At 37.6% G+C, this 72,089-nt stretch overlaps 5 protein-coding genes and 1 long non-coding RNA gene across 9 annotated transcripts in view; 5 read left to right on the forward strand and 1 right to left on the reverse strand.

Moving 5' to 3' along the window:
* The first annotated feature begins 1,579 nt into the window (after positions 1 to 1,579).
* Positions 1,580 to 3,929, forward strand: LOC128132626 (uncharacterized). Its single transcript, XR_008230876.1, has 2 exons — positions 1,580 to 3,120; positions 3,743 to 3,929. It is a non-coding gene; the product is annotated as an uncharacterized LOC128132626 (long non-coding RNA).
* Positions 3,930 to 7,725: 3,796 nt separating this feature from the next.
* Positions 7,726 to 8,562, forward strand: LOC111907552 (uncharacterized). The gene has a single exon (XM_023903346.2). The coding sequence runs from the start codon at positions 7,726 to 7,728 to the stop codon at positions 8,560 to 8,562; it is 837 nt and encodes a 278-aa protein (XP_023759114.1).
* Positions 8,563 to 10,956: 2,394 nt separating this feature from the next.
* Positions 10,957 to 11,694, reverse strand: LOC111907553 (uncharacterized). Its single transcript, XM_023903347.1, has one exon. It carries the CDS (start codon positions 11,692 to 11,694, stop codon positions 10,957 to 10,959), a length of 738 nt encoding a protein of 245 aa, XP_023759115.1.
* A 1,386-nt stretch (positions 11,695 to 13,080) lies between these two features.
* Positions 13,081 to 28,210, forward strand: LOC111907577 (PR5-like receptor kinase). The gene is made up of 3 exons (XM_023903384.3): positions 13,081 to 13,839; positions 14,063 to 14,095; positions 26,889 to 28,210. The coding sequence occupies exons 1-3, from the start codon at positions 13,107 to 13,109 to the stop codon at positions 27,932 to 27,934; spliced, it is 1,812 nt and encodes a 603-aa protein (XP_023759152.2). The 5' UTR covers positions 13,081 to 13,106; the 3' UTR covers positions 27,935 to 28,210.
* Positions 28,211 to 63,223: 35,013 nt separating this feature from the next.
* On the forward strand, positions 63,224 to 65,988 carry LOC111907576 (LEAF RUST 10 DISEASE-RESISTANCE LOCUS RECEPTOR-LIKE PROTEIN KINASE-like 2.4). Of its 2 annotated transcripts, XM_023903381.3 has the most exons (4): positions 63,224 to 64,023; positions 64,140 to 64,181; positions 64,733 to 65,005; positions 65,081 to 65,988. In XM_023903381.3, exons 1-4 carry the CDS (start codon positions 63,288 to 63,290, stop codon positions 65,809 to 65,811), a joined length of 1,782 nt encoding a protein of 593 aa, XP_023759149.1. In that variant the 5' UTR covers positions 63,224 to 63,287; the 3' UTR covers positions 65,812 to 65,988. The 2 variants fall into 2 exon arrangements, with proteins under 2 accessions (XP_023759149.1, XP_023759148.1); XM_023903380.3 differs by having other exon boundaries at positions 64,733 to 65,988.
* A 5,778-nt stretch (positions 65,989 to 71,766) lies between these two features.
* The window catches only part of LOC111907578 (rust resistance kinase Lr10), a 3,557-nt gene continuing 3,234 nt past the window's right edge, over positions 71,767 to 72,089 (forward strand). For 2 of the 3 annotated variants that reach the window (XM_023903385.3, XM_042900204.2), the window contains exon 1: positions 71,768 to 72,089. This exon is cut by the window's right edge and continues 600 nt beyond it. In XM_023903385.3, the coding sequence (XP_023759153.1) occupies positions 71,867 to 72,089 (223 nt within the window). In that variant the 5' untranslated portion in view covers positions 71,768 to 71,866. The other variant, XM_023903386.3, reaches the window with a different exon arrangement.

Genomic DNA, 72,089 nt, shown 5'->3' on the forward strand with positions numbered 1-72,089 from the left:
TACATTTAAAGTTTAATCTTAGAAAAAATATAAACACATTGATATTATATGGATAAAAAATACATTGCTATTATGGGTAAAAAAGAAATATATTGTCCAGTTTCATAGCAAGAGCAAAGTAAGTTATTGCTTTCCACAATTTGTTCTGTATAAAACCACTCGCGACAGTAATCAATAATGGTCACAAAGAGATCATCAACATTAGGTCACTACATTGTCCTTTATCTTGATGAAATTTATTCACCACGTAATAGAACCTAATAGCAATACAACTCATCAAGAGGGAACATTCAAGCTTTGCAAGGCCCCACTTGAAAACCACCAAGGAATTAACTCTCTTGAGATTGTTCTAGAAAAGATTCCTCGTTTTCCAAACTTTAATAATGTATCTTCAGGTGGGGTTTTTTCTTTTGGCCTACAAAACAATTATTCGTTAAATGTGAATTATAAAACAGCAACATAATTTCATTTAATTGCGTACATAGCATCTTACTTTCGATTATAGTGTTTTTTTTTGTTTCATATTAAGGAAATGTAGTTTAAGAAAACTAACCATTATAGTATTATACTTTCAATATCTTTCTTGTAATGCATTATACTTTGAAAAAGTAACCTAATTATAGTAGTGAAAATTACTTTGTCAAAGAAATGTAATAAGGAGAAATGAAAGTAGGAGCAATCATTGTTCATAAGAAAACACTCAAAATCAAAATTATATCTTTGCAAAACAACATTTACATCATATTATTTTTAATAATTACAATCAGGTGTAAGTTCAATCCATGACTCCGCATATTTTCTAGATCGTGGAGAGCTTAGATAACAGGGTATGGTCAAAAACCATCTTTCACTTTTTGAGTGTTACGTCACTTTTCCCCACTTTTCTTTCACTCAGGAAATGGTCACCTTTCACTATCTTTATTTATTTTTTTCAAAATTTTTTTATACAAATATTAACTCGTTTTGTAGGGAGTTAAAAACCTTGAATTTTAATATATATTTTTTATAATTTTTTAGTAAATATACAATTTAATAAATATTAAAAACACTGAAAAAAAAAGATTGACCAATCACATGAGGAGAAAGAGTGAGGGATAGCCTCCCCCCACTCTTTTCCCGCAGCCTCGGTATGGTGTTCCGTGGTTCCCTTTTCATCGCTCCATACCCACCGATCTTACAAGCATGAAAGTTGCATCAGAAATAAAAATATATCTTGACTCTTGTAACGCCCCGTTTATTTAAATAAATTAATAAATGTAAGTTCCGGACTGATTTGCGAAGAATTTTAGATGTTGAGGGTTAAAAGTGTAAATTACAGATTAGTTTTGTAAGTGTTTATGAAGGCAGGGACTAAATGGAAATTATTGGGACTTCATTGAAGAGATTTTAGAGGCCTAGGGGCTGTTTGGTAAATTCCGTACCTAAGTTGTAATGGATTCTAATATTCAGGGTTTAAAGTGTAAGTTTTGGATTTCATTTGAAACGATTTCTTGGGGAGGGACAAGAAATGTAATTATGGGGAAATGCTTATTTTGGACGGGTATATATATGCGTTACTAAACCCTAACCCTATCTGGTAGCACTAGCCGTCATCCCCACCTTATCACCCCTCCTCCAGCCGCCATCGCCGACCCTTCCCCCTTGTTTCTCCGATCAGTTGCCGACGAGTAGGACCAACGAAGCCAGCAACCTTGCCCCACCTTTCTGACCGAGAGCTTTGTTGGAGACCAAGTTGGAGCAAAGGTCCCCAGCCGCCGCAACCATGGGAATGACTTCAATCGTTGCTGCTTCGCCGTGGGTTGCCGCCGTCGCAGCCCCGCTGCCGGTAACGACGTGTTCGTCGTGATAGCCGCCAAGACCGACGACCGAGTGGGGTTTTGCTGCTGCAAGAGGCGTGAGTGATCAGAAGATCGATGGTGATCCCATCCGCCGCCATAGGTCCATAGTGCAAATGAGAATCATGTGTGCGGGGCTGTATTTCCATATTTAGTGTGTGATATGTGTGTGTTGTCTAGCCGGAATTCCTAAGAACAGCCGCCGACCACCGCTAGGGTGGTTATGTGTGTGTGTTATAATTAGTTAGTGTGTGCGTGTGTGATCATTTTGAGTTAAGCACTGTAATTGTAATTAGCAATGTAATTGTAATTAGCAAGATGAATAATAAAAAGAAACTCAAAACCACCACCGTAAGGTGGTGGCCGCCGCCGTGTGCCGCCTTAGACCACCACTACCCGAGGTGGTAGTGGGTGGTGCCCCGCTAGCAAACCCTAATGGGCTTAGACAAAAATTGGACCATGTTTGGGTGGAAAACCCTAATCATGAGTATTGAGCCTTAGACTTATTGGACCCATTTTTGGGCCATTGAGATTGGATTGTATATTAAGCTCAAATTCTCCATACCAATTATCTAGTAAAGGACTTAATGGACTAAGTCCTTAATGGGCTAATTGAGAAAATACTAATATTCGAGAAAGTATCAAGACACACACACAGGAATTATTTAATAAATGAAATATTAAATAATAATCATTGACAGAGATTAATCTAAGCATAATTGACTTAATGGATTAAGTCCTTAGTGGGTTAAGCCCTTAATTTCATCATTTTATGTGAAAACCTAATTTCACTTGGGCTTGGTGTTGGGCCATCCAAGATTAATCAAATGGACTAGAATAATTAGTTGGGCTCTTGGGTAAGGCCCATATGAAGGATTGGGCCTAATTTGGAAAATTGGGCCATAAATGGACCATAGTTGGGCCTCGTTGGTTGTATGATATTGGGCCCTTAGAATGAGACATGTTGGACCGGACTGAGCAATTGGGCCTTAAGGGAAGTCCATGTAGAGGTTTGGGCCCAATTTGGAAAATTGGGCCATATGTTGGACTTTGATCCCTAGTTGACTTTGGGCCTATGGATTGGGCCTTGGGCTTGGGTAAGCCAAGCTAGGGGTAATGTAGTAATTATCCAAAGCATGTATTTTTAGTTATGTGTTAGAACCCAATTATTAATTGGGTGTTATTTGGTGTTGACAGTTCGGGAATCTGTCAGCCAGCAGCTGGGGTGGAGTCTGCGGGACTTCAGCAGTGTGGGATTGTGTCTACGAGACTTCAGCAGTGTGAGGTGAGTTTCCTTCCGGTAGGAACGGGTCTACGGCCACAATGCCGGCCCGTTTAGTTAGCAGTAGTTCCGGACTTCAGTCCGATTCAGTAGTTCAGTATGCTTGGTGTCTTTGTGATACAGATATGGTATGAGTTATGTGTCCCGGACTATGGTCCGATGCAGTATGCAGTATATGTGTTTATATTATATGCTATGATGCTTGATGTCTTTGTGATTCAAGCATGTTTTGTGTTATGTGTTCCGGACTCTGTTCCGATGCAGTATGCAGTATATGTATTCATGCTAGTTGATATGTTTATGCTATGTCATGTTCAGTCAGTTCCGGACTTCGATCCGATGCAGGGGACAAGGTCCCAATCAGTTCCGGACTTCGGTCTGATGCAGTTAGTTCCGGACTTCGGTCCAATGCAGAGGGCAAGGCCCTGGTTAGTTCCGGACTCCGGTTCGATGCAGTTTCCGGACTTTGGTCCGATGCAGAGGGCAAGGCCCTGGTTAGTTTCTGGACTTCGGTCCGATGCAGTGGGCAAGGCCCAGTAGATGCTTTATATGTTATTGTATGGTATGTGGTAGTTTGGGGGAGCTCACTAAGCTTCGTGCTTACGGTTTTCAGTTTTGGTTTCAGGTAGTCAGTTTTCAAAGGAGGAGCTCGGAAAGATTGAAGTGTACACACCATTTGTTCAGCCTGGGATGTTTATACTCTGATATATTTAACAGTTGTTAAGATATTTTGAGATACATTCTTTATGATTCTTATATGACGATTGATGAATATGGTTTTATTACTAATTTTAAACGAAATTCAGACTGTATTTTTGGGATGTTACAACTCCTTACTTACAAACTAAAAGAACACATCACAAAACACTTACAATGGTGGCCATTATATTGGAAATAATCAAAAATAAATTCAAGTAGTAGTTGTTTGTCATACCATCCTACTTTCATTTCTTCCTATTTAAGCATTACAATTTTAACCGTAGAAGTCTTGTTGGCGATCAAGCAGTATAACAATAAACAAAACAAGGGTAACAGGGGTAAAACTGGAAATGGCAGCCGAATGATTTTCTTTATTGAATGAAGTCTACTAGCAGCCTAATGATTAAGGTGCTATACAATGAAATTTCGACTGATAATGACTTGCTGAACTACAACTAATAAATAGTGCTAACTAACAGAAAAGAGAAAAAATAGCAACGTTCCTATTCTAACGTTCCAGTCACACACGTGCTTTTACCTTCCTGAATACTTGGTCAACCATTGACTAACATTTCTCCCCCTCAATGTTAACTTTCTTGAGCTTCAGGTCTTCCACACCAATGAGTGCTTTCATCTCAGCAAATTTTACTCGAGGCATTGCTTTGGTCAACACATCAGCCTTTTGTTGATCACCACTTACATGCTCCACATGGATCTGCTCTCTTTCAACACACATCCGGATGAAGTGATACTTAGTATCTATATGCTTACTCCTCCCATGGAAGACTGGGTTTTTTATGAGGGCAATGGTGGATTGATTATCGATGAACAACTTCACCTTTTGAGCTTTCTTTCCAACCAGGTCACTGAACAAGTTTCTTAAACAAAGTCCTTGACAAGTTGCTGCGGTTGTAGCCATATACTCTGCCTCACACAAACTTATGGCCACAGTTTTCTGTTTTTGTGAGGTCCATGTGATCAGATTCCCTGAGTAATAGTAGGCCACTCCTATGGTTCCTCTTCCATCCTCACGATCATTGCTATAGCTGCTGTCACTATAGCCAATGAGCTTTCCATCACCGCCCTTTCGATACATCAGCCCATGTTCAGTTGTCCCTTTCACATATCTGAGGATGTGTTTTACAACTGCATAGTGGCTTTGTTTAGGATCTTGCATATACCTGCTCACAACCCCAGTGCTGTAGCTTATGTCAGGTCTTGTGTGAACCAAGTACCTTAAGCTCCCAACTAGTCTCTTGTAATTTGTTGCATTTACAGGTTCTTCCTTTTCATCTTTGGTCAATTGAAGTTTGGGCTCCATCGGGTACTGTGAGCTATTGCATTCTTCCATACCTGCCACCTTCAATATTTTTTTTGCATAACCCTTTTGTGAGAGCATTATTCCTTCTTTACTCCGAGTCACTTTTATTCCCAGGTAATAAGATAGCAATCCCAGATCACTCATATCAAAAATCCGTTTCATCTTTCTCTTGAACTCCAGAATTACCTTCTCACTTGAGCCAGTGACTATAAGGTCATCCACATAGACACCAACTATAAGAGTCAGGTTGGGTTTGTGTACCTTATAGACAACTTGTTCTTGAGCACATCTGGTAAATCCAAGCTTTTTGAGTGATTGGTCCAGCTTCACATTCCAAGATCTTGGTGCCTGTCGCAAACCGTACAATGCCTTGTGGAGTCGATATACCATATTTTCTTTCCCTTTGACCAAAATCCCAGTTGGTTGAGATACGTATACTTCTTCCTTTAGGTCTTCGTGTAAGAATGCAGACTTGACATCCAGGTGATGCACAAGCCAGTTCTCTTTCGTTGCTAACGCCAGAATCAACCTTATAGTCTCCAAGCGGGCCACTGGTGCGAAAACTTCCTCAAAGTCAATCCCTTTTTCTTGGACGTAACCTTTAGTGACTAGTCGTGCCTTGTGTTTGACTATGTTACTAGTAACGTCCCTCTTTAATTTGAACACCCATTTTAACCCTATTGCCTTATGATTTGGGGGAAATTTAGTCAAAGTCCAGGTGTTATTTCTTTCAATTGATTGCAATTCCAACTCCATAGCTTGCTTCCAATTCCTTTCAGCCGATGCCTCTTCATACGATGTGGGTTCATCATCAACCAACGATAGTTCTTGATTTTCTTCATACAGTTCTTGTATCTCAGCTTCATCTAACCTTCTTGTGTTCTCATAGACATCATTCAGGGATCGAAATCCCCTTGCTGGAGTGTCATCGAAGGAAGCCACTGACTGATCTCCATCTTGATTTCTCGAGGATTGAGTTGGAGGAGTTAATCGAGAACTAACTCCAGATGTTTGTGATCGCGATGGGTTTTCAGGTTGCGAGTTATCTGGTGTATAGTCACCGTGAGAGTTGTTTAACGGCGTCAAGGGTTCCTCACTTACTTCATCTGTTGACTCTTGGTTTTGGGCTGTTTGGGTTGTCACGTTGACCACATAATTGGTCCAGTAGGGTGTGGTAAAAGGCTCCCCCGTAAGTTCTTCCTTCCAGGCCCACTTCCTTGCCTCGTCGAATACCACGTCCCTTGAGACTACAATACACCGATTAGTGGGGTCGTACATACGATACCCCTTCGTCTCTTCCTCCGTTCCAAGATACACCATGGCTATGCTTCTATCACTCAATTTGTTCAGTCCTCGTAGCTTTTTCACATATCCTACACATCCGAAAATCTTCAAATGTGCAATTGAGGGCTTTGATTTCTTCCAGGATTCATATGGTGTTACATCCTTGAGCGCTTTTGTGCTCGTTCTATTCAGCAAGTACACAGAATGCCTCACCGCTTCACCCCAGAATTGATCTGGTATATTCATTTCCTTGAGTAGCGCTCTTGTCATCTCTAGGACTGTCCTATTACGCCGTTCCACCACCCATTTTGCTGTGGGGTGTGCAGTGTTGTCAATTGACGCCTGATACCTGTTTGCTCACAAAAAGCCTGGAATTGGTTTGAGTTGAATTCACCTCCACGGTCAGTTCTCAACATTTTGACTTTATGGCAACTTTCTTTTTCAACTTGTAATTTAAACCTCTGAAACACACCAAACGCTTCATCTTTGTTCTTGATCAGGTACACCCACATGTAACGTGAGTAGTCATCCACGATTAAGAGGATGTACTGATTCCCCCCTTTGGTCGCTGGTGTAATGGGTCCGCATAAATCCGCGTGTAGCAACTGAAGTGGGTCCTTAGCTCTCCACTGGGCCTCTTGTGGAAAACTTTGTCTTGATTGCTTGGATATCATACATCCCTCACATACTTGGGATGGGTGAGCAACCCAAGGCATACCTGTCACCATTTCTTTATGTGCCATCTCTTCCAGTGTTCTGAAGTTCGTGTGGCCCATCCGTGCATGCCACCGCCATGAGTCATCATCTATTCTCATGTTTAAACACACGGGTCTTCTAGGTGTGAGCTTTATCTTATAAAGCCTGTTTTTCGACCTTTGTACTTTCATAATCAGGTTCCCTTCTTCATCATACATGCGTAAGAATTCCCTTTTCATTCCTATGTCATAACCTTCCTCTGTCATTGATAAGCCCAACTAATCCTAGAGTGCTTTTAGTTGATTTGCTTTAGTAGAGTTATTCTGCTATCTTTTTGGTTGTAGGGGTAGTTTGGTCCTTTTAGTATTATGGCTGTTATTGGCTGTTATGTTAGTGGGAAGAGCACCTGATTATGTTGGCTGTGATTCCCTTTTGTCTTGTCTCTAGTGATAGTATATATAGTCCTTTGTTTTAGAGAGTCAGTAGCTAAGAATTAATTTGTAAAGAACTTTGTTCTTCTTGGAGAGACCATTCCTCTCGAATGAATGGAAATCTATCTTTAATTTTCTGGTATTATTGAGTGGTTTTGTTCGTGTGAATCTGTTAGAATGTCTGGGGTATATGATAGATTCAACAAGGATCTATCAAATGGTATCAGAGCAGTTGATGCCGGGGAAAGAATGATAGCAATTGAACAACAACAACAACAATGTATGTGGATTCAACAACAAGCAAAGACACAGGAAGAGCTGAGGATCATTCGAACAAAGTTGTTAGAGATGGTGAAGATAATGGAGATGCATCGTCAGAATCAGATAAGGAGAGAGGAAGAGACAGAAGCTGAAATAGCAAACATGAAAAAGAATTACTACTCAGAGGAAGAGACGGAGGCTGAGAAGGCTAAATGGAGACAAATTTATTACTCTGCTTTGAAAGAGAAAGAGAAAGAGGTCCATGAGGAGGAAGAAGAAGTATCACCGGAAGTTTCTGAGTCAGAATTGGAATCCGAGCCACCGTCGCAGTTTCCACCAGCAATGCTGCCGCCGAAACAACCAACCCTGCTGTCGTCTCTACCATCTCTAGGGTATGAGAGCAGAAAAGAGAATGAGATGAAGAACTTAGGAGGAAAAGTTGTTGAGTCGGAATCGAAACCAAAGAAGACACCACAACTACAACCACCTATGTTGTCGCAGCCGCCACCTTGTCCTCTACCGTCGCCGCCGCATTCACCATCACCACCTCCACCACCGCCACCGGAATTTGAAGAAAATAATGGGGAAAAGATGGAGTCATCATATTGGAGCTTTGGGAAGCAGGAGTCGTTTCATTACATCATTTCAAAAGAAATTGGCAATGACAGCGACGACACACCGCCATCACAACCACCGCCACCACCATTGTCGGGAATTCAACCAACGGGGAAAGGAACGATGGATTCAATGTGAGATCAGGTGGGAAAGAACCAGTATGAGTAGCGATCGACTCTTCTCTGGATAACGGAGGACCAACGACGTTTCAGTAAGAAGACGGCTCCGTTAGTCGATAGACGGAAGGAAGAGATTCTAGGGTTTTGCAAAAATGGGCTTAAAAGAGACAAGTGGGCTGCGATCAACACCTTGGGCTCACAAAATGCTGAACATACTATGGACTTAATGGGTAACGTTTTTAATTTAAGCCCAAATTTAATTGTATCAGCTATGATTTTGACTACGAAGGTAAACAAAGATTAGACCCACGTTATTTTCACGTCACACTAACCAAATCAACCATACAATTGTCGCTGATTCCTCAATCTCACACCTTTGTTTCTCTTCTGCATATCGAACTCCAATCGGCCACCTCTTACCCAACCACAAAACCCACGACTTGGATGTTGGAGGCGTTGGCTTATCCTAATCTCGCCTTTAAAACCCTAGGGACATCCAAAACATCATCCAAACATCAGGACCCCTTAATCCGAGAAAAAAGTACTGTTGCTTTCTCTACTGGGTATCATGGTGGGGTTTTTACAACATATTTTGCGAAAATATACTCTGGTATTCACGAGTCAAAGACGAACATTCATCGGGAATATCAACTGTGGCCTATACTGACCAAACTTGGTGACAATTTGAAGTCTGATGAGTAAACTTTGTATGTGAGAGATGTTGGAACTATTATCTGGTGGGGGAAGAAACAAAAAATAGTTCGATATGCTTATGTACTTGCGGTAACATATGAAGCATTTCAGGCAATTGAACCATGTTGTTGGTTTCCGATAGTGCATGGAAAATGGTGTATGCTTGTTGGAATCAAAATACAGGAGGATTTGAACACCATTGAGAATGGCATACCGGAAGCTTACACAAAGCTGGTGGAGAACCAAGAGACCTCAGAACTGCACCACAAGTCTGCTGCTGATATTAGAGATATTTATGATGGCAAAAATAGGAATATTGGTATACGAATTGGGGTATTAGAGGAACAGACTGTAGCCATGCAAGCTTGTGGGCTATTGATTTTGATGACAAAGAGTGTTTATGTCCCACACTTAGAGGAGTCTCTGGGATTTCTGATATGGTCTGCTAGTTATTTCCATGAAGATACACTAAGGATCGCTGATATGGCTGTTAAGATGATTGTGTGGGCTGCAAGGCAAAGAGATGTGTGGGTGAATGATCCGGATGGTATGAAGAACACCATAAAGAGAACCAAAGATGAGGTAAAGCTGAGAGAAACGGATGATGAACAGCAGCAAGAGTCTCTCGGGAAGAAGTTTAAGGGGTTATTTGTCTTTTTTCTTGGGTCACTAATGTTATACCTGTACGGTTGGTTGCTTTGGGTTTACCTCTCCTCCTTGCCACTACACATGATCAAGACGACAAGCGTGACCCTTTCTTTCCTTCACCTTGAGGACAAGGTGAAAGTTTGGGCGGCCGGTATTGATAAGCCCAACTAATCCTAGAGTGCTTTTAATTAATTTGCTTTAGTAGAGTTATTCTGCTATCTTTTTGGCTGTAGGGGTAGTTTGGTCCTTTTGGTATTATGGCTGTTATTGGCTGTTATGTTAGTGGGAAGAGCACCTGATTATGCTGGCTGTGATTCCCTTTTGTCTTGTCTCTAGTGATAGTATATATAGTCCTTTCTTTTAGAGAGTCAGTAGCTAAGAATTAATTTGTAAAGAACTTTGTTCTTCTTGGAGAGACCATTCCTCTCGAATGAATGGAAATCTATCTTTAATTTTTTGGTATTATTGAGTGGTTTTGTTCGTGTGAATCTGTTAGAATGCCTGGGGTATATGATAGATTCAACAAGGATCTATCAGTCATCTGACCCAAGCTTATGATGTTGCTGTGAAGGGCTGGTATGTAATACACCTCTGGAATGATGAATTGATCACCATTCTTACAGTCAAACAACAACGTGCCCTTTCCTTTTATTGGGACCTTGGATCCATCTCCAAACCGTACTTGTCCCGTTACATTTTCATCTAGCTCTGCAAATAAGGATTTGGAGCCAGTCATGTGATTACTAGCTCCATTGTCCAGATACCATACGTTCTCTTCTTCACTTTCTTTAAACTAACTTGGATACACTTTTTCTTCATTCAGGAGCACCATGTTTGATGATTCTTCTCCACATACAGTTAATAGGAGGGCAGGGCCGTCTTCATCTGCAGCTAGGTTCACCTCCTGGTCCTGCTGCTTCTTTGCCTTGCATTCAGATGCAAAGTGGCCAAGTTCTTGGCACTCAAAGCACCTTATGTTGCTTTTGTCACGAGGTTTCTTGTTTGAGCTGCTTGCTTCCTGTCGTGAGTTTCCACCCCAACGCCCACCTCTGCCACGAGATGAATCTCGTCCTCATGAGCTGCCTCTTCCACCCCAATTGTTATTTCCGCCCCTTCCTCGACCACCTGCTGAGTTTTGTTTGCTTGGACTCCGGTGGGTTGATGAGCCTTCTGCCTTGGCAAGTAGCAGGGCATTATCAGCCTGTGTGCTTGCCTTCCGGAGTCGGAGCCTGTCTTCATATGCTTTCAAATGCCTAATTGCTTCTTCAAATGGCATTAATTCCATGTCACAACTTTGCTCAATTGATGCTACCAGGTTAATAAACCTTTCTGGGACTGTATCGAACAACTTTCTCACCAATTCTTCATCTTCCAATATTGCCCCTTCACTCCTAAACTTTGAAATCATGGCTGAAATCTTTCCTGCATAATCATTTATGGTCTCTGTCTCCTTCATTTGAAGTGCTTCGAATTCACTCTTCAGTACCCTCAGCCTTGCCTTTTGGACCCTCTCTGCACCCACATACCCTGACTTTAGAGAGTCCCAAACTTCCTTAGCTGTCTTCTTCTTGGCAGCCTGTGCAAGTATTTCTTCTGGTATTGACTGGAAGATGAAAGCTCGAGCCTGCTTGCTCTTCTTCTCATCCACAACCACACCGGTTGGTGGCTCAATGGCATCCCATAACCCATGGGCATCCATGATTGCTTCCATCTTTATTGACCAGGTATTGTAGTTGAGTGATGTCAACATGGGGCATTGTAGAGTGAAGGGGCTGTCCTTGGATTGATTGGATGATGATGGAGCTGTCATATTGCTGAAACGAGGATACTTGGGCATACAAAATGATTAGGATCTATTGAGGCTCTGATACCAAATGTTGGCGATCAAACAGTATAGCAATAAACAAAACAAGGGTAACAGGGGTAAAACTGGAAATGGCAGCCGAATGATTTTCTTTATTGAATGAAATCTACTAGCAGCCTAATGATTAAGGTGCTATACAATGAAATTTCGACAGATAATGACTTGTTGAACTACAACTAATAAATAGTGCTAATTAACAGAAAAGAGAAAAAATATCAACGTTCCTATTCTAACGTTCCAGTCACCCACGTGCTTTTACGGTTTTACCTTCCTGAATACTTGGTCAACCATTGACTAACAAGTCTTTCAATCAACACAATGAATCTTTTTGCCAATATCTTCTAGTAAAATTAACAAAATGACTCATTTAAATGCGTAAAGAACAAAAGAAACAGCTCTACACGCATCTCTGATGCAAATTTCAGTTTAATACACAGATAAACAGAGAAAATTAGATTCAGGTGTACCCATGAATCGTAGTTAAATTCAAAAGTAGAACAATCTGTGGAGGAACATTCAGATTCTGAGTCAGACATTGCAACAAGCACATCGTGGGCATAGAAAAAGTCATCTTCAATCTCACTAACAACCCTTTTTCATTTTACAAATCTTCACTATTCCAAGTCAAATTCTCAAAAACAAGTGAAAAAACACATCAATAAAGATACTCAAAAACCCTATATAAACAAAATCAATTTCATTTCAAGTAAATTTGAAAGACATTTTGATAACTGATGAGGATATGGTAAGACATCTAAACTTATTTATATCCTGATGCTGTCAAAACACAAATCACGTGAAAAGTTATGTCACAAAGAAACAGCTTTAGGTAATCCCTAAAGTAAAATTTCATGTTCGAATATCAAATTCAAAACTACATATCCTACATATAAATACTGTTGTTATGTCTATAATTTCTTAGAATATGACATGATATTGAAAAACTTTTGATTATGCTGAATTGAGACATATTAGAGGGGCATAAGACGAGAACCATATGAAACTTTCCAAGTTATGTTTTGGCGTGTGAAAAGGTTTAAAGGATGGATGGATGGAGGAGAAGAGTCGTTGACTCAAAAGTCTTGATGATATTATTGGTCAACAAGGAGAAAATTACCAAAGTGACATAGTTTCTCTATATTTTTGGAGTAAACATTGGGGCAAGTTGAGTCTTTTGAGTGTGAAAGGTTATTAAACGCTACTCACATAACTTCCTCTGGACAGCATATAGACCTAAAAGATATATATATATATATATATATATATATATATATATATATATATATATATATATATATATATATATATATATACTCATGCCTATAAGTTTCTTAAACCTTTTCTGTTGGACATTTGAAATGATTCGCGTCTTCTTTTTAGCCTCACTTGTTCTCTCTTTTGTACCTTATATTCGCTCTGCTACAGAACTCAACACTTCTCTGTCTATCTGCCCAGAAAGTTTCAATTGTCCAAATTTGGCCTCCTTCACGTACCCGTTTTATAATAATGCTACTGAAACGCAATGTGGGTTGATTAAGGTCAACTGTACTTTGAATGGTGGGAGTATTCAACTTGGAAGAAACTCATATGACATTTATGGCAAGTATGTGTCTGAATCGGTCATGTCGATCCGTAATCTAACGTTTGAAAGACTTGTGAATGACAGCAGTTGTGGGGCACTTATGGATAATTTCACTTCTCCAACTCCTCTTCTCTATTCCATTTCACTCGTAACCTTCATCACTCTCTACAAATGCGCAAAGCTTCCAAATGATGTTGCAGAAATGGAAGCTTATTTTGACCAATCTAATTACAATAAAAAGAGATGTGGAGATTACAATTTCTACTATAACCATTCCATCAGTGATAAAGCAGTTCCAAGTGATCTCCCGCCTGCATGTCAAGTAATACAGCTGCCTGTGAAAGTGGGAGAGACAGGTAATGGTAACGAGACCAACATATTTTCTCTTCTCAATTCTGTAGTCTCTATTAATTTTGTAACTGCATCTCCATGCAATAAGTGTCAAAAGGAAGAGGGCCGATGCTACACTCTCAATGGACAGTTCCAGTACTGTTTATACGCCAAAAATGGTATTTACACCTTTTTTTTTTACTTTGCGTTTTCTCCTTATTCTGGGTATACCAGATAATCGATATGTCTAACTAACGTGTATATATATATATATATATATATATATATATATATATATATATATATATATATATATATATATATATATATATATATATATATATATATATATATATATATATATATATATATAACTTATCTTTTGTTGTCTGGTTGCTGCAGAAACATCAGTCAGAAAACGGAAACAGATCCTAGGTAACACACATCTTTCATCAAAAGCATTAGTGGTAAATATATAAATGCATACACACACATATACATGTAGAATTTTTTTTGTGAAGGGGTTGCAATTTCTTGCTCTGCTTCTTGCCTGATATGCCTTCGTGTCCTCGTGCTCTTTCCTGTCATATTTCATGATATGGTATAGGAGCTACTACCCTTTTTTAGCCTTTCTTGTTAGAATCCAGGTATGAATGAATAGATTAGGTTGAACGGGTTTTGTATTGAGTTGAAGATGGGAGAAAGTGAGATCATGTCACCATCTATATTGTCGATAACCAAGACTGTTGCAACTCTATTCCACCGAGCAACTCAATTTTTTTTTGATCGCAACATCGATCTAGTGGCTTTGTTCATTAATGTCTCTTTCTGGATCAATCAAACCTTCATTAATCCAACACCCAATCTCTTCCAATTCACCTAATCAGAGAATATAATTGCCCTAGACCAAACAAACACCTCTTTCTTGACCTAAAACTCACTGGGGATTTTAATCCAACACCTTGCATGCGTAAATGGCAACTCTACATCAACCTAAAATTATCTGTAGAGAGAGCCCCCTTCTAATTCAAATCCCAAAAAGGCAAAAAGCAAGACAACTCAACAAAATGAAAATGATTGAAACTTCTTTGTTACTTGATTCCGAATCGAAAACTTACCAAAAATATTAAAAAAAATACACATCAGTGTTGTGAAAATCGTAAATCTAAAAACTATTTTCTGCCTTTGATCTTGATTAAGAATACAAACAAACTCTAGATCGTCACCAACCAATTGCTTTCCAATGTTTTAAAACCGGGTTTTTAGTTGATTTGGTGTGATGACCGGTTCACAGGTCAATCAGTTCAACCGCTTGAACCGTCGGGTCAATCCGGTTTATGGTCTTTTTCTATTTTTATATATTTTTATTTTCCTGCATAATGCATAAACATATAAAACCAATAATTTGATGTCCATAAAGTTTAAACATTGAAGAAACCACAAACGGCTCGTAGTTTTGACATTCGCTACTTGTATCCAACTATCCAAACCCTATTAAAACGGATCAATCCGGTTTAACCGGTTCAACATAAGCGGTCGAACCACGGTTTAGGGAAAACCCGGCCGGTTCGATCCGGTCCGTATTTTTACAAAAAAACCGTTCACAATTGACTCGCCTTCTACTCCGGGTCACGGTCTAACCGGTTGAACCAGCCGGGTGACCCGGGTTTTAAAACACTGTTGCTTTCCTCCATCACCCTTTTACTTTTTTACTTTGATTTGACATCATTTTTTTGTTTTTTTATTATTGTTTTATTTTATTTTATATTATTATTATTATTATTATTATTATTATTATTATTATTATTATTATTATAAATCTCGATAGCCATATATGGACAACATTATAAATTCGGACTACATTATAAAATTCGAACGACTATATAAAATAAAACAAAAGTAAAGTTTGCTTTCAATCTGTATTACGTACCACCGAACCAATTAATATATCCGTGATAAATAAAGACAAACTTTGCTTTTGTTCCGTTTTATATGGTTGTTCGAATTTTATTATGTCATCCGAATTTTAAAACTTCATTCTAATTTTAAAATGTTGTCAGAATTTTATACGGTTATCAAAATTTATAATAATAATAATAATAATAATAATAATAATAATAATAATAAATAAAAAAGTATTAGAAACAACAAAAAAAGGAAAAAAAACAAAAAAGACAAAATAAATCACATCATATGGGTGAAATTGGAAAAAAAGAGGAGGGGTACTTACAACATTAGTCAAATGAAAAATCTCAACCCACTTCTCTTTCTCATGTATCTTATATCTTATTATATCTTATTACACATCCTAATTAATGTTATGTTACTTGTTAATTTATTGATTATTCATTTTAAATTTTAAATTTGAAATTTAAATTTTTTTCACTTTAATTATATTAAATTAATAACATTAGAATAAAAATTAAAATAAAATTAATATATATTATAAGATGATATAATTTTACATATTTATAAATCAACGATTATAATTACATAATTAAAAAAATATCTCGTAATTAATAATTTATTTAAAATAATTAATTAATAATTTTTGAGTTTCTAACATGAAAGTTTAATTAAATTTATAACTGTATTTCCCATAGGTTATAAACTAGTTGTTAAAAATAAAGGAAAAAAAATGATCTCGTGGAGTTACAATACACGAATTTTCAAATGGAAAGCTAAATGGCTGTCTCTCAAAATGGGGTCAAAACTAGGATATCAAAATACCATGTCGGATCCGATCCTAAGGGACCCATTTTCCGTACGAATGATATTTTTACAATCTTTTGGGTTCGGGGGCAAGTTTTACTCTTGTGTAGTTTTTGGTGCAGGAAATTAAATCTCGAATACCTTGTGGAGGCCTCGAAGTAATTACCCTATATATAATTACGCTATATTTAACTATTATATTTATAAAAATAAATATTAAACTTAGAATACTCATTGAATATTGTATGTTTTGTATTTGAATAACTAGTGTAATATTTAAGGTTAAACAAAATAAACGAGCAAAAAATAAGGTAAATAATGTTAAACGGAGGATTTCAGGGCTATAAGAGGTTTAGCGGAAACGAAGGAAGGATCGGGGCGGTCTTTAAATTTGGGGGCAAAGTAAGGGGAATTTGAGGTTTGGGGAAGTATAAGAATTCACTGGCGGGGGTGGGGGAGATTATTATTGCCTCCGTTTGATCCCATTGTCATCTATAGTCAAAACTCATGTTTTCCTTATGTACAACTATACAACAAAGAAACCTATTAGGGTGGATGGTGTCAACGGTGAGTTGCGCAAGACAAGGGTTATACCGTAGGGTATACGAACCTTTGGCTGGAGAGGTCAGGCGAGTTTCATCCTTGGCGGGTTGTAGAACCTGTGAACTCTTCTACCTTTTTCTTTATCCCATACACCCTCTTTGACCATTAAGCGTTCAAATATATATATATATATATATATATATATATATATATATATATATATATATATATATATATATATATATATATATATATATATATATAAATCGCAGCTTTTTTTAAAATTTGGTTGAAAAAAATAAAAAATCAAATATTTTTTTTTATAAATTTTTTTCTGCGATTTTGTATTAAAAGGTGCGATTTTTTCAAAAAAAATTAAAAAAAAGCTCTGTGATCTCTAAGTATTTTTTATGCATTTTTATGATTTTTAGGGTTTTTTGTTTTCCATAGAACCTAAATCTCTCTCTCTCTCTCTCTCTATATATATATATATATATATATATATATATATATATATATATATATATATATATATATATATATATATATATATATATATATATATATATATATATAGATAGATAGATACTTTCTTTAATCTATATATACCGATCAAAGTACACTTAAATTATATTCCATTCTTTCTAAATTCCATTCCGACTTCTCTCAGTTCCATTCCACACCTCTTCAATTCCACTTCTACGGATTCGTGGCAAATCCAAACAAGGTGTTTCTAGCCAAAGACATGGCCACAGAAATGTTAACACCAGTCAAGATTTATGCTCCGAAATCCCAAAATCAAAACTAACCACGATACAAAAAAGATCAACAACAATTTAACCAATATCCGATACAACAATCCTACAACAAATTATGTGTTCTAAAAGAAAAATACTGGGTATACTCAATACATGCAATTTTCATAAACAGTTTCGGAAACCCAATTCTAATGTTCTCTTCCAAAGGTCTCTTAATTTTTTGATACTCAAAAAGTAAAGTTCGAAGAATCTAGTGACAAACCCCTTTACAGAAATCAACAAGCAAGTGCAGAGCACAAACTCGTTTCTAATACATGAAATTCTACAAAATGCTAAAAGTCAAATAAATTGTTGGAAAAGGAAGAGGTGGATTTGTCTAAGGCGTATGTCAATGTTTCTAAAGATAAGGCATGCTAAAATCAACAAAGGTCGGAGGCATTTTGGGAGCGGGTCCTAGAACATTTTAACGTTCAATTGAGAGGTTCAAATCTGACAAGGCACTAAGTGAATTCAAAAATGGAGAAACCTTCAAAAGAAGTGTAATGGTTTCAACCACATCTACAACCATAAGCTGAACAATTTGGAGCGCGGGAGTTCTGAGATAGATGTTTTAAAAAGATGCACAAAGCGAGTATCTTATGCTTATTAATCAGGAAATATTTTCCACATGCCAAAGCTTGGGATGTTTTGAAACACCATGCGAAATGGTTGCGCGTAAAAAAAGTCGGTGGAGACTCACTACCTCCTTCATCGAAATGAACCAAAACATCTTCGTCCAACGCCTTCACAACATCTTCTGATGCATAATTTCCACCCAGATTCAGCCAACAACAAAATACGTTTGGTGTTGAAGACACACCACCTCGGAGAAAACAAAAAAGAAAGAAAGCGTCATCGACAAGCTCAACACCAAATGAAATAGTTGATATTTTCAACAATGATGGCATCCACACTGTAAACAGAACATAAATGGGAGAGAGAAAATATATGGATAAAAAATTGTGTCTTATATGAGAAAATAAAGAATGAAACGCTCAATTGCTGGCCCAGGAAATAGAGGACCAAGATATGAAGTATTTTCTCATTTTGTGTATGATCATTTGGTTGGAGATGTTCCGTGCACATTGCTTTAAAGGAAACGATAAAATGCAGCAAAAATATACCTGGGAGTTTTAGAATTTTATTTTAGGAATTTAGGCATTTTTAATTATCGTGTCTTCTTTTTATTTGGACTAGTTTATTTTTAATTTAAAAATGTTATATTTTTATTTTGTTTTTAATTTTATAGTTTTAAATTAATAATGAAAGTTTAATTTAGAAAAAAAAATGAAAGTCGAGTTAGGTTGGAATGGATGAGAAATATGGAAGGGAGGAGAGAGAAAACTATGTAATAGTGATGTGACTAGTTGGTTGGGATGGATGGATACCCTCAACCCTTATGAGTATCTGGATGGATACCCTCAACCCTTATGAGTATCAATTATAATATATAACCTATATCTATAAAATAGTATATAAAAAATATTCCTATTTTACATAATATGCCTATTTCTTTATTAAGAAAATGAATGCAAAGTAAGATCACTAAAGTGTAGTGTGTGATTGAATGTGTTTTCATTTATGAATAACCATTGAGATGTATAAATTTTTTTTGTGCCAAGACTTAAGACTTGTGTTTGATCCACCATCATCTTTAACACTTTAAAAAAGAAACAAAACATAATACTATTGATTTTCTTGTGTTTTTCAAAGGATATTTTTATTTTGCTTGATCCATTATGAAACATTGTGGTAATTATGAATATAAGACTTCCATGTACAAGAATCATATTGTGTGTACCATGGTTTTGAGCTCTAGTTCAATGACAATAGCTTTCTGGTTCTTCGACTTCTTGGAGATAATTGCTTAATTAAAGATATTGACCACCATATGCTTTTACTATAAAAAACAATTTGACCTAGAGGAAATGATTGCTAAGATTGGAAACTCTTCTATTCAACACAAGAACATAATTACAATAGTAGGAGCAACTCTCACACTCAACTATTACATACAACCAACCCTCTTCTAAAATTCTGACTTTAAGTGTTATGCTTAAACTCTCTGAGTTTGACATAACACTTAGAGTGAGGGTTTCAGAAAGAAGGTTGGTTTTTTTGTAATCGTTAAGTGTAAGAGTTGCTCATCCTATTGTAATTTTATTCTTGTGTTGAAATAGAAGAGTTTTACAACCTAAGAACTGATATCAAAGCCTCAGTTGGTGTCTAGATTTTTTTTTGAATTTCTTTGTTTATGGGTCAAATTGTTTTTATCTCAAAATTCATTTTGGGGCACACCTTTGGAGAGGTCTCGTTTCAAGGATTCCGAAAATATAGTTTTCGGATTTTTTCGACCATTAGAAGACTTCCAAATCGTTGGTTAAAGGTTCGTCTGAAAAACCAGCTTGCCAAAGAAGATGATCTTAACATGACATCACAACGGCGTCCTCATTGACTAGATTTCTAGAAACTTGCAGTTTGGCCCTTGACGTTTTAGAAATAAGTAAATAGGTCCCTTTATTTCTAAAAACTCCATTTCGGTCCCTGTTATTCTGAAATTTACCATTTTGGTCCCTCTACTTCTGAAAACTTTCAAAAAGGTCCCTATGTGGTAGAAATTATTCACTTTGGTCCCTATAAATTTGTAAATTACCGATTAGCCCTATAGGTTTGAAAAGTTACAGATTAGCTAATAACTTTTCCAAAAAGTATATTTTGACCCTAGAAAAGTCTATCCTACCATTTTTTACGCTTCTAAATCCAACAGTGAGCTCGATTTTACTTGTTGTTCCTCTAAATGTTTGTAAAAGAGTGTTTCAAGTATTTTCGATGTAATCTACAAATACAATTATGATGGTTTGAATTACCCCCATAAATTAGAACATGTGGAAGCCAAGGATGGAAGATTTGCTGAATTAGAAGGATTTAGCTGATCCTTTAGAAAAGAGAGGCGTCAAACCCGACATGAAGACATACAAAGTTTAGACAAGAATAAATAAAAAAACAGTGGTGCAAGAAATGATCTGACCACAATGTTTTTCATCATGTCTCTCAAGAGATGGATGCATACAAACTTTGGGAGAAGCTCGAGAATATGTATCAGGCAAAGACAATGCTAAGGACCTTGCTGATGAGGCGCCTTGTAAACCATAAGTTACAAATTGATACATCTCTAACTGAGCATACAAGCTAGTTGTAGAATCTCGTAAACCAGCTCAGTGTTGCTGATTAGGTTCTCAAAGATAAGGAACAAGCCATAATGCTCATTAGTTCTCTACTAGAACATTGGGAGACACTTGTTATGACTCTCAACAAAATTTCCCCGATAGCAAAGTAACAATGAAGATGGTCACAAACACCCTAATAAAAAAGGAAGACAAAAGGAAAGAAGCTGGTGCATAATATTTTTTTGCCATGGTGTTAGAAAACCAAGAAATAAACTAAGGAAGAACCGAAGGTAGAGGCATATATGGTTAACAAAATGGAAGATCCGAATATCGAGGTAAATCACGAGAGTATGGTAAGTCTAAAAATACATGGTTTATAGGCTATTGTAATTATTGTAATTATAATGGACATAAAAAGAGTGACTGCTGAATGTTCTCATGGGAGAAGCTCAAGATGAGCTAGAGTTCAAGTAGAGAGAATAGTGAAACCATGGTCATCATAACACAAGACATTGCCCTTGTTACATATAAGGAATAAGCATGCATGCATGTTAGCACTAATGATGATGAGTAGGTGATTGGTAGCGCTGCAGTATATCATTTAAATCCAAACCGAGATTTATTTACTACTTATAAACCCGAAGATGACAATATTATGAAGAAGAGAAACACCATTTTCTCAAGCATTGTTGGTATTGGTGGAGTATATATAAAGACCAATGTTGTAACAACCATAAATTTTACGTCAAATTTAACCTTTTTCAATCATAAATAAAAACCACATAACATTGTTTACAAAATGTTTTCAAATCATTTTCCATCAGAGTGTCCCAAAAATCATAACATAAGGATGAGGAGCGATACGGTCACGCCTTTGCCTTTCCACGATCTTCTGAAGTACCTGAAACAGTAAACTGAAAACTGTAAGCCCGAGGGCTTAGTGAGCTACCCCTAAAATACCAATACCACACTGACAATACCACAACAGTAATAATCAATTCAATCAACATGCATACTGGGCCATCGGCTTGAATGGACCGCCCTACCGGGCCTACAGTCTGTCTGAATCCATCCTGAGCCTTCGGTATGATTGGTCCGCTCATCGGGTATATTGGCCTACAGCACAAAGCAGGACCGCCTCAACCCAACCACAAGCAAATAATCATGTGCACATACTATCATATATAGGCATATATAAACATATAACATATCTGTCACACTGATCATCAATCATAGAATTCTCCTGTAACTAGAGTACCGACCTAGTAGGTCACTAACACACCAATCCCTACGGATCATAAAAGCATAACATACTGTCTACCTCGTTTCCGAACTAACAAATCACAACCACATGCAACATACCATAACAATAACAACTAAAGGGCCGGCCTTGGTGCCGTAGACCCTATCGATATAGTGAGGATAACTCACCTTGCAAATGTCGACTCGGAAGATACACTCCAACTCTCGGATCACCCGACACCGGCTCCACCACCTAAGATCATAGCACAATATGCTCATAAGTCCTTAACCTTATAAGGTACCCCATAACCTACTAGTCAACCCCTGATCAAAGTCAAAGCCCTCAGTCAAGGTCAACAGTCCATGTTGACCCCAACTCGCCGAGTACCACCGGCTACTCGCCGAGTTCCTTGATGTACAATCCAACTCGCCGAGTCATCGGGGTGACTCGTCGAGTTCCTTTAATTCTCGTTCGAACTTTAAGGCCACCCGTCGAGTTCCCTCCTTGTAACTCGACGGATACACGCTCATACATATCCAAGAGAAAACTCATCCGACTCGCCGAGTTGTTCTTCAACTCGTCGAGTCTTATGGCGATCTTCATCGGACTCGCCGAGTTGTTCATTAACTCGTCAAGTTCACGACCATGTTCATGTGACTTGCCGAGTCAACTTTGCAACTCGCCGAGTCCATTCAATCATTTTATCATGCAGACAACTTTTAAGCCATGATAAGGCCCCAAATTGTAGATCCAACTTCCTTAGGCCTGCTTATCACGTAAAGTTGCAAACTTTACATGCATGCAAGGCTCCAATGACTCAAAAAGACCAAACTATGCTTGAAATGGGGTTTTACACATAGGGAGGGGCTCAAACTTGCCAAAGCTAAGAACTTTATGGTCCTTCAATCCATAGAGAGTTCAGATCTGAAGTTACAACTTCAGAACTTGGCTCATACTCCAGGAAATGACTTTATAACCCAACCAAGAACCCTAAACTCCAACCAAGGAGGTCTAGAACGAAATAGAAAGGAGGATAACAGCTTGATACCTTCCCAAGAGTTGACAAATGGAGTAGATCTGGATTTTCCCAAAGCTCCTTGCTTCAAACCACTTGCTTCCATAGCTCTTTTCACCAAAAATCCTCTTCCAAGGATTCAAACACACAATGGGCACACACACACACGTATTAGGGTTTGCTAAGAGACTGCAAAGAAGTTGAAAGAGGTTTGTGTTCCCTTAAATAGGGTGCACAACCCTGGGATTTAGGGTTTCGGCTGCCAGCTCCTACTCGCCGAGTCCCAATGTGGACTCGTCGAGTAGGTTACTTAACCCGCGATCCTTCCCGCTGCTACTCGACGAGTAGATCAACCAACTCGTCGAGTAGGGCTTAAGCCAATAACTCATATTTAGACAATACCTGAGAATCGGGGCGTTACAAATGTAGGGTGTACATTGGTGCTGAAATATGTTCAACATGTACCAGTGCTGAGAATGTATCTTATCTTAGTTGGAGCTCTTAATGTTCAGGGATATGATAATTAATTCAAAGATGGCACTTAGAAGTTTTTAAAAGGTGTTATGGTCGTTGCTACGAGACAACACTATGGTGCACTTTGTAAAACCTCTATACAACTGCTTCAACCAAGTCTCAATGTTGTTGAATAAGAGACATCACCCAGCTTGTAGCATAAAAGACTAGGCCACATGATCGTGAAAGGATTGACGACTCTTGTAAATAAGGAGTCTATTTCAGCGGAAAAAGATGTTTTCGTGGATCTATGTGAATACTATCTATTTGGGAAACAACATAAAGTTTCCTTATGCCCCACAAGAAAGAACCGTTACGAGTTGTTGAGCCTTGTCCACTTCGACGTATGTGGAACCACTGAAGAAGATGATGAAGTTTATGATGAAAATCAAGAAGGTGTTCATTAGGGGAGCTTCCACCTATTGATAAATCAAATACATTGCCAAAATTTGAAAATGAAATAACTCAAGGTCGAATATCTGAACGAGTTTGTTTTCCATCAACAAGGTACCCAACTTCAAACTATATCCTTCTTACCAGCAAGAGGGAGCCAAAGAGCTTTTAGGAAGTTCAATCTTATATTGACAAAGCCAAATGACAGAATGCCATGAATGAAGAAATGAATTCTTTGCAGAAGAATCAAACATATAAGTTGGTGAAACTCCCCAAAAGAAAGATATACTTGAAAAAATGGCTTTTCAAGTTAAAGAAAGATGGAAAGGAAAATACTATGAAGTATAAGGCAAGAATCATTGTCAAAGGTTTCCAACAAAAAGAAGGAATTGACTTTGATGATATTTTTTCGCCGGTTGTGAAGGTGATGTATATTTGAGTTGTTCTTGGATTGGTTTCCAGTCTATATCTTGAACTTGAGTAGATAGATATGAAAACAACCTTTCTCCATGGTATTTTGGATGAAGAAATATACATGGAGCAACTCGATTGCTTTAAAGTCACGAAGAAATAACATCTCTTCTGTAAATTGAAGAAGTGCCTTTATGGTCTTAAGCAAGCCCCAAGGAATTCGTACAAGAAGATTGACTCATGGCGAGTTACGAGTACAAAAGAACCATTGCAAACCACTACGTCTACCTAAAGAAGTTTCTAGTTAGGAAAATTATCATCCTTTTGCTCTACGTTGATGATATGCTAATAGTGAACTAAGATGCAATGATGATCGACAACTTGAAGAAGGATATATCTAAGTTCTTTGATATGAAAGACTCAAGCCCAACACATCATATATTGGGCATGGAAGTTATCTATGATGGGAAATCAAGAAAAATGTTCTTATCATAGGAGCAGTATGTTGAACATGTGATCAAAAGGTTCAATATGGAAATGCCAAGCCCATTGGTATGCCATTGGTAAATCACTTCAAGTTGAATAAGAAAACTTATCCCTCTTATGAGAAAGAAAGAGAAGAGATGAAGAAAGTCCCTTATCCTCATTTGTAGGAAGTCTAATGTATAGGGGCGAGGCTATATTGGTCCAAGGTGGGTCACTTGACCTACCTAAATCTAATAAGTTTACAACAAATTACATACAAAAAGAATTAGGACCTACCTTAAATATTTTGAAGGATCTATGTTAATGTGTTTGGTAAAAAAGAGAACAAAAAAAACTATAAAATATACACACTAGAAGGCATATTATATTTATGACTTGAAAGAGTCCCAAATTGACTCCAATACGAAAATGAAGACTATTTTTTCTATTATAAGTAAATGTTTCATTTTTCATTTTTTACACCATAAGCTTTTCTATATTTTGGTTTAAACTTGCTAAATCAAAGTATAAGGTGGTTTTAGTGAAACCTTTTCATGAAGGAATGACCAATTTGGGCTCGGTCCTTTCACCACTAATTTTTATACACGTTGAACTGGTTATATTTTTGGTTAAACCGACCCAATTGAACTTGATTTTCTCTTGAACCAGCCCATTAAATTTGGTTAGTGAACCAATTGATATTTTATTCTAGACTCACCACTGCTTACGTATGCAATGGTGTGTACAAGAGCAAATATTGCTCATGATTTTGGTGTTGTGAGTAGACATCTTGCTACTCCAGGAAAACAACATTAGGAAGCAATCAAGTGGATACTTCGTGCCTTAGGGGTAGTTCAAAAGTATGTTTATGTTGTGGGGGAGAAAAGCCAATCGTGGAAGGTTATATAGATGCCGATATGGATGGATATCTTGATAATAGGAAATCTACATCAAGTTACATTTTCACTTTGGTAGGGGGCTATCTCCTGGCAATCCAAGTTACAGCAGTGTGTAGCACTGTCAACAACAAAAGCCAAGTATAATGTTGCCGTTAAAGCTGAGAAGGAGCTTATATGGATAAAACAATTTCTTTAAGAATTAGACTTTCCACAAGAAGAGTACATGATTGATTGTGATATTCAGAATGCTATGGACCTAAGCAAGAACTTAATGTACCATTCTCTCACAAAACACATTGATATCCATTATCACCGCCTTAGAGAAGAAATTGAGGGACGAGAATTGAAGTTCTTAAAGATCAACACCAATAACAATCCTTCTGACATGTTGACCAAGGTGGTCATCAACACCATTAACAATCCTAGAAGGTGACATTTCTTGATTTCCAAACTCTATCTAGAAGCCCACCATTGTTGATGGAAACATTTTCTTCCTAGGGTGGCATGTTCTTCTTCCCCTATGGTGAACATAATAAATGATGACAGGAGAAATGGTGGCTTCCATGACTATAAATATAGGCTTTATCTTCAGTTGTAAAGCATCCCAAACTCAGAGAGTTTAAGCATAATACTTAGTGTGAGAGTGCTAGAAAGAGGGTTGCTTTTTTGTAATAGTTGAGTATGAGAGTCGCTCCTCCTATTGTAATTATGTTATTGTCTTGAACAAAAGAGTTTTCCAATCCCAACAATGATACCCATTTGGTTAGTCTCTTGTTTTCATTTACTTCAAGTTCAAATTGAGTGATAGCTTAAGTCATTCATATATTTTATAAAATAAATCACTCACTGAATGCATAACATCATAGGAAACATTGATACACAGATCACTCAATGATCTAATTTATGCAAGATTAATTAATTATGTTACTGTTTGGTTATTTTCATATATTCATAATAGATTTTATAAGTCATGGATTTATTTATCATACACAAAATTTTGTTTACTCAATTTATGTTTTAAATTTTAATAATCAATATTTTAAGATGTTCTTGTTCATTGTTTGATGCAGCTATCTGTGTCGGATCTGTGACAATATTGGTTGTGATAATCTTCTGTTTCATACGGAAACTCAGATGGCGAAAAAAGACAAATAAGGATGTTAACGTGGAAAAATTTCTAGGAAATCATCAATTCCTTGCTAAAAGGTACACATATTTGCAAGTAAAGAAGATGACAAACTTATTTGAACTCAAATTAGGACAAGGTGGCTTTGGTTCAGTGTATAAAGGAACATTAAGTAATGGAAGCCTAGTGGCGGTGAAGATATTAAGTGAATCGAAAGGAAATGGTGAAGATTTCATAAACGAAGTCGCAAGTGTTGGCAGGACTTCCCATGTAAATATCGTAAGTCTTGTGGGATTTTGCTTTGAGGGCGATAAAAAAGCATTGATTTATGAGTTCATGCCTAATGGGTCACTTGAGAAGTTCATATATAACCCTGGGTTTTTGAGTAGTAGCCAACTTGGGTGGGAAAAATTACATGAGATTGCTATTGGGATTGCCCGAGGATTAGAATACTTGCATAGTGGTTGTAACACACAAATTTTGCATTTCGACATAAAGCCCCATAATATTCTTTTAGACAAAGACTTTTCTCCTAAGATATCAGATTTTGGCCTTGCTAAGCTATCCCCCGAGAGAAGAAGCATGATGTCCATGTCCCTTATGAGAGGAACACCTGGGTATATAGCTCCCGAACTATTCTCAAGGAGTTTTGGGCAAGTATCCCACAAATCAGATGTTTATAGTTATGGGATGATGATTTTAGAAATGGTTGGAGGGAGGAAAAATGTTGAGGTTGGAGTTGATCATACAAGTGAAATATATTTTCCTCATTGGATATACAAAAAAGTTAAATTTAATGAAGAACTTGGACTGCATACAAGTATGAGTGATGAAGAAAAAGAGATGGTAAGAAAAATGATTATTGTGGGCTTATGGTGCATACAAACAAATCCCGTGAACCGACCAACAATCATGAAGGCATTGGAAATGTTAGAAGGGGACTTAGAGTCATTGGAAATCCCTCCAAAACCTTATTTGTCTTCTCCATGAAGGTCAGTTGGTTCCTCATTTACAAATTAATTACATCTTTGTAGTTTATTTATTGGAAGTTTGAAATATCTCGGTGTTGTAAGTTCTATTAAACATGGTTAGTCCTAAATTTGTATCGATGGACCTGTGGTGCTCATGAAATAAGCAAATACCCAATCCTATTGGAAATTAGGGTGTTAAACATGTTATACAATAAAGCCCCTCTACTCTACAAAGAGTAATTAAAGAAACACATATAATTTAACATTGCAAACACACTGAGGGGCAGATTGATTAAAACCTAACATAAAAAAACATATTCTTTTATACCTTTTTACTAATTAATTACTTTTTCTAATGACTAATTTTGAATAAAACATATTAATCATTTTAAATAGATGATTACCTTTTCTAATGTCAAAATTTGAAATGTATGTGACTGCCTTTTTCATACAATAAATGTTAATTTTGTCTCCAATATTAACTGCAAATATATTTAAGGTGCTCCGTGTTCATAATTCTTTAACAAGTGAAAACACAAATCCCATTGAGTTTGAAGATATGCTTACATAACTGAGAAAAAAAAATCAACTATATCAATGTTTTTGATGATCAAATTAAATATGACAATCTATAAAAATAAAAATAACAAAAAAAATTAAAAAAAAAGCCTCGTTGTCATCAGTCGTCATCATCTATTTACTCTATTTGATTTCCATATTTTGTTATCAGTTAAATCTATGAATATGGTAAAAATAAAGTATATTGCCTATATTGGTAAAAAGAGTAAACTACATTGCTATTTCTTGCGATTTCCCAGATGAAATTTTAAAAGTTATTTCATATTTATTGTTGGATTCCATTTCTTTCCAACTAAACCAAATGGTGGAAGTCTGTTGAGGCCCGATGCTTACATACTTCTCCATATGTAGAAAATGTGATGCTATTTCTTGCATAAAATATGTTCATCTGACATGTTAATTTTGTCATGAGTCAATTTCCCATAAATTATATAATCTAAACATGTAAAAACTAATTATATAAGCTAAACATGTGAAAACTAATTACAAAAGCTAAACATTATTTCAAATTTATATATGTAAAGCAAGATACAAGGTAAAGATTAAACTTACAAATGAGATTGCTGTACAAATCATATTCAGCAAAAACCTCATACCATTCTTGAAGCTACATGAACTGAATAAACATAGTAAGTTATGCAAGCAAACCATAATCAATGAACTAATTCCAGTTATAAAATTCACAAAATGCTTTATATTCAACTAAAACTTAAAATTATCAACACGAAATTATCCTCTTGCATTTATAACTAAGGAATATCCAACCCAAATCCAAAATCATGTAAACGTACAAAAAAATGCCAATGCTTATTAGACGATATATAATCACATTTATATATTAGAGGGTTTAGAGTGTAAATATGTATTAGTATATATATATATATATATATATATATATATATATATATATATATATATATATATATATATATATATATATATATATATATATATATATATATATATATATATATATATATATATAATCGTGAGTTACTATTGATACAATACAATCACCAAGTTTATCTTGGTATCAAGGCCAAACCCTAATACACCTATCGGTTGAGTTAAGTTTATTACTCCCTCCGTCCCAAAATAATAGTCCACAGACAAAAAACACACGGTTTAAGAAAACATTAATTACCATTAACTTTATTAAAGGAAATGACAGTCTTACCCTTGGTTGCATTTAATTCTATGGTAGTTGCATTTAATTTTATGGTAATTTAACTAATAATGAGGGGTATTATGGTAAAAGACATATTTATTTTTAGAAGTAGACAATTATTTTGGGACAAACCAAAAAGGAAACATGGACTATTAATATGGGACGGAGGGAGTATTTCCTATAAAAATCACCCTTTATAACCGTGAGTTACTATTGATACAATACAATCACCAAGTTTATCTTGGTATCAAGGCCAAACCCTAATACACCTATCGGTTGAGTTAAGTTTATTATTTCCTATAAAAATCACCCTTCTCATTAAATCACTATATATAACTGAATACAAAGGCATGGGTTGATTACAAAGAATATGGGCATGAGAAATACAATATAATACAAATATATATTAACACCCCCTTCCCTGCAGTTCGAATGGGAGTTAGAGACTGGACATTCAAACTGGATATGAAATCTAAAAATAAAGATGTTGGAAGACCTTTGGTAAAAATGTCTGCATACTATGACGATGAGGGGACATGTAACACGTGGGTTTGACCAAGAGCAACTTTATCTCGAACATAGTGGATGTCGATCTCAATATGTTTCATTCGTTGCCGTTGAACCGAATTATTTAACAAATTGAATGCACTGACGTTATCACAATACACAATGGTCGCACTAGTAGTAGGAAAGTGTAACTCTAATAATAAGTTCCGAATCCATGAAATATCAGCAACCGCATTAGCAGCACCCCGATATAGTCTCAACACTTTAGCGAGACACAGTGTGCTGTCGTTCAGAAGACCAAGATAATAAATTTTGTCCAAGAAAGACACAATAGCCGGTAGTAGACCATCTCGTTGTAGTGTAACCAGTTCAATCAACGTCAGAGTAAGCAATGAGACCACTGTCAGGGGTAAAATATAATTGTAACCCATAATCAATGGTGCCACAAACGTATCTTAAGATGTGTTTAAGAGCTATAAAATGTGGTTGACATGGGTCATGCATTTAGAGACATATCTGTTGTATAACATAAGTTAAATCTGGTCTTCTGAAAGTGATATACTAGAGGGTTCCTGCAAGGCTACGATACAAGGTAGGGTCGGAAACTAGCTAACTGAAATCATGAAGCTTGGCTAACGTGTCAGCAGGAGTGCGAGCTGGTTTATAGTTTAGCGTGTTCGATCTGGTAAGAATTTCGAGTGCATATTTGCATCGAGACAGAAGCATCCCGTGAGATTCTCACTTAATAGATATACCAAGGAAATTGTTTAAATCTCCAAGATTTGTCGTAGAAAATTTAGAACCAAGAACCTTGGTAATTGTGTTCAATAACTCCAGAGACGAAGCTGTGAGAAGGATGTTATCGACATAGAGAAGGAAATAAGCAATATGACTACCATGATGATAAATGAATAATGAACTATCACAACGACTGTTAGTGAAACCATACTGCAAAAAGAAATTGAGAAAACCGTTGAAACCATGCTCTCGAGGCCTATTTGAGGCCATATAAAGATTTCTCAAGGAGACATACATGGTCTAGAAATCTAGAGTCACGAAACCCAAGTGGCTGAAACATGAACACAGTTTCATGTAAATGCCCATGAAGGAAGACATTTTTGACATCAAGTTAACGAATGGGCCAATATTTCGAGACAAAAAGAGATAAAATTGTACGTATGGTGGTTGGTTTAACCATATGATTGAAGATCTCATCGCAATCTATTCCAGGTCGCTGACTACGATCATTAGCCACAAGCCGAGCATTATATTGTTCTAAGGACCCATCAACATGCTCTTTCTTTTTAAATAATCAAATGTATTGATAATATTAGCACCAACAGGTTTAGGAACAAGCACCCAAGTTTTATTATAAATAAGAGCATTAAACTCATCTAGCATATCTTTAAGCCAATTAGGGTCATTAAAGGCTTGTAAGTAAGAACGAAGAGTAGGCGAGATATTTTGAGTGTAGAAATTTAATTTATGTATCGGTTTTATAATACCCGCACGACTCTGTGTCACCATAGGATGAGTAGACACATAACTAGCAGGAGGACAGATGCTCACGTTAGTAATGGAGGAAGATGATGTGGGCGCATCTGTGGTTGGTGAAGAATTTGTTGGCAGAGGCCTGGGTAGCGGAAGAGGGAGTAGGTTGTGAAAAAGGAGAGAATATGAGTTTAGTGGCAGTAATGTTAGGATTATTGTAATGTCCTGAAAATCCAAGGTAAAATTTTTTCATTTTAAAAACAATAAATCATACAAGCGAGTTGTTCCAAAACCGATCAAAGTGAATATATCATTTAAACATCAAAGTAATATCATTAATTGCCAATCCGGAAAACTCTGGGGGATGCTGTGCCATCACGTCGGGCCCTTGTCCTTAGTACCGAATGTACCTGAAACATAAACTGAAAACTGTAAGCACAAAGCTTAGTGAGTTCCCCAAAATACCATACACCATACATACATTTGTCATGGGCTACCCCCATGGTATTTTCCCTGAAATGCCATGGGCTACCCCATGGTCTGACATCCAAGTGCCATGGGCTACCCCAATAGTCTTTCCTTGAAATGCCATGGGTTGCCCTCATGGTCTAACATCCAAGTGCCATGGTCTACCCCCATGGCCTTTTATACAAATGCAACGGGCTACCCCCGGGGTCTTCCAGGGAAGTATCGCAAATACATCTAGCATTCCACATAACAAGTAATGGACATGCATTAGTGCCTTCGGCCTATGGATATAGTGAGAAAACTTACCTCAGAATCTGAAAGAATAGCTGCACCGATCACTGATCTAAAAGCTATCTCGACCGGTCGCCTATACAATTAACGAGAACCCAAATCTCAAACTATAAATCAAATTACCGAAAATGCCCTTAGGTCGAATTTGGTAAACCCTGGTCAAAGTCAAAGTCAACTGTAAAGGTCTAAAGTCAATAATCCTTCCTATCGGAGTACGCCCTGCATACCAAGAGAGTATGCCCATCGTACTCTGATGTTGACCAAAATCAGGGCGCTGACCACATACGCACATCGTACTATCAGGTACGCCCAACATTCGCAGCCCAGTCCCTTAACTCCATTAAAAGCTTATTCCATTAAGCCTTTATGTTCAAAACTCAGATCCAAGCCTAAAATGATATGCTAAGTATAAAGTGATTAATGTCCAAAACCTTAAGTTCTTAACCAAATAAGACATCACAACTCTTGTATGGAAGGGATAGAAGGGTCAATATCACATTTTTATGGTTCAGAATGGATAAAGTTTCCAACTTTATCCATTAGAACGGTCCTAACAAAGAAGATCTAGTCTTTAAGTCTCAAAGGGACTCAAAAGTGTACCTTTTTCAACTTAATCCATTAAGTACAAGTATCCAACCTTCCGATCTGAATCAAAATGATGTTTAGATGGATAAAGTTTCCAACTTTATCCATAACAAGGTCACAAACTTTAAAGATCTAAACTTTATGAACTTAAAGTGAAAAAAGCTCATAACACCTAAAACCAACTAGATTTAACACTTTCATCATCAAGATTCAAACTTTATACCTCTAGAAGAAAGATCAAGGTGAACAAAGTCTGGATCTACAAGCTCCAATGAAACCACCATTTCTTCAATGAGTTGCTTCTTCTCCAAGATACACCAAGAACACTCCAAGGCACTTAAAAGCATAGTCTTTTTGCTCACAAGGCTCAATCTAGGGTTAGGGTTACAAGAGAGGGTGTTGGAGAGGTGGATGCTGAGAATGGAATGGGTTTGGGGGAGTTAATTAAGGAGCTTAAATAGGGATCAAACCACATAAATAGTGTTTAGGCACCGATCGCGTACGCCCAACGTACTCAAATTACGCCCAACGTACTGGGGATGCCCTAGTATGCCCATCGTACACTTTGAGTACGCCCATCATATGCGGCTCAACCCCAAAACCGCCCTAACTTGAAACGGTCATAACTTCTTCGTTCCAACTCCATTTTCGACGATCTTTATATCCACGAAAAGGTATTGAAGATCTCTATAATTTTATCTAAATATCTTGAACTAAAATCTTCTTGAAAAAAATCCATATTTCATGCAAGAACCTAGCCTATGACTTTTCCCGTTTTACCCTTTGACTCCAAAACACAAATCGAAGGTTTAGATCTCATAACCATCATTAACTCGTTCCAAAAGGCCTAACATCGCCTCCTTCAGGCTCAAAGCCATTACACAATTGAATTCCGGCCCACTACCCTGGATCACAAAATGATCTTGAATGGGGTGTTAGAACTCTTCCCCAATTAAAGTAGATATTGTCCTCGAAATCATTCCTTACTATCTCCTTTACCGATCTAAACGATCCTGACTGAACTCCCTGAATCCTAATAATGACTGGGGAAGTCACCTCGCTCTGATGAATGCCCACCCTTACTATTGTCGAACCTAGATTAGCAGATATCACAAGCCTTAACGAAGAATGAACCTTAACTTTTTCCTTAAGCCAATAAGTATCCAACCGTTATACCTGAAATTGAAAACCGTGAACGATGTATGACTCCCAGACAGATAGAACCAATCAAAACTGTTCCCATAAAGACTCAACTTCACAACTCAAACTAAACAAACCTATCCTTCCTAAATAATTTTATACATCCCCAAAAACATATCCACCCCGACCACCTACCAGATCCTTGATAAAAGTCGAACCTATCATACGATGGCTTTCTAATAATCAAACCCATCCTTAGCAGAACTTACATATTGACGACGGACGAATCCTTGCTCTTGATGACCTTAAAAAATAAAGGATAACCATAACTACTCAGCTGAAAACCAGGAATCCAATACCTTATCTGACTTCCCTACATACAAAACCATTCAAAAACACATCCAATATGGCTCTACTTTGCAATCTAATCCGAACAAAATCCTTGCGACCCTAAATTATCCTATTGATCCACGTTCACATTTTTTTATCTATCCAAGATATTTTGAGCTCCGAGTTGATCTACCAATGATCTGAAGCGCTGTATTCCCAACTGGTCGCTGAAACCGACATCCTTTCAAATGATTGTACCATAAGGCTCTATTCAAGAGTCTGTCTGGCCAACCTACTCTAACCTACATGTATATAAGGCTTCAATAACCTCCTGTTCCAACCATGTATATCATAACCAACCATCACACTAATGCAATGTACCTTATTTTGCTCTAAATAAATGATACATATCCAACTGTAGTCTTACATCATGACCGGCCCCATACGGACCACAACCTTCCTTGATTCCATGAATGTTATGGCCTTCCCACAGTCTCACAACACCTCTATTACTACCTACCAACCTAGTGAATGCTATGGCCACCCCATAGTATTACAACACTTCTATTACTACCTGCCAACCTGGTGAATGATACGGCCACCCCGCAGTCTTACAACACTTCCACACTGCCATGGACCCAACCTATGGTCTTACTGTGCATCTACCATACCAACCATAATCATCATGAGTCGAAACTTCATCCGACTATTCCCCAATCATGTTTTTAGGTTATGATTCAAACCCCAAAGCCTTCATCAAACAAGAGCATGCAAAGATGCTTTAACATAATCCATCAACCTGAAACTAATCACATACCCTCCATGCGCCACCACTAATGTGCAAGGTAACCTGGAATCTCATTCCTTATGCAATCCCTTAGTCCAAGCGGTTCTCCCCCACTTGGATTCAACTACGCTCTTCCAACCACAAAGTTGATAGATTTCCAATCTATCTCGCAACCTAACTACTCAAAGCTTTCGACAACCTGAGCCCACAAGTACTAGTGTTCCATTACTAGCCAATCCTAGCGAACACACACCTACCAAAATTAAATGAACACTCCCTGAAATCTCAGCGAGCTCAATATTCCCGAGCACTTTCCACTGATTACACTATAAGTTCTTGGCGACTTTATCATATGACAAAGAACAAAATCTCAACTATCGAAAGAAGTACCCAACCAATTCAATGACTTACTTGCACTAGAGTAATTCCCATGCGAACCTGCAACCGACCACACTTCAAAGGTATGAACTTGACAATTACCGATCCTACAACCATGATCAAACCAATTCCTCATTATCTCGTGTTCCTGAATGACCCTTACAATTCCTACATTCAAACCTAACATACCCACCTTGCAGATTCATTGAGTTCCTTGCTGATACCACCAAAGATCGAACCAGTTGTTGGTCTTCTCTCACTTAAAGCTTTCTCTGACTGTGGTCAATGTATCCCACATCGAAGTCCAAAACTGGCTCACCCGAATATCTTCTAACCACGAATCTCGGTATGAAAAATGGCATATGAGGATTCTCAAAATAAAATATTTGCGATATCAACTAGTGGAATTCAGATCTCCTCAACTCGTAATTGCGGTGTTCATATCCTCACCACGGGAACATCCACTCTACCCTCGCGACCATTAGTGATCCTCAAAGTAACTGGAATAGGTACACACACTACTCCACCTCGCAACATCGGACAATCGGCCTTCTTGTGGCCCACCTGGTTGCAATGGAAACATAACAGACTCGTCCCTCGGGGATAATCTCTGCTGACCTGACCAATCCTGCCACACTTATAGCAACCCGCACCCCTAAATCGACAAACTCCATTGTGCTGCATCCCACTCGTGCAACATTGAACTTGGCCCTACTGGCCTCTCACCTGCTGATCAAAAGTATTGGGTCTCTTCACAGGACCTCCAATTGTCTGCACCTGCTTTGGTTTCCTCTTCCAGAGGTGCTCCAAATTAATCTCCCGATCTCGGCCTCTAGCTAACATGTCCCCTAAAGTCCAGCAAGTTGAAAAGCTGACAAAATCCCTTATACCATCTCGCAACATATCATGGTACTTGGTCTTCTTCATCTCCTCGTTTGTGGCATACTGCGAAACCAAAAGAGCATTCTCCCTAAACTTGATAGTGATCTCTGCCACAACCTTAGTCGTCTGGCGAAGGTCCTGAAACTCCCTTGCCAACTGCTGCACCTCAATAGCTGGTGCAAACTCTGCCCTAAACTGGATCACAAATTCCTCCCGAGTCATCTTCTCAATGACATCGGCTACAAAAGCGAAGTCCACCTCCTCCCACCAATCTTGGGCTCTATCTTTCAAAAGACAAGAAACAATCTAACCTTTGACCACTCAGAGTAGAAGCTCAACCGGAAATCGTTCACCATGTCCGCTAACCACCTCCTACAAGCAATGGGGTCCTTCTCCATAATGACCTTAGGAGCTCCACAAGCACAAAACTTGCGGAAGGAAAGAGTGCGAGCCCCCACAATATCTAAAATCTCCATGCGTAACGTGCATGGGCTCTTATCCAAAATCTCCATAATCCCTTCCTTGACCAAATCAAAGATCAAAGGAGTCTACTCCAAAATATTGCGGTTGATCTCCGACGAGATAAAGTCCCACGTCTGCTCATCCATCGGATCAAAGCCAACACTTGAGCCTGAACCAGAGGCTGAACCTCCTCCATGAGTGCTCACCACCATTCTGAAAAGCTACCATACAGTAATCGGAACATACTCAAATAATCCTCTTTCCACAGGCTTCATAGATTCTTCGTGACTCCCCTCGATTCGAGTATGGATCCTATGCTTTCAGTAGTATGGGCCCATCACTACCTTCCACACCTACCCATACTTTCTTTAAGACTTAAGTCAAATCCTCCAAGTCACCTTCTCAAATTGGTACTCCATGTACTTACTAAACAACACAAACCAACCTGCTAAAGCACTTCCTAGGCCCTCTTAGAATCCCGACCTCACCCTGCCATCAGCTGCTAAAAAACTCTCACTAATTTCAGCTAACCACTTCATGAATACAATCACATGCAACAAAGCTTAGATAATCCTTCGAGTAAAAGTCTCAACCCTACAACGGTTGGAATTAGACACAAGTTGCACAATAGAGTCAAATCCATCACTCCGAGATTATTTAACCTTTGCAACATGTGGCTTAACATATTCAAGTAATAGTTAAATCACATCATTAACAGTTATACAAAGCATAAAACAAGCAACATTCGTGCAGTAACACTCCAAGCAATAAAAAAATAAAGGGCATCCCACACTCACTTGCTACTACCATGCTAGTAACTTCTACTCTCACTTCTGGTTGCTATATGCATGCAAATTATACACAATCCATGATCAAATAGACCATCGAATAAAAGATTCTACCCTAGGATCACAAACAAAAAAGGAATAGGAAATAAGGCCAAATCAATCATTCAATGACTATATTATCCTAACCGTATACAATTTTTAAAGCATACACTTAGCAAGTACTATTCCCAATAGATATTACCAATCATAGCATCCAATGCTTCCTAGGCTATAAGGCATCACATATCAGGCCTATCTATCATGCAATTCGTAAAAGTATCCCTACCCTTACCCTAGCATGTGAACACTCATATCATATATCATATCAATATGTATGGGTATTCTGGGAATCACATACTTGAGCTCGGCTGTTGCACGTATCTTACCCCCTTTTCTTTATAAAATCCTTTCAGAAACATATTTTCTTTACAAAAATATTTTCAGAAACTTATTTTCTTTCAAAAGATTATCAATTCCTCGGTTGGAGTTTAGACATACCCAAGAGTGTGCTTGAATCCCTCAAACCAAGGCTCTGATACCAACTTGTAACGTCCCGAAAATCCAAGGTAATTTTTTTTTCATTTTTAAAACAACAAATCATACAAAGGAGTTGTTCCAAAACCGATCAAAGTGAATATATCATTTAAACATCAGATTAATATTATTAATTGCTATTGCGGAAAACTCTGGGGGAGGTTGTGTCATCACGCTGGGCCCTTGTCCTTAGTACCGGATGTACTTGAAACATAAATTGAAAACCGTAAGCACAAAGCTTAGTAAGTTCCCCAAAATACCACATACCATACATACCATACATACATTTGCCATGGGCTACCCCATGGTCTTCTCCCTAAAAGGCCATGGGCTACCCCCATGGTATGACATCCAAGTGCCATGGGCTACCCCCATGGTCTTTCCTTGAAATGCCATGGGCTGCCCCCATGGTGTGACTTCCAAGTGCCATGGTCTACCCCATGGTCTATCATACAAATGCCACGGGCTACCCCTAGGTCTTCTAGGCAAGTATCACAAAAACATCTAGCATTCCACATAATAAGTAATGGGTCGACATTAGTGCGGTTAAACCATGGATATAGTGAGAAAACTCACCACACAGTCTGAAAGAATAGTTGCACCGATCATTGCTCTAAAAGATATCTCTACTGGTCACCTATACAATTAACGAGAACCCAAATCTCAAAACATAAATCAAATTACCGAAAATGCCCTTAAGTCGAATTTAGTAAACCCTAGTCAAAGTCAAAGTCAACAGTCAAGGTCCAAAAGTGAATATTCCTTCCTAGCGGAGTATGTCCTATGTACCAAGAGAGTACGCCCAACGTACTCTGATGTTGACCAAAAGTGGCGCGTTGACCGCGTACGCGCAACGTACTACCAGGTACGCCCATCATATGCAACCCAATCCTATAACTCCATTAAGTGCTTATTCCATTAAGTAGTTATGTCCAAAACTCAGATCCAAATCCAAAATGATGTGCTACATCATAAAGTTTCCAACTTTATGACTTTGCATGGCTATAAAGTGCTTAATGTCCAAAACCCTAAGTTCTTAACCCAATAAGACATCACAACTCTTGTATGGAAGGGATATAAGGGCCAAGATCACATTTTTATGATTCATAATGGTTCCATAATGGATAAAGTTTCCAAATTTATCCATTAGAATGGTCCCAACAAACAAGATCTAGTATTTAAGTCTCAAAAGGACCCAAAAGGTATCTTTTTCAACTTAATCCATTAAGTACAAGTATCCAACCTTTAGATCTGAATCAAAATGATGTTTAGATGGATAAAGTTGTTGGATTAGTGTCTAAGTCCATAACTATTTTGGTATGTACTTGACCCGATTATGAGCATGGTCCTTTTGGGTTGCCTTCACCATAGCAATATGTAAGATGAATTAAGGAGAAAGAGGTTTAAATATGATTTATTGATATATTATGAGAATAATATATTAAAGGAGAAATCATATTGTTTAATTAATATTACTCAAGAATTAATTAAGAATTAATTTTATGACTAAAAGAGATTAATTAAATTTAGGGGACTGGACTGCAATTATTGGATAATTGAGTTATTGGGCTAAGGAATGCTAAAGGAACAAGGGGTGAACGAAATTATGATGGGAGCCCATCATATTTTCGTCCATGGCCTTATCCAGAAGGTTTCATGGGCTGCTTAGAGTTTAAGCTGTCCATTAGGGTTTTGACTGAAACCCTAGCAGCCCACACAAGTATATAAAGGACCCCTTAGGCCCCAAAAACGTGTACACCTGATTCTCTATGGTTTCTAGTCATTTTTGGGCAGCCTCTCTTCTTCTCCTCTTCATCCAAGTTGCATAAGGTGTTTGTGACTCCATTAGAGGTGCAACACTTGAGGCACTAAGCTTTTGAAGCCAATCCAAGCAAGGAATTAATTGTTATTGCTATATAACAATCAAAGGTAATTCTCTAAACCCTAATTCAGTTTATAATATGTTAGATCTAAGTTTATTAGTCTTGGATTCAAAGCATGTACAATAGAGAAACCTAGATCCAAGCATTAGGGTTTGTATGAGCACATAGGATTGTTCTTATGCCTAAAACCCATCAGTGGTATCAGAGCCTTGATTGGTTTCTGTTGTATGTGATGCTATGTTGAATTATTTACTGAAAAACGAGTTTTTTGCCTCTGGCCGACTCAACTCGGCGAGTCAGTATCTGGACTCGGCGAGTTGGCCCTACTCGGCGAGTCCAGGTCTGACTCGGCGAGTCAGTGCGTCAGGCAGAGGGTATTTCGGGATTTAGCTGCTGTTTTGACTTGGATTTGATGCTTAAATTGTTTTATGAAGATAAAATCCAAAATTTATCTTAATTATATGTTTATCCTTTCCAAAACAATAGATAATTTCAAATCTTTTAAATATTGGTTGTTTATGTGATAAATATGGATTATTTAAAGTTATTTGGTAATTATCTAATGACTAAAATAAGATTAGGTCAAATATAGATAATTATGAAATTAATTGTTTAATTTGAATTATTTGTTGTTTGATCCCTAATGTTTTGAAATGTTTCAAAACTTGCCCTCAAGTTTTGGAATTTAAAAGTTGATTAAAAGTTTAATTTTGAAATGTTAAATTCTAAAACCCTAGTAATTTGAAAAAGTTCAAATCACACCCTTATGGTTTTATTAATTAATTAAAGTGTATAATTAAAAGTGATTTAATAAACCCATAAAGTTTTGGTTTACATTAAATTAAATTAAAAGTATAATTTTACTAAATTAAAGCACCTAGTATTTTAAAAGTGTAAAATACACCCTATACTATATATAACATTTAAAGTCTAATATTATATATGTATGAGTAAACAGTCAGTCTTACCGTTAGTAGGCCTCATTCACGAAGCTGGTTTATAAGGGGTGTTTAAGGAAATTGCCTATAAAATGGCGATTGAATGGGTATCCATTCTTACCCGCCGCACTCTTGACTAGTGGAGGGTCGTTAGCCGAACGGGTAGGATAGGACAGAAACCTTCCATTATAAGTATAACGAAGTACAAAGTAACTAAATGCTTTTTCAAATTCCCAAATCATAGTTACTTTAGGGAAAATGTGAAATTGTATGCTAATCCATAGAATTACACTTCGTACCCTTGTCAAACGTTAGTGGAGCGTATGTGGTTAACCGACACACTAATTTGGGGATGGAATTGGTGGCGAAGGGTGGCTCGATGCTTATCATAGATCAATGGAGTGTGTGTGGCTAACCGGCACATTGATTAGGTGATAGTAGCATTGGGCGCACCACGTGATTCGTATGGTTATTCACACCTTGTTTGTGATCCTTGGCATCCCAGTCACAAATAGTAGGGCATAATCGAGATTAAACATGCCATTGAAAAGTTCAGTGAATCTCAAAAGATCTAGGAGTTTCAATTCATTTAAAACTTAAACTTCCTTTTCGTTTTTCATGGTGGAAATTGGTAAATCGTCATTTACCTACCTTCAAATATTTTGCAACTAGATTACGACATCCCTCTTCTAGGTTGTAGAGTATTGTGTTGGATCCTAGCTTGATGTTTCATTTGGGTGTTGCATCAAGAATTCTAATAAACTTAACTTGAATTTTCTCCCGTTTTGTAGATGTATGCATCTTACAATGGTCTTCCCAAATCCTTTGGAACAAGCTTTCCAAATGAAGATGACATTCCGAGATACGATCAAGAAAATGAGAGTCATGCTTCACTTCCTCCACCTCCTCCAATTGTTCTCCCTGACCCACAAGTTCAAGGGCTTGAAAAGTTCAAGCTCACTCAAGCCCTTTTGGTAAGTAAACATGAAGATGGGAAACCTTTGTATGCACACGTCTTAGAGATGAAGTCACGCATTGATAGGTTAAAGATGTTGGGTGTCAAGATTTCAAGTGAGTTGGCTGTTGACTGGGTTCTTCAGTCACTTCCTGAATCACATAGTGAGTTCGTTAGAGAGTACTATATGATGGACCACGACGTGACCCTCATTAATCTCACCTATTTGCTTATAGCCGCTGAATCAACAATGAATTGGCGTGCTGGTCAAGCAAATTTGTCTAGTGAATTAAACTCCCAAACTTCAATGGACACTGGCAACATTGGAAGTCCATAAAGAACTAAGTCTGTGATTGTCCGATGTACTGTGCCAAAGGAGTCCATTTGTTTTTATTGCCAAGAGAAGGGGCATTGGAGACGAAGCTGCCCTAACTACCTGAGAGATCTAAGAGATGGGAGACTCAAGGCGAATGGCTCTAGTTCAGGTAAAATCCATTAGCGAACTCTTTTAAGTTCCTATTCTAGATTCTTAATACATGATGTGATAAGATTACATTTTGATGTTTTGTAGGATCGAAGAAAAGAGAGGAAGCTTAAGGGAAGAAGTGAGCTGAATCTAATCGTAAAGAAATGGATTTCGATCGCATTGCTTGAAGATTAGACTCTTGAGCTACTACTTGGAGTTAGAATAAATTGTTAAGAAATATGTAATAACATAGTTTTTCAGTTGAATTGCATTGTAAGGACAAGTTTCTTTCCGCAATAAAATAAAATTTGATTTTGTCTTATTTATTTATCCTTACAATGAAATATATGAAAAATTGATGTTAGTGTACTTCTATTATTAGCAAAATGGATTTGATTCTCAATTATGTTATTTGTGGAAATGTCAAAAGTGTACCAAATAGGGAGAGTTTCTTATCGCCCAAGTTTCAATTGGACAGAAACTTGGGATCATGCAATGTGTATTGTATGATGAATGAAAAACTTTCACATTTGGGAAACTTAGACTAATTCATTGGCAAAGTATCAATTGGAGGACTAGGAGATCAAGTACACTAGGTTGTGCGTTGATCAAGTCCACCACAAGAGTGACAAAGATATTCGTCATGATTTACTAAAGTTTAGTAAATATGATTATACTTATAAGATTAAGTGTAATTCTAAGTTGATTGAAAGAGTTTCAGTGAATAGTAGAACGAATAAAGAAGAATCAAGTAGGCAGAAAGATAAAAGTTTCTCTATTCTAAGAAGAAGGGAGAGTACCTTTATTGTGTTTTATGATAAGTCTTTATGATTAAGAACCATGTCTCAGTTGATCCTCTAAGTGAGTCTTAGTGCAATTGCATGTCTAAGAAGAGGAATCGAGAATTATAGAAATGGTTAAATCAAGAAGTCAATCATACTTCGTTCTAATATCAAGTCTTAGAGTCAAGATTGTGACATTGAGTGAAAAGTTTTAAGTAGGTTTATAACACTCATCAAATGTGGAACTTAGAAAAGTTTTCTTATTCTTGCACATTTGAAATTGGTAAGTTGTGCTGTCTTGTATAAGACAAAGACCAACTAGGACCAATTATGTGAAGTGTTTTGTCTTGATAAGAACTACACTAACTCTTGAATATTTGCTTTGTCAAGAAATGTTTCTTGATAAGAGAACCTTATATGTCAAGGAGTCAGTGGGAGTTTTAATGTTTTGAAAAGGTTTCGAAAACAAATCAAGAATAAACCTTATCGATCATCACTAGCACACGACTTGAGGTTTACAACCTATCGTGCTGACATTATTTTGTTTCTGTGCCATTCTAACTAAGTTAATTGAGTATGTGAGTTCTATAAGTTCTCATTTGATTGCATACTAGAGCCTTAGTCGATGGAAAGTACATTGATATGTAAGGACAAGTTACTAAACTACTTGGAAGACATGGTGAGCACTCGTGTTACCATAGGGCAAGAAATCAAGATTAAGAAAGTTCAGTCCATATGAGTTTGGATTTGTCGCAAACCTTGGTTTTGGCAAATTCACATGGATAGGAACTCATACACCATAAAATCTAAGTGTCATAAGATTCCCTCCTTCATGAAAATGACTGTGAGGAAATGCTTTCACTAAGAGAGGTTTTAAGAAGATAGCGATTGTGAAAAATTGTATTCTCAAATTCGATTATGGTTACGGCATCCCTTTCCATAGTTCGAATTGTGAGATTTGGCAATTAGTTTGAACATTTGGAACTTAGTAACATAAGTTCTAAATTGTTTAAGCACACATATGAGCTATCTAAGGCAAAGGTGTATAAGTTTAAGAAGCTTAGATAAAGGCTTATCGAAGAATCTGGTATTAGAAATATGAATTTTAGAAATTCAATAGGCATTGTTTTCTGGAAGTTCATTTGTTTTCTAAATACATGTCAAAGCTAGTGGGAGCATAAGTGTTATGCTTATACAATAATCATGATAGTGGGAGCATAAGTGTTATGATTGTATGATTATTATGGCGAGTATTGCAAGTTAGCACTATTAATTATAGAAAAACAAAGATTCAATTTGCAAAGTTGCATGAGTTGAGAAGTTGTTTTGCTATAATTAAGGGAGAGAATATTATACTTCGTTTCAAAATCTAAAGCTTAGATTGAGAAATTTTAATATTTTCAGTCAAAGGATACATTGTGTGTTCTCAAATTTCGATTATGATTACGGCATCCCTTTCCATAGTTCGAATTGTGAGAACATGACACATAAAATATTATGGCAAAAGATTGGTAAAGTATCATATATTTATGTAAGACATTATGCATCGTGTCCCATATGCTTCGGGTATAGGATCGATTGCAAATGCTACAATATTTACCATTCTAAAATTTTTCCAAATGTCTAGCGCATTAAGAGGGAAAAAGGACTAGAATTGGTTTTGACTAAAATAATTAAACAACTATCAAAGGACGATCCAAAGTTCGCTGAGGATTGGTCGCTTGTGAGTAGTTGGAAGTATGGTATTGGATGGACCATATCGACATTATTATGAATAGATAAGATTCTATTAAGAATGAGTTGTCATATGGCAAATGTGGAAATGTTTCCATATTGGGAGTTGAATATTGAGAGTCTATGCCTAGATTGGAAACTTTTATGCAAGAAGGATATTCAAAGGAATGTACTTTAAATGTGAGACTTCACGTCTATAGAATTGTCTTGTAACAATTTCCGATAGAGTACTTTGTAATTTCATTGGCCAAGTCTTGGTGACTTTTGTGCTATGATTTTGCAAAAGGATCGTTGCATAAAATGTTAGAATCTAGCATATTCTAGTAGTGGCAAGAACCTTGTGTTATTACACTAACAGTTTGGATTAAGGAAGTGAAATGAGCATCATTGAAAAAGTTTTTCAATTGATCTATTTCACAAAGCATGGACCATAGGAAACAAAGTGTGCATGATTAGAGCATGGGACAATTTTTGTTGTAATTCAAGTAATGAGTTGATTATCTGAAACATTAAATGATAAATAATGAGTAATCAATATGGTGGATAAATAGAAGTGTTTTATTTACTCTCACAAGTTTGGGGCCATATAGGATTAAGTATTATTGTTATGTTACAATTTGCATGTTTTGACTTCCAGAATAACTAGGTTATTCAAACATCCACAGTTGGTCATACGTTGGGAGTAGGTATGAATAAAGACTGTCATGAATCTTTCTGTAGATTGTCTGAAGAGTTTAGACATGGCACAAGTTTGCTGCAGAGTTCATGAATGCTTTGATAAGATTAGAGTATTGGATTAAACCCACGCTTACTTGGATCACTTCATGGATTTATAACGAGTGATTAGTGATACGATAATATTGTATATTCTTGAAACCGAGACATGTGAGTTGTTATTTGTTGGTCGGTTGCACATTGATAATAAGTAAACGCACCGGTAACTTGGTGTTATAAAACTTATTGTTGTGTATGATTCGATCAGTAAATGCAAGCGAGCATTTGAGTCGAAGTTTATCCATTCCTTTTACCCAAAGTGGGATAAAAGCGAGATATGTGGGCCTCTCGATGATTTAGTGATGACACCTAAGCGCTTGGCCAAGCCGGGACTAAGTTGATGTGTTCAATTATAGTCTGTTATCAGTCGTCATAAATCGGAAGCCGGGAAACAGTATAGAGAGAATGATTGAAATTCATGTCTTATGTCTATACGATATCTTGAGAATGGAGGAATATATAATCCCTTATCTAGAGGACATGCTATTTGATAAGACCAGAGTTGATAGCGGCTTTTGAAAGCTACGATTGCTGATCAGGTTCTGAAGTCATACGAAAAATAGTTATTAGACTTATCCAAGTGGGAGACTGTTGGATAGTGTCTAAGTCCATAAAAATTTTGGTATGTACTTGACCCGATTATGAGCATGGTCCTTTTGGGTTGCCTTCACCATAACAATATGTAGGACGAATTAAGGAGAAAGAGGTTTAAATATGATTTATTGATATATTATGAGAATAATATATTAAAGGAGAAATCATATTGTTTAATTAATATTAGTCAAGAATTAATTAAGAATTAATTTTGTGACTAAAAGAGATTAATTAAATTTAGGGGACTGGACTGCAATTATTGGATAATTGAGTTATTGGGCTAAGGAATGCTAAAGGAACAAGGGGTGAACGAAATTATGATGGGAGCCCATCATATTTTCGTCCATGGCCTTATCCAGAAGGTTCCATGGGCTGCTTAGAGTTTAAGCTGTCCATTAGGGTTTTGACTGAAACCCTAGCAGCCCACACAAGTATATAAATGACCCTTTAGGCCCCCAAAACGTGTACAACTGATTCTCTATGGTTTCTAGTCGTTTTTGGGCAGCCTCTCTTCTTCTCCTCTTCATCCAAGTTGCATAAGGTGTTTGTGACTCCATTAGAGGTGCAGCACTTGAGACACTAAGCTTTTGAAGCCAATCCAAGCAAGGAATTAATTGTTATTGCTATATAAAAATCAAAGGTAATTCTCTAAACCCTAATTCAGTTTATAATATGTTAGATCTAAGTTTATTAGTCTTGGATTCAAAGCATGTACAATAGAGAAACCTAGATCCAAGCATTAGGGTTTGTATGAGCACATAGGATTTTTCTTATGCCTAAAACCCATCAAAAGTTTCCAAATTTATCCATAACAAGGTCACAAACTTTCAAGCTCTAAGCTTTATGCACTTAAAGTGACCAAAAGCTCATAACACCCAAAGCTAGCTAGATCTAACAATTTCATCATCAAGATTCAAACTTTATACCTTTAGAAGAAAGATCAATATGAACAATGTCTAAATCTACAAGCTCCAATGCAACTACCACTTCTTTAATGAGTTCCTTCTTCTCCAATGTGCACGAAGAACACTCCAAGACACTTAAAAACACCTTATTTTTGCTCACAAGGCTCAATATATGGTTAGGGTTACAAGAGAGGGTGTTGGAGAGGCGGAGGCTGAGAATGGAATGGGTTTGGGGGAATTAAGAAGCTTGAATAGGGATCAAACCAAGAAAATAGGGTTTGGGAACTAATCGTGTACGCCAAATGTACTCAAATTATGCCCAGTGTACTAGGGATGCTCTTGTACGCCCATCGTACACTTTGAGTACGCCCAGTGTACACGGTTTAACCGTAAACCGCCCTAACTTCAAACGGTCATAACTTCTTCGTTCCAACTCCGTTTTCGCCGATATTTATACCCACGGAAAGGTATTGAAGAGCTCTAAAACATTATCTAAATATCTTGGACTAAAAACTTCTCAAACAAAATCCATATTTTATGCAAGAACCTAACCTATGACTTTTCCCGTTTTACCCTATGGCTCTAAATCATAATTTGAAGGTTTAGATATCACAACCATCATTACCTCCTTCTAGAAGGTATAAAATCGCCTCCATAAGCCCCAAATACACCATTGACTTCCGGCCTACGACTCTGAATTACATAATGATCCCGAACACGGTGTTACAATTATCAGATGCGTCTAAGAGAGAATAGTTTGGTGCGGCATTGGGAGTGAAAGATCTAAAAGCGAAAATAGTCTTGTCAAAAGTGACATGAAGGGAAATTATAATGGAATTTTTATGGAGGTTAAGAAATATATACCCTTTGTGATGAGTAGGATATCCATGGAAGATACATGGAGTGGAACGAGGATATCATTTATGAGGAATTGGAATATGAGGGTAGCACAGGAAACCGGAGACTTGAAGGTAAGAATATGATGGGTTTTTATTGTAGAGTTTTGATAAGGAGACATATGATTGATGGTGGTGGAGGGAGTGATGTTGTGAGCGTAAACAACCATGAAAAGAGCCTTGACCCAATATGTAGGAGGGAGGCGAGCTTGAAAGAGAAGAGTGTGAATAGTGTTGTTGATTGTACAAATCATACGTTTATACTTCCCATTTTGTTGGGAAGTGTATGGATAAGAAAACCGCATTTGGATGCCATTGGTGGTACAAAAATTATGAAATTTAGTATTACTATACTCACCCCCATTGTCACATTCAAAATATTTAATATCACATTGAAATTGATTTCTGACATGAGTTCTAAATTTAACAAAGTTTTCAAACACATTAGATTTATGTTTGATAAGAAACACCCACAGATAATGAGAAAATTGGTCAAGAAATAGAACATAATACTTAAAACCAGAGTTGCTAAGAATTGGAGTTGTCCAAACATCAGAATGACCAATTTCAAAAGCATAAGAAGCAACAAAATTCGACAATGTAAAAGCAAGTCTAACATGTTTTCCTAACTTACAAGACTCACATAAAGTAGAATTTTTAATGTTTTTGTAAGGAATTGAATTTTGCGAAGAAAGCTGATTAAAAATTTCTTGACCGAGGTGTCCAAGCCGTTGGTGCCAAATGATGTAATTAGGAGAGACCAAAGCGTGATGTGTAGGTAACATGACAAGGTACAAGTTGCTAGAGCTGTCACATCTTAGGACGATTTGCTTGGTTTGAAAATCCTTCACAGAAAAACCATAAGCATCAAATTCAATAGAACAAAGTTTATCATGAGTAAACCGACGAACATATATCAAATTTTTAATGATTTGGGGTGTGATAAGGATATTTTGTAGAATAAGGGGACGATAAGGATTGAAGTTAGGTAGATACGAGTGTCCAGAATTATAGACTGGAATTTTAGACCCATTACCAACTAAAACATAAGTTAAATTAATGATCTTATCACTAATATAATTGAGTATACCTGCATTGGAATGAAGGTGCGTAGGGGCCCCGGTGTCCATTACCCATTCGTCATTTGATGGATCATTAGGAGACATCAAATTGAACATTTATGGAAGGTTAATCGTGCGAAGAAACATTAGATTCACCTTGATTAATATTGCACAGTTCATTATCAAGTTAGATGACTTTTGCGTCTTTGTTGATGCGAAACAGGACTTCAAGGTCTTGCCACATCTCATGAGCAGAGCTCTATTTCTTGATGACTATCTAAATTAATGATTTAGAGATAGTACAAAACATCCACATTTGCACGATGTTATCAATCCTCTCCCATTCATCCATGACAATAATAGTTTTTTCAATTGGGGCTTTTAGATGATCAACCACCCCAAAACCAATGCAGTGAGTCTAAAAAAGCTTTCTCCATGCATCATAGCTATGTTTTTCTAGATCAAGAATGATGGTTATGGAGGCTTTGATATTGGATATGCCATAAGATTTTTTTTATGTGACATTGGTATTGGGGGTCGATGGTTGCACCATGGTTTAACAAATGAGAACTGAGAAGAAGATAAGGGAGATCAACATAGAAGTCAGAAAATAAGGAGGAATGAACCGAGAAGGATTTTTACGCCAAGAAGGAGGAAGCGGCGTCTAGGTTGAGAGAAATAAGGAGTGCTATGATACCATGTTAAGTTTATTATTTCTCATAAAAATCACCCTTCTCATTAAATCACTATATATAACAGAATACAAAGACATGGGCCGATTACAAAGAATACTGAACTAACAAATACATTATAACACAGATATACATTAACAGGCTGCCGCAACTCAGTCGTCCTCCCTCTTCGTCAATCAACATACAACAACAATCACCCCTTCTCCAATGTCTCTCGATAACAACAAATATGTTACCCGTCACTGTGTTTCCTTCATATGAAAAGGCATTTCACAATACACATAAGTTTAGTTTCACCTTATCACCTACAAATTACGAGCATTGGAAGACAATGCTACAACTTTTCCTCGTTACAAACATCTTTTTTGGCTATGTTGACGACACAATCCCATGTCCTCCAGCCACCATTCTTTCCACTTCAACATCAGAAAAAGATGGTCCTGAAGTATCAGTTTTACAACCCAATCCAAAAAACACTACTTGGGTTAGCAACAATGCTCATGTTTAGATGTTAATCTTGTCTACCATCTCTGAAGTCTCGCTCCAACATATTCAAGGCACTACCTCTAGTGAAATTTGGCTATCACTTGAACGTGCTTATGCTCTCCATACCTCCTCACGGGAATACACACTCAAAACATAACTTCTCAAAATAACAATGAAAGGTGACAAATCTTCCTCTGCACACCTTACTCGTTCTCAAGAATATTCAAATTCTTTAGCCAACATTAGAGAACCTATTAATGAAAAAGATCTTGTTATGTTTGTTATTTCCAGATTAAGAGATGAATACAATGGATTAAAATCCACTCTTCTTTCTTGCAAATTTCCTAATGCTTTTTCTTAACTTAATGGTCTTTTGGCTGATCATGATTTCATGATCAAGAAAACATCTATATATGTATCACCAGCCCAAGCTTTTGCAAATGCCTCCTCTTTGCATATGCCTACTCCAACCCCTAATGATACCCTTCATGTCATCAAACAACTTGCCCAACAGGTGGGTTTCCAACTTCAACCGTTAGGTAACCTACTAGCAGCACAAGCAAACTGCACACAACGCTTGGGTAACAATCGGGAACGTAACTTCAACAACAAGTTGGGCTGAAGGAGAGGCAATCAACAACAATAAGGAGATGGAGGAGGAACTAGAGCCCAATTTAGTTGGGCATCCAACCAAAACACAGTATATAACACTTGCAACAGGTATGGTATTGGTCACCACCCGTCCTAATGTCCTAACCATGACCCATCAACCATATGCACTAGACCGCAACCTACTGCAAACTTTGCAGATTTTTATTCACAGACATCTCACTCGTGGCTGCCAGATACTGGTTCTAGTCATCATGTTGTAACATCCTGAGATTTGCAGGTATTTCTGAATCCTCTCTATTTATTTTTCCATTTATAGTCCCTGGGGTTGGAAGAGTCGAGCCATGAGAAGCCTAAGGGGCTAAAGTTGAAACTTTGAGAACACGACGAGTACGCTAAGAGTACATATTGTACGCCAAGAGTACTAGGCACACCCTAGTACGCTAGGCGTGCACTTGTGTACGCTAGGCGTACTCACGACAGATGGAAACCCTAATATTTAGGGTTTGGGTGCTATATAAACGTCCTTATGATCTCAAAACCCTCCATCATCCCAACCTCCATAGTTTTGAGCTATTTTCCCCAAAACCTAACCCCTTTCTTGAGTGTGTGAGCTAAAAGTATGTGTTTTGAGTAGTTTGAAAAGAAGGTGTTACGTCAAGAAGTTGGAGAAGGAAGACAAGCTTGTAGATTTGAGGTTTCTTTGTGCTCTAGAAGCTCTAGGAGGTAAAAATATCTAGCCTTTAAGCTTGTATGATGTAGCCATGCTAGCTTTATGAAACCATTTCTTGTCCCAAAAGTCCCAAAGTTGGTGCATGTTTTGTTTTGAACGAGATAAGCTATCCTTTCAAACCCTAGAAAGGGTCCTAAGTGATAAAAATGACGTCCCAATGGCTAAAAGTGCCCTATGCATGTAGTAGAAAGGTCTTAATAGATTAAGACCATGTGTTAAGAGCATTATGGACGTCAAAAATCTTAAAGTTCAAGACTTTATTATTCTAAGGCACATTTGGTCGAGGGATCTAGAGTTTGGGCTTAAGTGCTTAATCCATTAAGCACTTATTTGGGTTTTGGTGAAACCTTGTGTACGTCCCGCGTACTGATTCAACCACCCCGATAGTGGTCACCACAAAAAGAAAGTATGCCCTGCGTACGCCCTCTGTTGGGCTTTTGATGACTTGGGCTTCGGGATTAGGCTCCCTTTTTGGCCAGTTTGACATGGGTTTTACTGGGATTTATGAATAAATGTGTTTTAGGCTAGTAGTGGTAATAGATCTTAAAATGAGTCCCAATTGGGAAAATTGGGACAATATTAGGCCTTATGTATATGGACTTTTGCATAGTGAATTTGATATTAGGCCTTGGCCCAAATTAGAGAAACGACAAAGTGGACTATGTGAACCCTTAGTCAAGATTGATATCCCATGTGTTGACTTAGTATTCGTCATTTTGGATAGTTCTGGATTTTCAGTGAGACAGCGGTCAAAGACTTTCAGTCCAGTTCAGCACTACTTGTGAGGTGAGTTCTTCTAACTATATCAACAAGGTCTAAGGTACCAATGCCGACCCTTTTCGGATTTGTATCCAAGTTTATTGCATGATGATATGTTAGTGACTTGTTAGGTCGGTATCCTGGTATATAGGATGATACTATGTTAGTGACCAGTTGGGTCGGTATCCTGTTTATAGGATGATACTGTGTTAGTGATCTGTTAGGTCTGTATGACTATCTGTACATGCTAGCTAGCATATGATATTTATGTGCACATGATTGTTTGATTAGGGGTTGGGTTGAGGCGGTCATGCTTTGTGCTTGTGCCAACATACCCAAGGCAGACCGGATAGACTGCAAACTCGGTTAGGGCATACTAGTCGGGCCGAAGTCCCGACGAGCGGTCCGGATAGGCTGAAGGCCTTGCGAGGCGGTCTAGACGTGTTGATGGCTCAAAGAGTGGTCCAAATAGACTGATGGCCCTGCGAGGCGGTCCAGTCAGGCTGATGGCTCATTATGCATGTTGTTTATTTGCCGTGATATGATTATGATTCTATGGCGTTGGTATTGTGGGGGAACTCACTAAGCTTCGGGCGTAGAGTTGTTGATTTTGTTTCTGGTACTTTTGATGATTGTGGGAAGGCGAAGGCATGATCATGCACCTCCTTAGATTTTTATGATTTGATTATGGGATACTCTGACTTGAAACCATTTTGAAAACAAATTTGTAATAATTATTGGTTTTTGAATGATTTGAAAAGTTTTAAATTGGCATGATTTTTATGGGTATTACAAGTTAGTATAAGAGCCTTGGTTTGAGTGAATTGGAGGAAACACTTGTGTGTATCCAATCTCAAACTGAGGACAAGATTTTTGAAATGATTTTCAAAATACTAAAGGAGGATGCAAGTGTAAGATTAGCCGGATCCAGTAAGTAGACCCCAAAATACCTTATAGATTATTTGATTTTGTGATATGTTAGAACAACATGCAAGTGATAGGCTAGGTATCTTCAAGATTTGCATGATAGAATCGCCTGATTATATGATGCATGATAGCCTAGGGTTTTTCCTTATATGAAATTGAAATCATTATTGTAGTTGCTTATTGTATGCATCATAGTTGTACATAATTAAGATTTTATAGCCTGAGAATATTTGTTTCGGCCTTATTTCCTGTTCTTGTTTGATTAAGGGATTAGGGTAGGATTAGGTATTCGAAAGTCTATAAGGTCCAGCGTTATGTATGGCTAGCACACACGAGTGTTGCAGGGTTGTTGGAAGTTTTATTGGCGGGTTGTGTAGGGTCAATCGACTAGTTACGTGGTATTTAACCTTCCACTAGGTGTGAGGATTGAGCGCTCGCCATGCATATGCATATTGTTACGGCATTGTGATGATACTTGAGACACATATGGGTAGGTGTGGAAGGTAGTATGGGCCCATAGTACTGAAAGCACAGGACCCATATACGTAGCAAGAAAGTCACAACCCTTAGGGCTTTGTTGGGAGTTGGTTCCCAAATTATTATATTGAATGTATGATACCTTCTTGGTATATTTTCACCATGGTGGTTACTAGATGATTTGTGATTGGATCTAGATTAGGATTAGGAGATGGCGGTCATGAGGGACCAGCAGTGCCTGAGGTCATTTGTCGGATGAGCTGGACACCAGGATTCGAGAGATCCTGCATGATGAGGTTGCTACTCTATTTCGGGCACATTTGCCGGAGATGTTTGGGTCTATTAAGACGCATGGTTGAGTACTTTGATGAGCGTTATGCAGCCATTGTTGAAATGGCTGCCGCAACAGCTTCAACACCTGTTGGTGGCAGGGGGAGGAGCCCATCGGGCTTTTCAGTATCGGGACTTCGATAACACGAAGCCCCTGACTTTCGATGGGACTTAGGACCCTATCATAGCCATGAGGTGGCTATCTAACATTGAGGGATGCTTTTTCACATGTTCATGCCCTACTGACCAAAAGTCCAGGTGTGCTTTGAACATGTTGAGGTCCGAGGCAAAGGACTGGTGAAGGTTGATGACAGGTTCTTATTATGATGAATAGAGAGCTACAGTTACTTGGGAGCAGTTCATGGATATGTTCCGTGCACAGTACATTCCACGGATTGAGCACGAGCGGCTAACATATGAGCTTTTGGATTTGAGGCAGGGTGTGGAGACGGTAATGGAGATCACCCATATGTTCACTGAGAGGGAAATGTTTTTCCCGGAGTTTGCTTCTGAGCAGGCTCTAATGACACGTTATCTGAGCATGCTTAAGACTGACATCCGTCAGGTTGTTGCTACCCAGCGTTGTGATACACTGCTGGAATTATAAGAGGCCGCTAGGCGGCGTGAGCTGGAGATTGAGCTACAGTTGCGGGAGAAGAGGCAGGCCCCGACCCAATCACAGCATGCGCCGAAGCAGCCCAAGACCGTTGATTCTAGGTATGGGGCCAGCGTGGCCGCACTTGTGGAAAGTGCGGGAAGGGCCATTTGGGAGTTTGTAGATCAGGTAGTGCGTGCCGCAAATGCAGCAAGGAGGAGCACTTCGCACGGGATTGTCACCAGCCAGCTCCGGTTCAGGATATGAGGTTCTGCTATCACTGCGATCAGGTCGGACATGTGAAGATCAACTATCCACAACTCACTGCCAGGCCAGCGCAGGCTTCAACGTTGGCTACCCTGCGGATTACTAATGGGGGGTCAGGGTAGAGCAAAGCCTCTGAAGGCTCGGGGAAGCGCCTTCCAACTTACAACCGAGAAGGCCAGGACAACACCGGATGTGGTTGCTGGTATGTTTCTATCCTTTATCTTATTAATTATATCTGTTTTATGCTTATATGTTTGTACCTATGATTATGTACGTTCTTAGTGAACTCCTTACCTGTATTCGTATTATTTGACTCCGGAGCGAGTCAGTATTTTGTCTCTCAGTCATTCAGTAGGGAGTTTGGTTTGCTAGTAGGAGAGCTAGAGTGTCCGTTGCGAGTGACTATCGCCAACGAACACAAGATTTCCACTTCTTCAGTGTATCGGGGCTGCGTGTTGGAGAACTTCGGGGTATCTTTACTGATAGAGTTGATTCTGATTCCCATGGGGGATGTATGTGTGATTGTGGGTACGAACTGACTTAGTCACTTCAATGCCATGATCGACTATGAGGGTCAGCGGGTGGTGGTTCGAACCCCAAGTAGGGGAGAACTGATTATCTACGGCTAGGGTACCAGACAGGATTCAAGGTTTTGCTTAGTTGCCAGGGCTCGATAGTATATTCAGCACAAGTGTGTGGTTATTTAGCGTATGTGGTGGATACGCAGGTTAGGATCGGGTTTCGGTTACAGATATTCCAGTTGTCAGAGAGTTCACTGACATGTTTCCGAAGGAGTTACCTGGAGTGCCTCCGAAGAGGTAGGTCGAGTTTAGGATCGACCTAGTGCCAGGTACGGCCCCTATTGCCAAGGCGCCATACCAATTGGCACCACTAGAGATGCAGGAGCTATCATCACAACTGCAAGAACTGCTGGGCAAGCAGTTCATTTGTCCGAGCAGTTCTCCGTGGGGAGTGCCGATTCTCTTCGTGAAGAAGAAGGCTGGTTCACATTGGATGTGCATTGACTACTGAGAGTTAAACAAGTTGACGGTGAAGAACAGTTATCCACTACCACAAATTGACGATCTCTTCGATCAACTACAGGGAGAATCTTGGTTGTCCAAGATAGATTTGAGGTTCGGGTACCATCAGGTCAAGGTACAGGATGAGGACGTGGAGAAGACAACGTTCTAGACTCGTTATGGATATTACGAGTTCGTGGTGATGCATTTTGGGTTCACCAATGCGCCAACTATATTTATGGACCTGATAATTCGGGTATGCAGACCGATTCTTGATTGCTCAGTCATTGTGTTTATAGATGACATCTTGGTGTATTCCAAGACTAGAGAGCAGTACAGGGAGCATCTTAGGGAGCTATTAGGAGTCTTGAGGCGAGAACGGATTTATGCCAAGTTCTTAAAGTGCGAGTTTTGGTTACGAGAGGTGCAGTTCCTTGGACATCTCATTAACCAGGAGGGGATTTTGGTCGACCCGATAAAGATCGAGACCGTTATGCAGTAGGCGGTTCCAAAATCTTCCTTGGATATCAGGAGCTTCTTGGGATTGGCAGGGTACTACCGGAGATTCATAAAAGGTTTCTCCAAGATTACAGTACCCCTCACTCGTCTGGCGAGGAAGGGGTGGACTTTCGGTAGGACCTTTGAGCAGCAGAGGGCATTTGAGACCCTTAGACAATGACTTTTCGAGGCTTCAGTCTTGACTCTTCCGGAGGGAGTTGAGGATTTTGTAGTATTCTGTGATGCATCCATCACGGGAGTGGGAGCGGTCCTCATGCAAAGAGGACGAGTGATAGCCTACGCGTCATAATCGTTGAAGCCGCATGAAACTAGATATACCACGCACGATTTGGAGTTGGGAGTAGTAGTATTCCCTTTCAAGAGTCTGAGACACATCATGGATCAGGCGAACTTGAACATGAGGCACCGCAGGTGGCTAGACGTAGTCAAGGATTATGAGTGCAAAATCCTTTACCATTCGGGTAAAGCGAACGTGATTGCGGACGCTCTGAGCCGCAAGTCAGCTGGATCCTCTACCCCAGCGACATGTATGAGGATATCAACGGATTCTCCACTTGTGAGCTTGACCAGGGAAGCTTAGGCTGAGGGTATGCGACATAGAATTGGATGCTTGGGAGGATTAGGGATGAGAACACCCGGTTTGTGTAGGATAGTCGGGGATTGTTGACTCGTTGCGGTCGGGTCAAGGTTCTGATGTTTGGTGGGGTCAAACAGATTGTTCTGGAGGAGGCTCATAAGTCTCATTTCTCTATTCACCCGGGCGCCACCAAGATGTATTGGGATTTGCGATTGAGTTAATGGTGGCCATGCATGAAGAGGGATATCACATGGTACGTTGAGAGGTGCTTGACCTGTCGGATGGTCAAGGCCGAGCATCAGAGACCCCATGGTCAACTGCAACTTGTGGAGATTCCCATTTGGAAATGGGAGTAGATCATGATGGATTTCATCACCAAGCTACTGAGAATGGTTAGGGGATTTTACGCTATTCGGGTCATCATGGATCGATTGACCAAAAGTGCCTACTTTCTAGCGATACGGGAGAGTTCATCGGCTGAGAAGCTGGCTGACTTGTATACCCGCGAGATCGTTTCTTGCCATGGGGTACCTGTCTCTATTGTATCAGAACTTTGATTCACCTCCCGTTTCTTGTAGAAATTCCACAAGGAACTGGGCACACGACTGCATTTTAGTACAACTTATCCTCCGTAGACAGATGGCCAGAGTGAGCGGACCATATACACTCTTTATGATATGCTGAGAGCCCGCGTCATTGAATTCGGTGGGAGCTGAGACTCCTACCTACTCCCTACAGAGTTCTCCTGCAACAACAACTATCATTTCAGTATTGGTGCCCCACCTTATGAGTTGTTGTATGGACGAAGATGTTGCACCCTAGTCTGTTGGGGTTATATCGGGCATAGGGTGATGGGACGGACAGAGGTAGTTCTGTAGACTACCAAGAGGATTCAACAGATCAGACAGCTGTTGCAGGTCGCTCAGAGTCAGCAGAAGAGTTATGCTGATAGACGCCAATCTGAGCTGGAGTTCCAGTTGGCTGACATGGTATTACTGATGGTCTTACCCTAGAAGGGTGTGATTCGCTTTAGGAAGAGGGGAAATTGGGTCCCCAATACATTGGACCATTTCGGGATATTTCTAGGGTTGGCAAGGTTGCATATAGACTGGATCTTCCGGAGGAGCTCCGTCAGATTCATAGCACTTTCCACGTTTCGCAGTTGCGGAAGTGCATATTGGACAAGGATGCGGTAGTGTCGTTAGATGACATTCAGGTTGATGAATGCATGAATTATGTGGAGCAGTCGGTGGTTGTATCGGAGAGGAAGATAAAGGTTTTGCACAACAAGGAGATACCACTGGTAAAGGTGCAGTGGCGGCATTAGAAAGGATCCGAGTGGACTTGGGAGCAAGAGCCCGAGATGCGGGAGCATTATCCGAATCTATTTGCTACAAATGACTTCGAGGACGAAGTCTAGGTCAAGTGGGGGGGGGGGGGGGAGTTAGGACATCCTGAGAATCCCTGACTATCTATTGTTTTATAATGTTTGGGGACCTGCACCCATTAGCACCTTTGATTTCGTTTAGTATTTCCCATTATGTGTTGATCATTTTTCAAGATACATGTGGATTTTTTCGTTAAAATCTAAATATGATACCTATGAAACATTCAAAGCATTCATGGTCACTGTTGAACACCAATTCCAAACTTAAATCAAATCCGTTCAAACTGAATGAGGGGGGGGGGGGGTTGTAACTTTTTAGTTCTTTTCAAAACTCAGCATCACGCATCGGCTCTCATGTCCACACACAAGTGAACAAAATGGATTTGTTGAGTGTCACCGACGTCATGTGGTTGAAATTGGTCTTACTTTTCTTGTTCAATCTCATCTCCCACAACGTTTTTGGCATTTTTCCTTTGAGATGGTTGTCTATGTTATCAACTGTATGCCATTCCAAACAAACTCCAATACATCCCCCTTCGAAGTTGTGTTCAATCATACCCTAATTTTTCATTTCTTTGGGTTTTTGCTTGTAGATGTTATCCACATCTTCCTCCTTACAACAAACATAAAATGGATTTCAGATCCATATCTTGTGTTTCGTGGCTATATCACTTCACATCATGGGTACTGTTGCTATGATCCTTAGTCTGAATGGTTGTACATTGCTCAACATGTTTGATTTCATGAGCAATCCTTCCTGTACCACATTGTTCCTCTTACAACATCACTGAAACCAATAGCAAATTCTTATGTCTCCTCTTACCCTACAACACCACTCACCACAAATGATCAAAATACCACTACTCCACCCACACCAACACCGCAACCAACTAATCATACCGATACCCATCCATCACCAGATCCGTCAACACCCCTCCCACAGCTACAACTAATACACACTTATCAACGATGACCCAACCCTACAACCACTTCTAATACGAACTTTACGCGGTTCACCACTGCCTCGTATTCGTCCGTCAAACCTACGCCCTAATCCTAAACCCACTACCAAATTTCTAGCAACTACATAACACACCCATATCACCATCGAAACCAAACCTGCTACCTTCAAAGTGCTCACAATGATCCAAAATGTCGATCTACCATGGTTGACGAATACTCAACTCTGGTTCGGAATGACATGTGGACATTGGTACCATGTCCACCCAATTCCAATATCATTGACTACAAATGGGTTTATAAACTAAAAGAGAGCAAACGGGGAAGGTAACAAGGTATAAGGCACGTCTGGTTGCCAAGGGGTTTCGACAACAATATAGGATCGGTTATCAAGAAACCTTTGATCCAATGATAAAATCAAGTACCATTTGTGTTATTTTATCTCTTGCTGTCACACAAAAAGCAACCACTATGTCAGCTTGATATACAAAATTATTTTCTGCATGGTGATCTTCATGAAACTGTTTATCTTCGTCAACTAGAGGGTTTTATCGATTCTGCTAAGCTGAACCATGTATGTCTCCTTCATAAATCTTTATATGGGTTAAATCAAGCACCACACGCATGGTTTCACCGATTCTCTACTGCCCTACAAATACTCGGTTTTCATGCATCCAAGACCGATCCATCATTTTTCATTTATTCTTCAAAGGGTATTCTTATATATATATGCTGGTATACGTGAATGATATTATTTTAATGGGAAATAGCTCTAGTACTTTTGAGAGTGTTATTCATGCTCTAAGACAAACGTTTCCACTTTAAGATATGGGTCTTCTATCCTATTTGCTAGGGACTGAAATACTTAAATAAGGACAAGATCTACTTCTATCTCAAAAGAAGTGCATTCTTGAAACATTGAAGCGGGCATGACTATCTCATGCCAAATCGGTTCCAACCCCAATCACCACTACTACAAACCTATACCTTAGTGACAGTCCAGAGTTTGATAATCCGGTCAAATATCGCCAGATTGTTGGAGCTCTTCGATATGTGACCTTATCGAGTCCATATATTACTTTTTCTGTTAACAAAGTCTGTCAATTCATGCATTCCCCGAATGAAAACCATTGGTCGGTTGTCAAGCGTATTTTCAGATATCTACAAGGTACTAACTCTCATGGATTATTGTTTAAACACGAATTTGCCACAATTTTGCATGCCTATACAGATCCAACCTACACTCTTTTGACCGGATTCACTGATGGTGATTGGGCTGGTTGCTTGGATGACCGACAATCCATGGGAGATATGCCATTTATATTGGATCTAATCTTGTTTCATGGTGTGCACGTAAACAAAAGATTGTCTCACGTTCATCCATATAATCTGAATACAAAGCTCTACCTTGCAGAACTAACATAGCTTCAAACTCTTTTGTGTGAATTATGTGTTGTTACTTCTTCTGGTCCAACTTTATGGTGTGACAACTTAGAAGCCAAGTATTTAGCAGCGAATCCAGTCTTTCATGCATGTACAAAACACGTTGAAGTTGATTTTATTTTGTTAGAGAGAAGGTTACTCATCGTCAACTAAAGGTTCGGTTTATCTCCATAAATGATCAGATTGCAGATGCGTTCACGAAACCTCTACCCTCACAACGATTTATTTTCTTACGCGACAAGCTACAGGTTGTTAGTTGGCCTTTGCTTGAGGGGCTATTAGACGATATATAATTACATTTATATATTATAGGGTTTAGAGTGTAAATATGTATTAGTATATATATATATATATATATATATATATATATATATATATATATATATATATATATATATATATATATATATATATATATATATATATATATATATATTCTTGTAATCGTGAGTTATTATTGATATAATACAATAACCAAGTTTATCTATGCTGTTATGGTAGTCCCCTGCTTTTTGTTATTTTTCAAAAATAAAATAATAATATCTTTCTCTGATGCAAATGTTTTGCAACTGTTGCTCCTGCTTCCGGATGCAAATGTCATGTAGTTATCTCAGATCATACTGCAATTGAGAAGGTATGTACTGATATTGAGGCTGTGGAAATGTCAAGGCATGATTGAAAGTTGAAAGTTGTCCTTATTTTCTTTTTGTGAGTTCTAATATTTGTTTGTTCCTTTTATTAGATTACTTCTAAAGAATGATGGTCTATTTGAAGCTATACTTGCATTTCTTACATAAAAGCTAATGTTTAAATTTGTTTTACGTTATATAATTATGTCCATGAGCTTAGATTATCTAAGCCTTTTAGGATTGTCCCGATGTGAATGAGCTTTCAACTGAACAAAGAAAGAGGCTGACAATAAATGAAAAACGATGCGTGAAAACAAAAATGAATAAGAATTAGTGAGAATGCATGAAAATGACAATAATTATATGAGGTTGAACGTATGCACATTAACAACTTATTATTTTAGTAATTCTCATAAAATAGTATTGTCCACGCGTCCGCACAATAATTGTCCATCCACATTATAACTTAGCCCTATATATATATATATATATATATATATATATATATATATATATATATATATATATATATATATATATATATATATATATATATATATATATATATATATAAACATAGTTGTTTAATGGGACTTCTAATCAAACACTTTATCTGCACCTTATTACATACTACATATGTTTTAGGAGTGTTTGTTAGCTTTCAGTCCACTATCTAGAGGGCTGAAAAAGTTATGTCAGAGAAAATCAGGACTATTAAAATATGACTCTTGAAACAGAAACATAAGGAACATGGCAACAATATTATGATTATGAATAGAAACTAAATGTATCCATTTAAATAATAATTAACAAAGGCTTAAAAATAAATTCTCAAGAACATCACAATGTGAAAAAGACGCAACACGCTGAAACCATTATGAATTCAAATGAGTTATGATGAAACTGACCACATGGTAAAACACCTACACTTATTTCTATTTTGATGTGCCGTTTCAAAAAAAAATTAATAATTATATTTTGATGCCGCAAAAACACAGATTATTTGAAAGCTTATGTCATAAAGAAACAATTTTACTTGTTGGTCCAAGGCTAATGCCTAAAGTAAAGTTCATGATTGAATATCACTATGTTAGTGAAAAATTATATATCCGCTGCTCTTATGTTTATACTTTGTTAGAATATGACGTAATACTAGAAATTTAAGAACACTAAAAACGTCTTTATTCTAAACTACTAATTATGGTGAGTTGATGAGACGTATTAATTGGGCATAAAAAGGAAACCACTAGAACTTTCCAAGTCATATTTTCGTGCTTGATGGTGTTATTGGTCAATAAGGAGAAAATTAGAAAAGTGATAATTTGTCTATAGTTTTGGCGTAAGGATTGGGGCAAGTTGAGTCTTTGAGTGTGACAGCTTATTAAATACTACTCACATAATTTCGTCTAGATAACACATAGAGGTACAAGATATATATGTGTGTGCATACACAGTACTAATGTATATAATGAAGTCTCAAGAACACAGGTGATATATAGAAAGTGTCTAACTAATAATCCCTTTTCCTTGTTGGACATTTGAAATGATTCTCGTATTTTTTTTTGCGTCAGCTCTTCTCTCATGTCTACCTTTCCTTCACTCTGCTACAAACCACAACACTTCCATTCCTATCTGCCCAAAAAGTTTCAGCTGCCAAAATTTGGAACCATTTAGTTACCCGTTTTATAACGCCAATGACACAAAGTGTGGGTTGATTAAGGTCAATTGTACTTCAAATGGTACAAATCTGGAATTCAGAGGAGATTCATATGAGGTTGGTGGCAAGTTTGGACCTCAGCAGTGTGTCCTGGTTCGTAACAGAAAGTTTGAAAAACTTGTAAATGATAAAAAGTGTGAGGCGTTTACGTATAATTTCGCTTCTCCGTTTCCTCTTTTGTATTCTAGTTTAAGCACATCCTTCACCAATGTCTACAAATGCAGCAACAGTACCAATTATGCTGAAGAAATGGATGCTTATTTTAACCAATCTACTTACAATAGATACACCAGATGCAAAGCACACAATTTGTATTATAAGTCTAACATAAGCGATACAACAGTTCCAACTCATCTCCCACCTATATGTGAAATCATACAGCTGCCTGTGAATGTGCAATTTAATCGCACCAGAATACCCGACAAAACCGACATATTTTCTCTTCTTGGTTTTGAATTCACCCTTACATTTAATTTGTCAAGTTCTTGCGATGAATGTCGCAATAAAGACGGCCAGTGTGATACTCGAGATGGACATTTTCAGTGTTTAGGCACCAAAAAAGGTAATTACACCTTTTGTTTTTTTTTTTCCTCTGCTCCTAATTTTGGGGTACACCGAAAATGATATGTCTAGATTATTCGTGAAATTAATTTTCCTGTCTTATCTTTTGTTGTTCAGTTGCGGCAGAAAAACGACACAGAAAACAGAAACAGATTCTAGGTAATATAGCTCTTTGATCGAATGCATGCACACACATGCATGATGCATAATATTGACCATCATATGATTTTGCCACAGAAAACAATTTGACCCAGACGACATGATGCCCAATCAGTTAATTATAGTAGCGTCTCTTACTTTCATTTAACTTCAAATTCAAAATGAGTGATAACTTAAGTATTGATACATATAACACTTAACCAATGCATAACACCATAGGAAGCATTGATACATATATATATATATATATATATATATATATATATATATATATATATATATATATATATATATATATATATATATATATATATATATATATATATATATATATATATATATATATATATATATATATATATATCACTTAATGACCTATTTTATATCACATGTATTAATTCTGTTATTTTAAGTTATTTTCAAATATTATAGGAGATTTCACAAGTCATAGATTTATTTATCATACACAACTTTTTGTTTACTCAATTTACGTTTTCAATTTTAATAAACAATATTTAAAGACATTTCTGTACGTTCATTGTTTGATGCAGCTCTTAGTATAGGATTTGTGACAATGATGGTTGTGATAATCGTATGTTTCATATGGAAACTCTCATGGCGCGTAAAGACAAAGAAGTGTGTTAATGTGGAAAACTTTCTAGAAAATCATGAATTTCTTGCGAAAAGGTATACGTATTTGCAAGTAAAGAGGATGACAAACTCATTCGAAATCAAATTAGGACAAGGTGGATTTGGTTCGGTGTATAAAGGAGCGTTAACTAATGGAAGTTTAGTGGCCGTGAAGATCTTAAGCGAATTGAAAGGTAATGGTGAAGATTTCATAAATGAAGTTGCAAGTGTTGGTAGAACTTCCCATGTAAATATTGTAAGTCTTGTAGGATTTTGCTTTGAGGGCCATCAAAGAGCATTAATCTATGAGTTCATGCCTAATGGATCACTTGAGAAGTTCATATATGACCAAACATTTTTGAGTAATAGCCAACTTGGATGGACAAAGTTGCATGAGATTGCTATCGGAATTGCTCGAGGCTTAGAATACTTACATAGTGGTTGCAACACACGGATCTTGCATTTTGACATAAAGCCCCATAATATTCTTTTGGATCAAGATTTTTCTCCTAAAATATCCGATTTCGGCCTTGCCAAGCTATTCCCCGAGAAAAGAAGCATGATATCTATGTCCCATATGAGAGGAACACCAGGGTATATTGCTCCTGAACTCTATTCTAGGAGTTTTGGGCAGGTATCGCACAAATCTGATGTTTATAGTTATGGGATGATGATTTTGGAAATTGTTGGAGGGAGGAAAAATATTGAGGTTGGAGTTGATCATACAAGTGAAATATACTTCCCGCATTGGATATACAAAAAGGTTGAATTAGATGAAGACTTGGAACTACATATGAGTACGAGCGATAAAGAAAATGAGATGGTAAGAAAAATGATTATTGTGGGCTTATGGTGCATACAAACAAATCCCTTGAGTCGACCAACTATTACGAAGGTATTGGAAATGTTAGAAGGAGACCTAGAATCATTGGAAATTCCTCCAAAACCTTATTTATCTTCTCCATTAAGGTCCGTCGTTGGTTCCTCATTTACAGAATAAGTGCATACGTGTTCATTTACAGTAACTTCAATATACATTTTGTCATGTAAGTTAATCTCGACACTATTGTATCCTAAATTTGTAGTCATTGGCTTGTGCTGATCATAATACAAGCCAATATCAAAGTTTATTGGCAATTACTAGGCCCTTGAACATGTTAAAAGGAAGCAGGTTTGAGTATACATCCATTATTTCTCACTCGTTCTCAACTTGTTTAAAACAACCCAAAAATACATACCAAAATTTTCTTTTTAAAATCATTTATAATAAAACCATAAGTCATCCATCATCATAAAGAAAATCATAAGTCGTGTATCTCAAAACATCATGTATAAATATTGTATCAAAATCATAAAAGAAAATACCAGAGTCTAAACATCCCAGGCTGAAACTGTGGTGTGTGCTATGCGATCATCCTGAACCTTTTCCCTTGCTAGTGGAAGTACCTGAAACCAAAACTGAAAAGTATAAGCACGAAGCTTAGTGAGTTCTCCCAAGCTACCACATACCATACACATAATCACATACTGGGCCTAGTCCACATCGGGCCCCGCTCGACATCAGACGAATCCGGACCATGGTCCGGCATAACTTGGGCCTAGCCCCTACATCGGGCCCCGCCTGGCATTGGACCGAAGTCCGGTATACATATCATATCAACAAGCATAACATAAATATAACATGAAAGCTAACATTCCTCAGGCTTGCCCGGACATAGTACCAAAGTCTGGAACACATAATCAGACACATGCAAGAATTACAAAGACATCAAACATACTAACTTCCTCGGGTTGCCCCGGCATCAGACCGAAGTCCGGAACATAAAATCTACATCGGGCTAACCCCGAAACATACAATCACACATAAACGGGTCGACCATGGTGCCTTAGACCCGTTCCTATATGAGAAGACTCACCTCGCAAAGTTGTCTGCAGAAACTTGCGGTGAGGAATATCTGATAGCTGCTCCAACGACTCCCTGACTATCAATATCACAATAATGCTTAGTCAAAACTTGATAATCCTTCTTAGGGTAAAATGACCATTTTACCCATGGTAAAAGTCAACATCATGGTCAAAGTCAAAGCCAAGGTCAACTCCCAGTCAACCCCAACTCGTCGAGTCATCTCCTAACTCGGCGAGTTCATGAACAATTTCAGACCTGTGGTCAACTAAGTCAACTCGTCGAGTCCCTTCCAAGACTCTTCGAGTTCTTCCTCTTATAATATCGGGACATATCGACTTTAACTCGTCGAGTCCCTCTTTGGACTTGTCGAGTTCTTCAGCTTCCGAATCCAAATCCTGTCCAACTCATCGAGTCATCTCCCAAAACTCAATGGTTTCACTCGTAACCAGAAAAGGAGTTAGGGTTCACGACCCGACTCGCCGAGTTCCAAGAACAACTCGTCGAGTCCTCCATGTGACGTACGCATTCAATCGATTCTAATCCATTGCAGTGCTTCTAACTCATAGATCTGGACTCCTTAGGCTAGCATTAGACGTAAAGATGCTAACTTAACATGCATGCATGGTGCTATGAAGCTAAAACACCCATCCATATAAAAATGAAGGTCTAAGTCATACAACGGAGCAATGGTTGAATAAAGGTGGGAAATTTGAGCTTCCAAAGCTCAAGAGTTCCCAGATCTGACCTCCTTACATCCTCAAAGGCCCTAAACTCGGAATGACCTTGGAAATGACCCAAAAATGACAACATACAAGCTAAGAAGGGGATATATGTGAATAACAGCCAAGGTATAAGCTTTATACCTCTATGAAGACATAAAGGAGTCCTTAGGTCATGATCTTTGACCTTCCTTTTGCAACTCCATGCCTTTTGCTTCCTTCTTCTAGCTTTAATCACAAAAATGGCAAGAAATAGCTCAAGATCACTCAAGGTTGATTAGGGTGTGGAGGTGATGAAGGGTGGAATGGAGGCCAGATATGGTGCTTAAATAGGGTGCAAACCCCAAAGATTAGGGTTCATTTAGCCTGGCCTACTCGTCGAGTCAAGACTTCGACTCGTCGAGTAGCTCACTTAAAACCCGCGCCTTTTCTGCCTTCTACTCAACGAGTTATGGCCACTAACTCGTCGAGTAGCCCTTCCAACATAAATAAATAATAAGGTTAAAATGCGTACCAGGAACCAAACGTTACATTGTTTATTTGTTATTGTGGCATTGTATTGACTTATTGTTGTGCTTGTTTTATATACATAGTTTGGCTATTTTTTATTGGTACTTGACTGTAATGTGAAGTTCTAATAGGTAGGAAAGTTTCATGTTAATTATGGGTTTTAGAGTTTCTTTAGAACTCCTTGTAATGTTATTATAAGTCATTTAGATGTTAACTTTCAACCATTCCAACACTTCACCTTCTTTCTCCCCTCTCACCTTGGAGATTTCTCCGTTATGTAACATTTTAATAAGGGTGACGTTTCATAGTGGGTTTTCCCGATTTCGAGTTTCCACTTTATATCTTGGTGTTCACTACTCTTCGTGTTGGTTTCTTATATTTCAAGCATCATCATATTTTATAACAAACGTAAACCTAAATAGGGTATTGTAGAGTAAATTAGTAACAATTAACCTTTCCGGTACTACCACCTCACCACCACTGATGATGGAATCGTGAGATAGGGGAGGTTTAAGTGAGGTGAGGGGAAGGAATGTGGCGGGGCCTTCCTAACTTAATAAGAATATAAACATTTAACAATTAGGCTGGAGGGAGTGGTAGCACTCCTAACACCTTGCCATATCATTTTTTTGACTGCAATGTCATTTTTTGCCTGCCACCTCACTAACATCTATTTCTTAACATTTCACATGGAGTGGTAGTACCCCCATCACTCCATTTTTTTCTTTTTCTTTTACAAATTTAACTAAAATTATATATGTTGTTAATACACAAACATTTCATATTGCATAAATTTTATTTTTTAAAACACAAACACTTAAATCGAATTACTAATAAATTTAACAAATATTTCAAAAGTTTTACAAACATTATTTACTTTCCATTATTTTTTATTTAATTCAAAATGAATAAAAAAGCATCCATATATACCACCCAACATTTGTGTTTTAACAGTGAAAGAAGAAGTTACATTGAGAAGAAGAAGTCATCACAATTTGGGGGTGGGAATTTTGGGAGTGAAGACTTAAAATCACCCACATGTTCATCATCTTTCTTCTTGTTTTGATTTAGGATTCTTTACAAAAACCCAACCATCAATCACAACTCTCTCATGCTTTCTCTCTCATCTCGCTATGCTGCTGGCGAGTTCATTTTAGCGTGCCCCCTAGCGTGTGCTAGGGGGCGGTGTGTATTGGAGCTAGCGAACGCTAGTGACTCCTTTGTAGCGAGCCATTTCCGATCATCTTAGTACCAAATTTCTATAAAACTTCCTTACTAGATACACATCTATTTAGTCTTAGCCGACATTTATACATTCTTGAACATTAACAGATCCGTAAAGGAAAAAGAGAGAGTTACTAATGTAGCCATTTTGCCTAATTACCTATCAAAAAATAGCAAAAAATTAGTAATTGTTCAAAAATAGCCCACGAAACCGTAGGTAATTAGAGTTAGCTACTGTTTCTCCAAATCGTCTACTGTTTCGGGTTAACTATAATTTTTTTTTTCATTTCGAAAATTTAAAACCGTAGGTTATTTTATAACCTACGGTTTCCTCTCGATGAACGATAGTTTCCCAAGCCGTAGTCTAGGGTTCTGGGTAAAAAGTCTATGGTTTTAATTTTTTTAAATTTTAATTAATTAATTATTTATTTATTTAAATAAATGAAGAGTAGTTTTACAAAAAATATTTTTTAACAAAATAATTGTCAAGAAACTACTCTACATTTACAAACAATGTTTTTCTTATCAGAATAATTCTCAAAAAACTACTCTCCATTTATTTAAAAAAAAATAAAAAACGTAGACTTTTTATCTAGAATCATAGATTACGGTTTAAGAAACCGTAGTTCGTCGAGAGGAAACCGTAGGTTATAAAATAATCTGTGGTTTTAGATTTTCGAAATGAAAAAAAAAAGAATTATAGTTAACCCGAAACAGTAGACGATTTGGTGAAACATTAGTCCATTGCCGTAAAACCGTAGATTCACCCTTTGGCTGTAGTCAATGTTGATCGTAGTCAACTCTGACCAAACTACTCTTTCGTAGGCTATTTTTGGCTAATATATATATATATATATATATATATATATATATATATATATATATATATATATATATATATATATATATATATATATATATATATATATATATATATATATATATATATATATATGACTATTTTTTGTTGACTATTTTTTTTAAAGAAAATGGCTAGTTTAGTCATTTCTCTTTGGAAAAATTCATCAAACTTCAATACACTTGTTTAAAGACTTGGTTTTCGTAGAAGATTCCAAGTCAAATAGGTATTGCTGCTGCAAAAACGAAATTAATGTGAAACATGACTTTTATAATACTTTCACCGTTCCACAGCACACTGATCGGGTTTGTTATGGAGACTGCAATATATACTGAAATACGACTCGATATAATAAAATGTAAGGATCAATGCATTTAAATCTCTCGAATATTAAACGTGTGATGTTCTTCAATCTTCATCATTTCACACCTACACAAAAGAAAGATATTCTTCTAAGCAGTATACAAGTTTAATAAATTGTAGGTAATCCATATACAAGTTCCGATTACCCACCCAAACGCAACTGTATATACACTGTAAAAGTGATTTAAACCATTAAATATATTTTAGAGCATGCAATTTTACCGATTGGTCGAACAAGACTCATCCGAAGGTCAATTTCATGATCGATAAATTCTGTCAGTGAAAAAGTATATATACTCGTCTGCTATTATGCATGAAATGGTATATTACTTTTTATCCATTTATCTATTAAAGGATTGGTGTCGTTTTCTTTTGAAGCTAACAAAAACTCAACATGATCTCTACGTAAATGAGATTTTGACTCCGAATTTTCATGGTTCAAACTTATAATTGTCAAATTTGAACAGGTTTCTGAGTGAGAGTTTTACTTGCCTGTTACCTGTTTGATAAAATGCCACAGTGAATTCTCTATTAGATTGAAGGGTGAGACTTACCTGTATCAATAGATTTTAGATAGATTTAGTCCTATATGCCTGCTTTTATGGGATAAAGAACAAACAAAGAACAGTTTCTTGTATGTTTGGAGAAGTCAACGTTCCTAAAAATACACCAAAACCGGAATTAAACTAGTACAAAAGTAATGATAAGATCTTTAACATTATGTAATTTAAGTATACTATGGATTTAAGAACCAAAAAAACATAGTAAGTGTACGTATAGACTCTGTAATAGTGGTGACTTGTTGATAACAATTTTTTAATGGAGCAAGAATGGTGGAGAGTCCATGAGAAGTCTTAACTAGCTTGTCTTTATCACTGAAGGAAAATTTGATCAAAAATTTCAGTCAACTTGTTTAGAAGACTGTTTTTTCATAGAAACTTCAACTGCTGGGTACCATAAAGTAAAACACCTCAATCTATGTATTTACTTTTTGTATGTAGGTTAAAAAGTATATACTCGTATCCTACATATACACACATCTGTTATGTCTATACTGATTTCTTCTAGAATGATGTGGTATTGGAAATTTAAGAACCCTTAGAGGTGTCTATTTATGGTGAGTCAACAGTCAAGACATACAAGATGGGCATAAAAAGAGGACCACAACAAATTTTCCAAGTGAGTTTTGGCACTTGAAAGGGTCAAGGATGGATGGAGGAGAAGAGTCGTTGACTTAAAAGTCTTGATCAATAGACAATAATTAAGGAGAAAACTACAAAAATGACTGAATTTCTATGATTTTGGCGTGAACACTGGGGCGAATTGAGTTTTTGAGTGTGAAAGCTTATTAAATGCAACTCACATAAGACCCCACATAACTGTTCTAAAGAGTTGTTCTCGAAAACATATAGAGGCAAAAAGATATACAGACGTGTTATACACTTATACACACTCAACGGAGTCTAAAGAACATATGAAAAAAGTGTCTAAACTTTTCTGTTGGACATTTGAAATGAATCCCGTCTTATTTCTTGCATTTGTTCTTCTCGCTTGTGTACCTTTCCCTCACTCTGCTACATACCACAATACTTCTACATTAATCTGCCCAGAAAGTTTCAGTTGTCCAAATTTGGCCCCATTCAAGTACCCTTTTTATAAAGCCGCTGACAGGCAATGCGGATTGATCCAGGTCAACT

This window comes from Lactuca sativa, chromosome 3, assembly GCF_002870075.4.
Source record: "Lactuca sativa cultivar Salinas chromosome 3, Lsat_Salinas_v11, whole genome shotgun sequence".
NCBI classification, from domain to species: Eukaryota; Viridiplantae; Streptophyta; class Magnoliopsida; order Asterales; family Asteraceae; genus Lactuca; species Lactuca sativa.

What these genes read in the sequence shown, in the direction of transcription:
- LOC111907552 (XM_023903346.2), top strand. Translation starts at nt 7,726, where the DNA reads ATGTCTGGGGTATATGATAGATTCAACAAGGATCTATCAAATGGTATC.
- LOC111907553 (XM_023903347.1), bottom strand. Translation starts at nt 11,694, where the DNA reads ATGACAGCTCCATCATCATCCAATCAATCCAAGGACAGCCCCTTCACT.
- LOC111907577 (XM_023903384.3), top strand. Translation starts at nt 13,107, where the DNA reads ATGATTCGCGTCTTCTTTTTAGCCTCACTTGTTCTCTCTTTTGTACCT. An exon ending in CTGTTTATACGCCAAAAATG is followed by an intron (nt 13,840 to 14,062) that starts GTATTTACACCT and finishes TGGTTGCTGCAG; the next exon opens with AAACATCAGTCAGAAAACGG. An exon ending in AAAACGGAAACAGATCCTAG is followed by an intron (nt 14,096 to 26,888) that starts GTAACACACATC and finishes TGTTTGATGCAG; the next exon opens with CTATCTGTGTCGGATCTGTG.
- LOC111907576 (XM_023903380.3), top strand. Translation starts at nt 63,288, where the DNA reads ATGATTCTCGTATTTTTTTTTGCGTCAGCTCTTCTCTCATGTCTACCT. An exon ending in GTGTTTAGGCACCAAAAAAG is followed by an intron (nt 64,024 to 64,139) that starts GTAATTACACCT and finishes TTTGTTGTTCAG; the next exon opens with TTGCGGCAGAAAAACGACAC. An exon ending in AAAACAGAAACAGATTCTAG is followed by an intron (nt 64,182 to 64,732) that starts GTAATATAGCTC and finishes TGTTTGATGCAG; the next exon opens with CTCTTAGTATAGGATTTGTG.